At 48.0% G+C, this 71,147-nt stretch overlaps 1 protein-coding gene and 1 long non-coding RNA gene across 2 annotated transcripts; one reads left to right on the forward strand and one right to left on the reverse strand.

Moving 5' to 3' along the window:
- Nucleotides 1–31,442: 31,442 nt before the first annotated feature.
- On the reverse strand, nucleotides 31,443–33,911 carry HES1 (hes family bHLH transcription factor 1). Its single transcript, XM_030860506.2, has 4 exons — nucleotides 33,577–33,911; nucleotides 33,348–33,443; nucleotides 33,014–33,101; nucleotides 31,443–32,355 (listed from the first exon to the last, which is right to left on the reverse strand). The coding sequence occupies exons 1-4, from the start codon at nucleotides 33,682–33,684 to the stop codon at nucleotides 31,805–31,807; spliced, it is 843 nt and encodes a 280-aa protein (XP_030716366.1). The 5' UTR covers nucleotides 33,685–33,911; the 3' UTR covers nucleotides 31,443–31,804.
- A 23,059-nt stretch (nucleotides 33,912–56,970) lies between these two features.
- LOC132597196 (uncharacterized) lies at nucleotides 56,971–59,833 on the forward strand. The gene is made up of 3 exons (XR_009563609.1): nucleotides 56,971–57,348; nucleotides 57,939–58,147; nucleotides 59,180–59,833. It is a non-coding gene; the product is annotated as an uncharacterized lncRNA (long non-coding RNA).
- The last annotated feature ends 11,314 nt before the right edge of the window (nucleotides 59,834–71,147 follow it).

Here is a 71,147-nt window from a genome sequence, read left to right on the forward strand (position 1 = left end):
ACAAAGACCTCAACCAAATAACCTTAGGGAGTTTAACAATTCTTTTCATCATTCGCTGGATTTCTTTTCAAAACCTTCAAATGCTGAGGAGGAACAAAAATAGGGAGATTGTTTATGATCTTTGGTCTTTTGTTTTTTTTAACCTTGAAGCTGAATGAACAAAAACAATGGAGCTCACCCCAGAAGAATGTTGAAAGCCTTGGTGTTTCACCCAAGTTCATTCGGCTCTTTAGCGGGAAGGAGGAAATATATCATGGAGTGGTATTGACAGGTGTGGGTTTACTGAGAGTTCGGCCAAGTTCAGAGGATATTTGACATGCATGGCTTGCCACCCTCTTCTCAGGACCAGGAAAAAAAGAACCACAAATATCTCATCACTTCACTGAGCCTTGGTCTCCTCACCTGTAAAATGGGGTAACAAAGACCCACCTTGCAGTGTTTGAGGATCCAACAAGCTAGTGAGTATGAAGTGCCCTGTAAACCGTCAGATGTTGTACAAGTGCGTTATTGTTTTCATTGCGAAAGGATTGGAATTCTGCATGGTAAAGTTGGCATGCACAAATGGCAGGAAAATTTACTGAGATATCCACTTGGACTTTGTTCTTTACTGTATTTTTCCCCCTCTCATTCTAGGTAGATAATTAAGCCTTTGGGTTTCCTTGTTTCAGGACTCTTTGGGCTGTAGGATTGAAACGAGGAGTTCTTCAAGATCATTCTCTCCCCATTTCTGGCCTGACTTTAGAGAGGATTGTGCTAACGGGAGAAGGAGGCAGTAGGGGAGGCTGGGGAGAAGAAGGGGAGAGAAGGGGACGGGAGGGGAGAGTGGGCTGGATAGGTTCTCCCAGACCTAGAAGAGGAGTGGTTTGGGGTTCTGGGCCCTTATTCTCTTCTCGCCCAGGGCCCCAGGGTAGAGGCAGAGCCTCAGTGAGCCCAGGGTCCCCCATCTTCTGCAGAGGCCACAGCCCAGGAGTAGGTGAGCTGACAGCCTGTAGGGACCTTGGACTGTGAAGACGTCAATCACCAGAGGCCCTTACAGCTGCTCCACTTCCAAACCTTGGGCCCCTTCCATGGCCCCCAGGTGGATGGTCCCAATGCCACTTCCAGGATGAGCCCCATTCACTCATGACCGAATGGGTAAATTTCTCCACCAACCTAATGAACTGGATGCTCCTAATCAGAATTCATTTGTCTTTAGAAAAATCATAAGGCATTTCTTTCATGCCCATGTTTGTGGAATAAAACCTATTACCTGCTCCATATAAAGCACAATAGCTAATAAATGCCCTTGGACAAAAATGTTACATAAATAGCAACACCTGAAAGAGACATATCCTGAAAGAACCAGTAGAAATCAGGAAATCACTGTCTTATTTTTGCCTCTGGCACTAAAAATCTCTGTAAACTTAAGTCACTTTCTCCATCTGTGTCTCTATTTATTGGTTAAATGAAGGAACTGGACTGAATTCCTGGTCCATGTTACTACAAATTTAGAATGGATTTGGGAAACATGAAATAGTCATGAAACCATATTTTTTTTTTTTTTTGGCTGTCTTGGGTGTTCGTTGCTGCACGTGGGCTTTCTCTAGTTGTGGTGAGCGGGGGCTACTCTTCGTTGCGGTGCAAAGGCTCTAGGCGCGTGGGCTTCAGTAGTGGCAGCACGCGGGCTTCAGTAGTTGTGGCTCATGGGCTCAGTGGTTGTGGGTTGCGGCCTCTAGAGCTCAGGCTCAGTAGTTGTGGCTCACGGGCTCTAGAGCTCAGGCTCAGTAGTTGTGGCGCACGGGTTTAGTTGCTCCGCGGCATGTGGGATCTTCCTGGACCAGGGCTCGAACCCGTGTCCCCTGCATTGGCAGGCAGATTCTTAACCACTGCGCCACCAGGGAAGTCCCCCATGCAACCATATTCTTAACTAAAGATATAGTTTAGAAACTGCTCTAGTACTGTACTATAAATTTCCACTTCAAAAATAATTGATTTTTGGAAAAAGAGAGTTTCTGCAGTTGCAGAAGACATGCATAAATGTGACCTTACCTGCTTAAGCAACACTTGTTCACGCACTTATGGTGTCTCTGTTAGGACTTTGGTCTTCATGGTAATGTGTACTTGGGATTTTCATTTTAAAAAGAAAAGGGCCTTTGAAAAAAACCAATCCTTCCATAACGGGCTCATCTTTCACCAGGGCTGGAACAGTGTAAACATGACCACATGAGGCTCCGTGTTTATGTTTTCTCAATGATTTCCAGATCAAATTTGCTGTGTTTACAAAATGGAGACACTTTTTCTAACCGCTGGCATCGCAAATTCAAACAGGGGCTGGGGGGTGGGGGTGGGGGGTGATGGCCCAGCTGGGCCCTCTCTGCTTCCAGTTATCCTGCGTCTCTGACAATGTGTTCACGGATGCCCCGGCAGGATGCGCCTAGCTCAGCAGCTGCCTGTGGACACTGGCTTTCATACTTAAATTGAATCAGGATGCCAGGTTATTATTACTATTACTACTATGACTATTATTATTATTATTATAAACTTTATGGCTCAGGTCCAGAAGTAGGATCCTGACTACAGAATTATTCTTTTCTCTTTTTTTTTCCATGCTTGACAATTGCTTTACTTTTCCCTACACCTCCCTCAGTTCTTACCTCCTCAAGACCTGGTGAATCTCATTTTGAAGTTTCTCTTAATTCCCTTGAATCATGACCAGTGTTAACCTGATGCCCAGAAGCCCCTGGGTGATCATGAGGTTTGCCAGTCATCTGTTGAGGTACCCTTCGTGTTCTGTAAAACTTCAAGCACGAAGTCCTTGAATGCTCTACCTTGAAAAAATACCATATCCCTTTAAAACAACCGATTCACTTAAATCCCCTTGTACTAGATGTTTAATGCTTATAAGACATGGTACTTGGACCATGGAGCTGGTGCCCTAACTGGCTATCCCAGTGTCCTAGTTGGGGCTCTGTCGGTGGGCAGTGAGGTGCCCTGGTTCCTCTGTCACTGTCTGCTGTTTGTTTTTTCACCGAGGCCACAGGGCGGAGAGCAAAGAGTGGACTTGCCTTCAAGAGCCTGATTCACAGCCCGGAGCTGATCCACCAGCAGCTTGACTTGGGTGGAATCTGACTCTTCGAGGCCCAATTTCCTCTTCTGTCCTCTCGCCTCACAGAGATCAGCTCTGGTTCCATGGAACATGCCGGGCATGAAAGAATGTTGTAACTAAAACACCATGGGAGTAAAGCGTTCCGTGACCATCAGGCTCAAGGTTCTTGGGGAGGTGGCTAGGGATCAGGGGTGCTGTCTATTGCTCTGCACCTGGGAATATTTGTAAAAACAAGTCTAAAAATTTTTAAAAAATCATTAACATCCCTGAAACTCAGACATAAGTTTTCTTGGACTCCACCATCACTATAGCAAACTCCCTCCCTCCCTGGGCTTCCAGTTGTCCCTCTGTCAGCTGGAGGGATGGCCTTAGTGGTGTCTAAGGAGCCTTTAGCTCCAAAGTGCTGCAGCTCTGTTCCACGGCTCTCAGGCTGCTGTGTAGGGAGATGTGATGGGATTGGAGGGGAGAAAGGGAGAATCTAGTTATACCTCTATTGAAGATTTCTTGGGAAATAAATAAACAAATGAAAACTTTATTACCAGGGAACTCAGATCTAACTCAATTTTAGTGACCATCTTATTAGAGGTTTTGATTTCACTCAAAATATGTATTCCTTGACCGCCGCCCAAGACCAGACACACACCATACATAAGTGTGTGCGTGATATACACGTTCTTATTTCTGCTTTCTTTCTTTCCTTTCTTCCTTTTTCCTTCCTCCCTCCCTCCCTCTTTCCCCTGCCCCTTCCTTCCTTGTTTAATTGCACGTGCCTTATTGCATTTTTAAATTTTTTGAAAATTGAATAAGTAAAAATATTACATTTTTAAAAGTGAAAAAAATGACATAAAGAAAGTAGACTGTGCGCCTTTGTGTTTTCAGTTCTGGAATCTTGTTCCTGCAACTCACAGCACAGGAAGCTCTGCTGGCTATTAATCAAGTAATGCCTTGACCTGGATCTGGAGGTGTTTTTGTAGTGCTGGCTCTGATGTTGATTGCTGTGTGACCTTGGGACAGTCCCTTCCCCTCTCTGGACCACAGCTGCCTCATTCAGAAAATGAAGGAGTTGGACTAGATAGTCTGTAAGCTACCTTCCGTACTTAAAGCTCTCCATATAGGTGTCTCTCACTTTATAAAACCCAACATCTGAAACAATTAATAAATAAAATCTACCCTCCCCAAGCACCTTTTTACTTATTACACAGGCCAATAAAGGTAAAATGGCTTGCATTATAAAAAAGAATTGTAAAAAATAGCTGCTTCATTTTAGAAATAATTTGATTTACGTGTAGCATTTCAAATTCTCTTATACCCATAACTGATAAAAATTTATCTAGTTGGACATTTCAGAGATGGTCCTTTATCCCTAGCAGCTGACCCTGCCACATCTATCAGACAAATTCCCAAGAAACATGCCTATAATGTTCAGCGGAAATCTCTAATGGGTGTGATCAAATCAGGTTTAATGTTAGCTTTGGTGAACAGTTACTTTGAAAGCCTATGTTGCTTTCTCATTACCGTTTTATTTCTACCATTAGCCACATTTAAATGTATAAATCACTACTAACATCTTTCAGAATGAAGGTTAACCCTCTCACCTCAGAGCTGATCCCCATTGCAAGTGAGGACATGGGGCATCACGGAAAGAGGAGGGAGCATCGTGGTGTGACCTTGGGTAAGTTGCTTCCCTCTCTGGGCCTCAGTGCACTCATAGGTAAATGCCGGCTTGGTCTAGGTCACTCTGCAGGGCCCTTTGCCACTGATGTGCAAAGATGTTGTCATAATCTCGGCAGTTGCTGCGCTGTTGTAAGAAATGTATCCGTTAAAGCATTTCTGATGGCTGTCCCCCTCGGTTTATGCTGGGGTAGGGTGGACCAACCGACAGCATCCTTCAGCTTTAGAAGAGAAAAATGGTTCCTCAGACCCAAGAAAACCACCGTAAAGGAGAGAAGTAGGGAGTCAGCAAAGCCCCTCTCCCTCGGCTCCCTCCCCACTTCAAGTGTCTCCTGGTTGAATTGCCTGGAGACCGGGTTTTCCTGTTCAGTCCTCCAAAGCCCAGGGGCAAGTCTGTGAGTAGGTACTCTCAGGGCCCCTGGGAGCAGGCGAAAGGGCTCAGCCTCCTTTAGATGCTTTAGGGAGGGGCGCTCAAACTTTTTAAGACACAGCAGTCTTTTTAAAAAATAAAATGTGAGGTGGAACCCAATATATAAAACAAATAAAAGTGGTGTTTCGTTGGTATAAACCTATTTTCTATGTTCAAATGTATGACATTAATTATCAACTCAACAAGAGGCTGTTTGTCCTGACTCACATAAAATCTTGAAATTGGAGAATGGGGTGCCGTTTGCTGTCTTATGAGCCCCTGCATTGATCAATTTCCGTAATTTATTTTGTTACATCATGTCCGGGTTGCAAATGGGAAATTTTTGTGAGGGTGGCTTTGCCGTCAATTGATACTCCTCAAGTATGTAGAGGGAGCAACTTTTATTCTAAAGTCAGCCCTAAAATGAGTTATAGATTTCCGTTAGTGGTCTCCCATGTGTCAATATAGTATAATTCCATGTACTAATATAGTCTAATTCTTTCTTTCATTAAAAATAGTTCTAACTATATTATAAAAAGTATACATTTGACTGTAATCCTTGTAAAACTTCTGAATTACTTAAGTGGAATGTCTTCTGGCAGCAGACATGGAGAATTCTGGAGGCTTAAGGCACCCCTGCTGGGAGATGTGGGTGACATATGTTCTCTGCCACACAGAGGCAGGGAAAAGGGCCCACGGTGACCCGCAAGGTGTTGATGTGTAAAGCCATGTTTTAAAGCCAGATTCTCAAGACTCGCTGGATCTAGTTACCTCCCTCTTGTGGATTTTCTGTTCCCTTCGTGGAGTCTTTTATAATGCTCCTGCCTCCCTCAGCAGCCTCCAGACGTCGCCTAGAAAGATGGTTGAGGCTACAGGTTAGAGGAAGTCCAGCCCTCCCCTGAGACCATCATGGAGGCGAGAGTGGTAGCACTCCAAGGAGAAGGCGAGTCCTATGAGGAATGAGGCTCCCTGGAGCTGCCTTCCCCAGACCCCCATCTTGCTCCCTAGCTAGTCTCCTTCCAGTGCCAGCTCTGCAGGTTCTGGAGCCCACATTTCCTTGCCAAGTTGTATATGAGGCACTGGGGGACACGGAGATGAATAGGCTCAGGCCAGGTCCCCAGCAGCTAACAGTCAACAGAAACGTGAGCTCCTGGGCCGTTTCACCCGAAAGAGAAGCTGGGTTCGTGGTGTGCTTCAAATATTATTTTCAACATCGACTCAGCTTGTCTCAAAGATCTAATGGTACTAATTCATTTTTTAAGTCCCAGTAAGATCTATTTAAATGTTCCCATCCTTCTGCCCGACCCCACTCCCACCTCTGCCGTGTGAGAAAGCAGCTTCAGGACATCTGCTAATGATTGATGGCCCGGTTCTCTCTTTGTCTTTCTTGGCCTGTAGGTTTAGGTCCCAGATTGTTTCAAAATGGCCAGCACCAGTCAGCATGTGGTATCTCTGAAATCTTAGAGACGACAAGCAGATCACACGCTCATAACATCATACAACTGAAGGAATTATTTAAAAAAATAACAGTAGAATTCTCCGATATTTGTTAGTCAAGGCTGAAGACTTTACTTCTTGGGCAGTGAGGAATAGCATCTGGGAAAGCAACTTTGCAGAGGAAAAAAATAATAAGGAAAATAAGGAGTCATGTCATGCCTAAGCCTGTATACCATTTCTCCTCTTCCGGGGGTCTCCAACAGTGGAAGGGGCTGGGAGGCACACTTTCCGTGTCCTGGCAAAGATATCCACTGCACAGCCCCACTGAAAATCAAACTGTCTCTTAAGTGAGGGGATGGGACTTAGCAAGTGATTCTCTATCTCTGAGCCCACAGACGTCTGGGATGAAGGTGTTAATGGCGGGGAAGATGAGAAGAGGTCTGTGAACAATTTTCAGCATCTCGAGAGCTTGCCGGGAATGCCGCATTTGCCTGGATAGGGGTTGTACTGTCCACGGGATGCCCCCTTCCTTTGCTCTTGGCCGTGTGTGTGCACCGGGGACTGCTTCCTGCAACCGGAGGCTCTGCTGGGCCAAACAGAATTGTGATGAATCACCTGGGCTTTGACGGGAAGACAGGTCCGGGGTCACGCCGTGCTCATCCACTTCCTGAGCGGATGACTTTGATGGAGTGCCTTGATCTCTCTGAACCTCAGTGTCCTTGCCTGTGAAATAAGGCCGATAGTCGCATCCACCTCACAGCGTTGTTAGGGGTGGTCCATAGTGTGCCCTTGATTAAAGGCAGCTGTTATTGTTAGTAGCTTTAATTAACGAAAAATGAGAAATCCAATTACGATTTAATGAAAGTAGCACACTGACAGGCAAAAGTCTTTCCAAACTTGTAGCTCAGAGGGGTTTGACGCAAGTTTGAGATCCTTTATACCAGGAGACTGTACGGTTCTGGACTTTCAGTGGGGCAGTGGCATTGACAGGTGTGTGTTTAAAATTTGATTGAGAGACTTTGATTTCTTTCCTTTGGGCTGACTGTGCATATCTTCTGGTGTCATAAAACAAGCCCAGGACCATAGTGCAGGCCACATGCCCCGTGGTGACCTCTTTCTACCCCTCTGTCCTCTGGAAAACCATTGATTGAAAAGGGCAGAACAATACCCTCTGTCACGATGGCTGCAGATCACATTCAATCAGGACAGCATTCTGTTCATTCAAAAGAAACACACACACACAGACACACACAGACACACACACAAACACACGTCCCAGCTGGTGACATCAGTGACCTGAGGACAGTGGGGGAGATTTGAGGACAGTTTACCTGGGAATGAAGGTTTCAATCATACTACCACCCAGTGGTGGGTAGAAGTAACTTAGATCGATGAAGCCTGTTCTAGGATTTGGCTTAATTCTCAATAATCTTACCGCTACTCTTTGTTCTTAGAGGTCTTTCTTGGCAATATGTAGAGACCCATGGTTTTTCTTCTTTAAAAAAAAATATTCTGAACTTAAAGTGCTCTAAGAAATAAAGACTAATTAAAAAAAAGTGTGTGAATTCACTGGCAGTCCAGTGGTTAGGACTCTGCACTTTCACTACCAAGGGCCGGGATCAGTCCCTGGTCAGGTAACTAACACCTTGCAAGCCCATGGCGCGGCCAAAAAGAAAGTGTGTGTGTGTGTGTGTGTGTGCGCGCGCGCGCGCGCATGCACATGCTGTGTTGAAAACAGTATCATGAAACATAAAATTTGGTTCCCAACTTTTCATGTAATGTTACATGACTTGAAGGCTAGAGCTTTGTACCTAATATTATGATTTCCCTGTCTATTGGGCCCATGTGGAAATTTCCTGCTGAATGCCAACCCTCCTCCCCTCTCTGCCCACACACAGCCCTCCCACCCACTCACTTTGCAGTGGATTCTCTTTGGAAGATCTTTTAGGTTTTCTTTTTCATCACACAAGGACGTTGCCGTATGTAACAAGGTCTTTCTTCCTACAGATGAAGACCTCAGCTTTATGACGAATGGCAGAAGTTCATTTTCTTTGCCTAAGACATTTGAAATGTAATAGTTCATTGAAGAGGGAGGGGGGAAACCCATTTAGTTTTTGTCTTGACTAAAATGAAAGGAATGGAGATTAACAATTCAAAAAGAGAGCTTGCTAATTACAATTAACTACAATTACCCAACTTGCCGTGCAGCTCACTGGGAATCATTTCTCTTCTGCTTGATTATGATGATGAAAACTTATCTTTTACTGGATAAAATGAAGACATCTTGATCAGAGAGAAAAATTGTTTCTTAAGACTGGCTGTAGAAGTGTTTGTTTTTATAGAATTTTTAAAAAAACACCTAAGTAATACATTAAAAGAAGTTATTCTCCAGACCTAACTTTGTATTAACATGTGTTTAAATATGGGGAGAAATTTCTCACATAATGAATCCAAACTTAATAAACCAAATGCATTTAGATTTCTACAGTTGGGGACCTTCAGGGTTGCAAATACCTGAATAGGTACACAATTTCTAAATAATTCTGATATTACTGAAGCCATACTCCAAATGCACTGTGCCTGAATCACATGATTTATTGGATATGGTGATTACCGTGTTCTAGAATTCTCCTCTCCCCAGTGGAGAAGAATTTATTCTTACGCGATTACTGCTACACAGTCATGTCGGTCTGATTCTGTTACTAAGCATGACATCACCTTTTAAGAAGATCCCCCAGAGAAATAAAGTGATTCTAAAAGAAGCAGAGGAGTGAGGGGAAATAGAACTATGAGCTTTAATCTCTGGAATAATTCCAACTCTGCAACAGGAGAGAGCAAGTCTACCCCAAGAAAAAAATTCCACTGGCTCAAGTGATGATGAGGACCCTCTCCAATGGGGAAGACATCTGCCCCTGTCACACCCTGATTTGCCCACCACTGGCCTTAGGACAACCTGTTAGTAAGAGAATGAAAGGTCCTTTTATGTTTTAACCTCACCGCCTCTGAAACTGCCCTTCAGAAACCCTACCTTTCTCGTTCTCTCTTTTCTTGGCAACACTCAAAGTCCTTTGTAAACATCCTCCCGGGAAGTCTCTGTAGATCTGTCTGATAAACTTTGAAAGGGAGAGAGTTTAAACTCCTGTCTGAGAACAGATTGGATGGAGAGCTTAAAAGATTATTCCCTTCAGAGAAGTAGCCGAAATCACCAAGCTTGAAAAGGTGTCAAGGAGAAATAGAAATGACACAGCCCTGGTCTTTCTGTACCGAGCTTTTTTCTCTCCCCAGACCCAGCGTTCTTGTGAGCCTTGCTGAGCAGGAGAAAGGCAAGCCCAGGCTCTTGATTCTAAATGCACAAAATTGGGAAAGGCCAAGACAATGAAACATTAAGAGATGTGCTCAAAATTCTTTGGAGCTAACTAACGTATAAACCCTCCAACCAAACGGAAATAGCCCATTGGGTCAGAAATGCAAACTGTTTTCCTTTTTAAAAGAATTTGTTGGCAACTCAAGTCTCATTTTTCAGATTCATCTATCTCCCTTTCTCCCCATCCCTCTTCCATCACAGGGCAACGGAAATGTATTTGTCTATCGAAAAGATGTTGATTTCCTCCCAAAGTTAAGATTCCTAAGGAACCACATTGAAAGAAAGGATAGGGATCCTGATGCGTTTCAGGATCAAGAGGACAGCTCTCTCACTTCCTCTTGTCCTCCTCCGGTCTCTTCCTGTTGGAATGTAGCTACTTGCATCCTATTCACGAATAGTGGAGGTTTCCATCCTGGAAGATATTGTCAGAGGGGAGATGATGGTTATTCCAAAGTGGAGGGGATTCCCACATGGGATGGAGGTGGGACCAGAAGACCCCAAAATCCCCTTTCAGTTCTAAGGCCCTGGGGACCAGTCCTTCAATCTTATCCCAGGGGTCCACTTGTGGTTCAGAAGCATTTGGTGCAAGTCTCAAGAAATCAGACTTAGATATTTACCCCTCCTCCCACCCAGATGATCCAGTAGCCGGTATGGAAGCTTTGTGGGAACAGCAGTCCATTGTAAGTTTGTTGGACCAGATTGTGGAGGATGCTGGACTCGATGCGGTTAAAACAAAGTAGACAAACAAACGAAAACTCTTCTCTTCTTCTAGTGGTGTCTCTTCAGGGAGACCATGACTCTGAGCTCCTAGGTTTTAGAAGTATGTCTATTTTTGAAAATTAAGCTTTATTGAGGGATTCTTGACATAAAATAAACTCATATTAAAAGTGTACAATTTGGTTCATATCAGTACTATTTACAATAGCCAAGACATGGAAACAACTTAAATGTCCATCAACAGATGAATGGATAAAGAAGATGTGGTACATAAAAAAGAGTGAGATAATGCCATTTGCAACAACAGGGATGGACCTAGAGATTATCACATTAAGTGAAGTAAGTCAGACAGAGAAAGACAAATATCATATGATATCACTTATATGTGGCATCTAAAATGTGACACAAATGAACTTATCTATGAAACAGAAACAGACTCACAGACATAGAAAACAAACTTATGGTTACCAAAGGGGAAGGTGGGGGAGGGGTAAGTTAGGAGTTTGGGATTCACAGATACACACTACTATATATAAAATAGATAACCAACAAGGACCTACTGTATAGCACAGGGAATTATACTTAATATCTTCTAATAACCTCTAGTGGAAAAGAATATGAAAAAGAACATATATATATGTTTCCTATCATATAATCACTTTGCTATACACTTGAAACTAACATGACGTTGTAAATTAACTATACTTCAATTTTAAAAATGTATGTAAAAAAGTGTACAATTTGGTAAGCCCTGACACATGTGTACACTCAGGAAACCATCACCACAATCAAGATAGTGAATATATCCATCACCCTCAAAAGTTTCCCCTTCTCCCTTTGTGATCCCTCTCTGTCCTCTCCAGCACCCTCTCTGCCCCTCTCCCCCAGTCTCTAGGCAGTTATTGATTTGCCTATGTCCCTATAGATTAGTTTGCATTTTGTAGATTTTATATAAGTGGAATCATAGAGGATGTACTCTTCTTTTTCTGACTTCTCTCACTCAGCATAACTATTCTGGGTCAACACGTTTTCCCATTTTCTTGCTGAGCAGTAGTCTATTGTATGGATATACTACAATTTGTTTATCCATTCACCTATCGATAGACATTTGTATTGTTTTCAGTTTTTGGTTGTTACAAATAAAGCTGCCTTGAATATTTATGGATAAGTCTTTGTAAGGACATATGCTTTCCTATCTCTTAGTAAATACCTAGAAGTGGAACGGCTGGATCATATGTTAGGCATAGGTTTAAGTTTTTAAAAACCTGTTTTCCAAAGTGGTTGTACCATTTTACATTCTCTCCTGTGGTGTGTGCGTTCTGGTTACTCCACATCCTTTCCAACACCTAATACAGTCAGCCTTTTTAGTTTTTGACTGGTTTTAGTGGGTGTGTCATGGAGGCATATCTCACTGTGATTTTAATTAGCATTTCCCTGATGACTAAGAATGTACATCTTTTCATGTGCTTGTTTGCCATCCATATTCTTTTTGGATGAAGAATCTAACTCTTTTACCCATTTTGTAATTGGTTTGTTTGTTCTTATTATTGAGTTTTGAAAGTTCTTTATATAATCTGGATACAGTTCTCTTATCAAATCTGTGATTTGCAAATATTTTCTCCAAATTCTTTTTTCTCTTTTTCACCAGTGTTTTTCTTTTTTAATTTCTCAAAACAATGTCTTTTGAAGAGACATTCTTAATTTTGGTGAAGTCTAATTTATTAATTTTTTGCAATGTACTATGCTTTTTTGTGTTGTATCTAAGAGATCTTTGCCTAACCCTGGGCCACAAGGATTTTCTCCTATATTTCTTGTAGAAAGTTTATAGTTTCAGGTTTTATATTTAGACTAAGATCTGTTTTGGGTTCTTTCTTCAATGTGACGTGACGTATAGATCAAAGGTCTTTTTTTTGTTTGTTTTTTGCGTTGTTCATCCAAATGTTCCAGCACAATTTGTTGAATAGATCAACATTTCCTCATTAAATTGTTTTCGCCTGTCTTTCAAAAATCAGTTGACTATATATGTGGGGTCTACTTCTGGATTCTCTGTTCCATTGACCTATTTGCTCATTGTAACACAAATACCATATTGTCTTGATTACCGCAGCATTCAAATAAGTCTCGAAATCAGATACTATAATTCTCCAACTTTGTTCTTTTTCAAAAGTCTTTGGCTAATTCTAGTTCCTTTGCATCTTCAAACTGGACATAAATAGCCTACTGTGGGACACACAGAAGCGAATCTAAACTTCTTTAAACCGCACTTGTTGTCAGTTCCTTAGGAAAGAGGATTCAGAGATAGATACCAGCACTCATTAATTATACCTTTATTTAGAAGTATAGTATATACGTATCTTGAAAGATAAGTGTTTAAGTAACTTGAAAGAAAAGAAGAGAGGGAGGAGGAAAGACAAGCTTCATGGAAGAGATGAAATTTAATGATATAATTTTGATAAGTAGGGTGTAGATAACTTGAGTTAGCACCTGGAGAGAATAATATGAAGTGTGCCCATCACAAAGCCCAATTAGATTGTAAGAAAAGGTGCATGAAGAAAGTGGCTTGTCTTCGTATTGTAGAGGACCTTGAAATGGAAGTTGAAGAGTTTGTGCTTAATTCTCTAGGCAATGAAGAGCCATGAAGATTTTTTCTCTGAGACAGGGTTTTTTAGAGGGAGAGGGTTGTTACGGCAGTTGAGCCGACTGCACGAACTGAAGCATTTCATGCTCACATCCTTATACAGATTCCCTCACATCTCACCTGCTTGCTACCAGAGTCCCAAGGGAGGGAGGGCTAGGACTTGTGGGAGAGGTTGATTGGCAGCAGGGCTTTAATTTCAATGGAATGTTTTCATGGGCGTCGCCTTTCCCTTCCTGGATCGGGGGATGAGTGGAGTTTCCTTGGGAGTGTTTTTCTTGGATACATTCATTGGGTTTCAACTAGAAACACAGGATATTGGTATGGCTCTTCACAGTTTAGGTTGAATTGCAGTCCACCCCCAAAACTTCCTTGAGGTTATGTTTTATCCAACCCTTCTCACTGTTCAAATGCCTACCAAACAGATTTATAGAATGCCAAAGCTGGAAAGGGCCTCCGAGAACATCTGAACCGTCCTTATCCTCTTACTCCCTCTGTTCTGTGAAGAAATGAAAGTGAGACGGTAACTCAATTCCGATAACATGAATCTGATCACACTGTTTACCTCTATAAAACCCTTCAACACAGCCTAAGACCTTTAGCTAGGGTGACCTGACATCCTGATTTGCCCAGAATGGTCCTAGTTCTTGCTTGTTGCCGTGGTGCAGTTATTCATAGCGACCCTTTTCACTCCCCAAAGTGAACCAGTTTGAATGATAAATTAAACGGTCCTCCTAAGTAATGCTTTCCAACATACAGACGCTGATGGGAGACAGGCAGTCTCAGAGTTACTGTGGAGGTTTTGTACACCCGTCATGTTTATACAGTCTCTCAATCAGCAGAGAGATGAGTAAGATTATTACACTTTAAGGGTCCAAGAAGAATGTTGAAGTTCAGTATAGGAATCACTTGAAAGTATTGAGACACAATGACCAGCCCTCCTATCCAGCCTCCAGCCTCCCCTGCTCACCTCCTAGTGCCCTGCCTCCCTCCTGTGGTCCAGCTCCGGGGAGGGACGATTCGTGGGTGTCATGACTCTTCCACGCTGGTTCAGGGCTCTGTGCTTTTGAACATGTTTTCCCTCTGCTGGAAGATATCTGCCACCAGCCCCTGCCCCTCTTGTCCAACTGATGAAATCCCACCTTTCCTGCAATGCTCAGAACCTCCACACCCCTGTCTCCCCAGCACAACCACCCCTCCCCAGGGCAGAGCCAAACTCTCTGTTCTGAGCCTTCCCGTGCCCTGCATTCTCCTCTGTCCTGGTGGCCCTTATCACTCTGTGTTGGCTGTATTTGTTTACATGGTTGTCTCTCTCCTCGACTGGGAACAACTTGAGGGCATGGTGACTGGCACAGGGAGGGGACACAGGCAGTATGTGCCAAGCTCATTCATTCAATACATATTTATTGAGCATTAACTTTATTCCAAGCACTACTTTGCACAGGATCCAGTAGCGCACAAACGACGTCCCCGGCCCCCGCACTCCAACCCCGTCTGGGAATGGGTGTGGTGCGAAGGGAGCACGGGGGCTGACCTGTGCACCGTGCATGTGTCTGTGCGCACATGCGTCTACGTGGCTCAAGGAGGTTTCCTGGAACCTTGGGCTCTTCTCAGGAAGCCAAAACACTTCAGGACACGTCAGTCTTTTTCCATGCAGCTTCTTTATGAATTAAGCTGCGTTAAGTCTCTGATCTATTTTAAAACAGAGAAAGGGAAGTCTGTAGAGACAAAGCTAACTTTCTCAAGGTCACTGAGTTGTGTGGTTGGTCCCCAGGGAGAGAAGCCTTGTGCCTTGGACCTGGCTTAGCCCTGGGTGAGGGGTGGCGGTGGGCATGGCCTGCCAGTTCCCCTGGGAGGTAGAGGCTCCCCAGGTCAGCCGGGCCAGCGTCTGTGAGGCAGGCTGTGTGGGTGCCTGTCTCCAGACAGGAGCCTATCCCAAGAGCTGGTCCAAGGCCACAGAGGCTGAGCAGAAGCCCGTGTGCTGTTTCTGGTGAGGAGGGCTCCTTTCTCAGTGGTTTACGTGTACCATTCCTGGAGTCGGGGGAAGACTTGGAGCTGGGCTGAAGTACACACCAGGTCCCAAGGAGCTTGGCAAATGATGACACAAACCACTGAAGCAAAAGAAGACAGAGAGGGAGAGGGGTGTGGGGCAGGAGAAGTGAGGAAAGTGAGAGAGATTGAGATGCAGAGATTCTCAGGCTGTGGCAAGGGACCAGAGGCTAACGTTTTGCTCTCAGAACACCGTGAATCACTCTCATTCTCACTCCCTCTCCCTCTCTCGCTCCACACCCACCCTCCCACTCTCATCGCCATTCATTTCTTTCTGAAACAGCCCTCCTCACCCCAACTCAGAGATTTTATTTTCTTCTCTCATTCGGAAGTTGCAGCAACTCTGGGCAGCCTTGGGTCCCTGGTTCAACACTCCCCCTTCCGGCCTTCACCACCTCCTTACTTACATGCGGGAACACTCTTCAGGAGCAAGAAAAATGAGATGGGACTCCCACAGGACAGAAGGGAAGGTGATGGCGCCCCTCACGGACATGTCAGTCTCCGGGTGGGGTGGGACCTAGGCCCGCCCCTTGGTCCATGGAGCGGGGAGAGGGGCTCGCCCTGGTGCCCTTGAGGTAGGTGTCCTCCAGCTCTGAGTCTCAACTAGATTCCAGAACAGCCCCTCCCAGCTCAAAGAAATAGAAGCCACAGGGAGGGGAGAGCAGGTGACTTGGAGGTGGCAGAGAAATGCCAGCTGCTGTCAGGTAACCTGAACCCCGAAACCTAGTTACTCAGCTACCGTCAGGCCTCACCAGGGGCCTCACTCCATCGGATGTCCCTCCCCCAGCACAACTTCCTCACTCAGCTTTAACCTTCTGCTGGGGGGCCAGTGCCCTCTCCTTGAGGCTTGTCACGCCCACACTCGCCCCTCCACTTCTTGGGGTCACTTGCCTCCTCTCTGGGCCCATCAACAAACCCCAAGTATCCTCAAGCATAAGGAGGCCAAAGGGCCTGAAACGGTTGTAACGCGAGAAGGAGAAGAACTGGAGAGGGAGGAGTGGGGCAGGAGGAGGGAGTGGCCATTTCATTTCGAAAGGCTGAGCCTTTCAGAGTGTAGTAGGACCCGGTTAACAGGAACTCCCCTCACCCTCCAGGGAATCTGGCGAGAATCCAGGAAACGGGTGGCTGCTGCCGCGTGACCCACGCACAGGGTGGCAGGGCCCTCCCTGGAGCTCGGGAGCCCAACATCAGGTTCCTGGGACCAGCCTGACCGGGCAGGACAGCCCAGTCTCCCTGCCGTCTCTTCTTCCCTTTCCACTTGGAAGTTCACCCCAGAGTGGGGCTGGGAGAGAGAGGGGTACCTGATGTAGTGCCCACTACATCGTAAGGTGCTAAACGTAGCTGTTGAATGATTGAATGAAACATGAACCAAACAGAGCAGGGTAGAGGGAAACAAACGAGGCAGAAATAGGAGTGGGCAGAGATCCGGACGAGGGTGGAGAAAAGAGCAATTGAAAGGGGCTCTGTGTCTGGGGGCAGGTAATGTAGACTTGCAACTCATGGAACACAGCCATCTAACTGCAACATCTGGCATAAATACTCCCACAGTCCACACTGTCCACACGTATCGACCCTCATCCAGGGGGGCAGGCCTACTGGGAGGACTCCTGGGACCATATGATCCAATGTTCCCATTCTACAGATAAAGAAACTGGAGTTAAATGAGGGCAAGTGACATTGCCGAGGTCTCCAGGTCAGGCTCCCCCTCCAGGGGATTTAAAGAGGCACCTTTCCTGGACAAGAATTGATTGATGGCTCTGACTCATTAGCACATGAAACCGGTCAGACCTGGCCTTTCTCTGCCCTCCCTCTGGAAACCACACCCAGCCCTGGGACTTCTAACCTCTTCACTTCTCCCTCTGCTCTCAACTTCCAAACTGGCTGGCATGCCAGCCTTTCAAAAAAGAAGCTCTCATTTTGTTTGAATCACCTTAGGGGCCCCCCTTTGGAAAATATTTTATTTATACCTCAATTCTCCAGAGATGGAGAGACTAGTGTCTCATTCATCTGTCTCTCCACAGTGACACGGTGCGCGCACAGAGTAGGTGCTGAGTAAGAGTTTAATGTTGGGAGGAAATACGAAAAGTGGAGGCCAGAACTCGAGGCAGCCTGGGGAGCCACAAGGTGTACGAGCTTTGCTGGTGGATTTTCTTAGAAAAGCCCTGGACCCCAGGGTCTGGCAAGGAGAAGTGACATTATGTGCCTGTTAGACAAGCAAAAAGTACTATTAGACCTTCATTTATACTCAAATACATGCAAAGAACAGAAGTAGGCTCTCAAACCAAATTAGAATCAAGCCAAATCAAGTTGATAGACAAGATTTAGGGGACTCCAGCTGCAGCAGGCTTGTGAACCCCTGGCCTTTTAATATTACTTTTCAGGGATGTAAGCGCAAACTTCCTTCAATAGCAATTTATGACTCAGTTCACATCCAGCCTATTTCTGGAGTTAATATCTCACATCCATAGTCAAGAGCAGTTGTGTGGACATGTGGGCATCACGTGAATCTTGGTTTTGATGGTTCTTTTGGGTGGGGTCTGCAAAAATTACATATTCAGCTACTTAAATGTTTCAACCAAGGGGAAAAAGAAAAACACGAGGGATGGCCTTCAACCATACTTCAAAGATGGCAGCTCAGTTGCTCTTACAAGGTCAAAAACAAAGTCAAGGAAGATTTTAGAGATTCCCAGCCTGGACTTGTTATAGCTCATAGAGTTTCTTGCAATTTCAAGTGACGTCATAGGTGGTTCAAAGCACAATTAAATTTACTTTCGCTTAAATGTTTATATACACACACATCCCATGTGATTATGTACGTTATCCTGATGATGTATATTTGCCATGTATCACGTTTGCTAGCAGTTGGCTTGTGGGATGAGAACTACCAAGAAATCAAGCAACACGTAGGCAACTCGTATCCAAATGTTGCAGGTCACGGGAATTGCCTTTAAGAGAAAAAGAAAATCTTCACAAAATAAAAACTATCAAATAAGAAAAAAATAGAGAACACTTCTGTACAGAGAGAAAAATTACTATTAAAGGGGAATAATCAATGGAAACAAAAGCCTGAAAGCTTTCAATGTCTTACAACTGTTCATAGTGTTTAAGGATATTCTGGGAAATAAAATTACATGAGTTTCATTCCTTGCATAAGTCACTGGTGCAAGTGAGATGAAGTGGACCAAGTAGGACCTGGGTTTTAACTGTGTTATGTGAGGGCAGTGGGAGCTATGGAAGACTTGCGGGGGAAAAGGGAGAAGAGGGAGCTGTGTCAGCAGAAACATCGTAGTCCGGCGGCAAGAGATTGGTGGAGATAGAGCAAAGGCAAAAAGGCCAATTCTGAGGATGTAGCAATAACTGATGTGCAAAATATTGAAGACAGTTGAGCTGGGGTAGATGTTGGGATAGATGTGGTGGTTTGAGAGGGAACTATCTAAGCTCCTGGTGGATGATGATGGCAGGTAGGTGTGAGGGGAAGGGAGAAATGAAAGATAGCCCTGAGCCTGGCTATCTGGGAAGACGATTATCATTAGACCCTCCAATGCTGCTCTGGCCAGGATGGCAGCCACTGGCCACAGGTGTCTACTGAGCACTTGAAATGTGGCTGGTCTGAGTTGAGAATTGCTGTCAGTATCACACAGACACCTATGTCAAAGACTTAGTTCCCCGAAATAGAATGTAAAATATCCCATTCATAATTTTGCACATGGATTACATGTTGAAGTAATATTTTGGATATATTGGGTTAAATAAAATATTAAAATTAATAATGTTTCTTTGTACTTTTCAAAAATGTGGCTACTAGAACATTTTAAATCGCACACGTGGCTCACATTTGATCTCTATGGGGCATCGCGGCTCCAGTGGTTTCCCATTGCTCTTAGGGTCGGACCCAAATTCCTCACTGAGACCATCAAAGCCCCATGTGACCTGCCAGGCTTTCTGAGGCTGAGTGAGGGCCCCACTCCCCTTGGTCAGCATGTTTCAGGCACACTGGCCTTGCTGTTCCCCTGGCACGCCGTTGCTCTTTCCTGCTGCTGGACTTGCCCCCACCGTGGCCCCGCCTGTCATGTTTTCTCCTGAGATCTTAACTTGCTGGATCCTCCCACCCTTCAGTTTTCTCCAGAGGACTCCTCCCTCCCCCACCAACATGCTAGCTCATGCCCTATTTTATGTTCCTCAGAAGACTTCATCAGTTTAGAAATTACTTTGTTAATTTCTTTGTTTAATGTTTTATTGTCTCTCTCCTCCTGGCTACGACTTAAGTCCTGAGAAATCAGGGACCCCCATCTGCCTTATCCTCCTTTGTATCTCTAGGCTTGGCACATAATGGGTATACAATAACTGTTCGACAAATGAATGAATGGAGAAGTACAGAACCATGGAGAAGGGCTCCTGGCTAGACCGGGGTGGGGTGTTGGGATGACGGCTTTCAGCACTTTTCCTCCAATATGGTCCATACACCATGGCTCTCTTTAGACTGTGACCTCCTGAAGGCCTTCACGTCTGTTTATCACTGCATCCCCAGGGTTCCCAGTCCACCACCGTGTGCAAGGTGAAAGCCCAGAGGATTATCTATGGAATGAACACATGGATACAAAACCAAAGCTCGCGCCATACACCCCACTTCTTCCCACAGGAAACAAAGGAATTGCATCTGTTTTCTTTGAATTAGCTTCTATCTCGAATATCTCAAGTGCTTTGCAAACTGGGAGAAGTTTTTAGTAACTGTATTCATGAAACAGCAGCAAGTGACACTGGTCCTCTTTGTGGCCCTGGGCACCATGGTCAGCCATTTACAAACCTTGCCCTGGCTGGCCAGAGGTGACATTTTCGGACCTGTAAAATCAGGTTGGGCTTTTTGTTTTACTGGCCTTCCTGGCTTCAGGAGTCACCTCCTCAGTGAGGCCTTCCCTGATCATCCATCCCAAATTAGACCCCCAGCCAAACTTCTGTCCCTTTTATCACAGCACCGGATTTTAGTTTCTTCATAGTATTTATCATGAGCTGACGGTCTCTCTTTTATTTATTTCTTTTCTTTTTCTTAACTGTCTTCTCCGCAGTGGGATACATGCTCACTGAGAGCTGTGGCCTGCCTGTCCTGTTCACTGCAGAAACTCTGGTGCCTGGAAGAGCGCCTGGCACAAAGTAGGGGCTACACGAATCCCTGGTGAATGACTAGCCAGCTGCAATGAAGAGCTATTCTGTGGGCCGGTGACCTACTGGTGCCGTATGCCCCTGGCTTCCGGTATCGCATCCTGAGCTGCAGGTGACCTCAACAAACTGTCTCTTCTAAAGAAACTCCTCAGGTAATACATGCTCATTTTGATCTACCACAAAACCTGGATGCAAACACCAACAGTCACAGACAGGAAAGAAAAGCCCAAACAAACTCTATCTGGAAATTCAGAAACTGCCTCGTGGCTCTGGGACATTTTGCTTACAGAGACTGTATTGATCTTGTTGCAGATAGCCGCCCTGTATTAGCAGCTGTTCTGCTGTGGCCACCTCCAGGGCTGGTGCTTCGGAGCCCTTGTTACACCCTTAGGTGCTTTTACCCACTGGTTTCTCTGGGTCATGGTGCGATTCATTCACCGATTAAAGAATGACTCTCAAACCAGCCACACAGATATGATCTTCAAAATTGGATACTTTTTGGGCTTCCCTGGTGGCGCAGTGGTTGAGAGTCCGCCTGCCGATGCAGGGGACACGGGTTCGTGCCCCGGTCCGGGAGGATCCCACGTGCTGTGGAGCAGCTGGACCCGTGAGCCATGGCTGCTGAGCCTGCGCGTCCGGAGCCTGTGCTCCGCAACGGGAGAGGCCACAACAGTGAGGCCCGCGTACCGCAAAGAAAAAAAAAAAAAAAAAAAATTGGATACTTTTCTTACTTCTTAAAGTTTAGGATTTATTTTCCCATTCTCTCTCTATAATTTTTGGTTCTGAAAAGTTCCTGGCAATTCATTTGTGCTGAGAATCATTAAGCTTTTTTTTTCTTGTTGTTCCACCCAGTTTGTTTATTTTTTATATTTATTTGTTTTTGGCTGTGTTGGGTCTTCATTTCTGTGCGAGAGCTTTCTCTAGTTGTGGCAAGCGGGGGCCACTCTTCATTGCGGTACGCGGGCCTCTCACTGTTGTGGCCTCTCCCATTGCGGAGCACAGGCTCCAGACGCACAGGCTCAGTAGTTGTGGCTCACGGGCCCAGTTGCTCCGCGGCATGTGGGATCTTCCCGGACCAGGGTTCGAACCCGTGACTGCTGCATTGGCAGGCAGGCTCTCAACCACTGGGCCACCAGGGAAGCCCAGTTTGTTTATTTTTTTATTGCAGTATAGTTGATATACATTATTGTGTTAGTTTCAAGTGTACAGCAAAGTGATTCGGTTATACATATATATTTATGTATATATCTATATTCTTTTTTTTGATTCTTTTCCATTGAGAATCATTAAGCTTTCCGTGTAAAAAAGACCTTGGCTTCGATTGCATTAGTTCTTCTGCTGCTCGATAGACAGGAGGATGGAACGGACCTGCGCTTCTTGTGCCCTAAGAGATTCAGTTACACATCTGAGGCAGCAAAGCAGGAGGAGAACAGGTTTCTGTCACTCTCTAGCTGCCACCTTGGCCAAACCATTTCCTCTCTTTGAGACAAATTATCCACATTTGCTACGAGAATAACATTTTCAGTCCTACTTACCTACATGGATTGCTTTTGGTATCAAATGAGAGAGTGTCTGAGAAAGCATTTTGTGAGACTTAAAGTATTATTCAAATGTGAGTTGTTATTTTTATTAATATCCTCCTTCTTCTTCTACTAGTAATGTGTAGCTTCCTGAAGGATTTCTGTATGGCAGGCATTGTGCCACGTGCTGTGAGTAGAGAAAAAATATGTTGTTTTTGCCTCCAAAACTTGCACAGTCTGGGTTGGGCAGAGAGATAAAGAGACACTATAATCCAGTATCATCAGTGATGTGTTGAATGCTCCAGGAGGGGGTGAGAGGGACAGGGAGGGGTCAGGATGGGTTTCTGGAAGCAGGTGAATTGAGCAAAGTCTTGAAGGATGCCTATGTAGGAGGTCTCTGGATGGAGAGGTAGAAGAGTGATGCTTCCGGCGCAGGGACGGTGTGTGTAAAGGGAAGGAGGGCTCATGGCACTGGTGCAGCTTTGCGTGCAGGGGAATCATGGATGGGATGCTGACTTCTTGTAGGGTATAAGGCAGGAGGGTAGGTCAGGAGCAAATCACGCGACTTTCTCCAGAGGTGGAGGCAATAGGAAGCCTTTGGGAGTTTTCTCGGTGTCGTGGTTGTTTGGCTATGTGACTGGAGTGTGCTTGATGGGTTGGAGGAAGGCAAGACTGAAGGAGGTGAAAGCAAAAACCTCGAAGCTCCTGCACAAAGGCAATGACAAAGGGGGCTGAGATTCAAACAACAGGGAAGCTTGATGGTTCCTGGTGTCTTGTGGGATGCAGGGAGGAGATCGGTGATGGGGTTGAGGAAGACGTATTAAGCCTGGGAAGACAGGGGTAGGACACCTCGCAGAGTTGGGGACCTACTGACTTTCATGTGGAGATGGCCCATGGGTGGCTAGGTCCACGGTCTGGAGCTCAGGACAGAATTTGGGATTGAAGATACCAGATTTGGTGGCGGCCTTCATGCAGACGCCAGTCACTGTGGTGGGTGACGAGTGACAAAAGGAAAAGGACACAGATAGACTTTTCAGGGACAGCAACCTTAATGCGTAGGTCGTGGGGAAGAAATCCCATGATAGATGTTGAGAAGTCACCAGAGAGGTTGGAGGAAGTCAAGAAAAAGAGGCGTCAGGGGGGCTAAGGAAGGAGAGAATGTCCAGGATGGAGTCTGCACATGGTCAGAACCTCACAAATGTCGACAGAGGAAAGAACAAAAGAGGGACCATCTGATTTGTTCAGAGAGGGAGGGGCATTCAGAAGCCTGGCTGCAGGGGTAACAGTGAGAGAGAAGTGAGGCAGGGGAGGCTACGAGCTAGAACTAGAGTCTAGGGTCCTTGGTGAGAAGGGAGGAGGGCAGTCACGGGTGGAGAGAGGAGTGCAGGGTGGCAGAAGCTGGCTCTGAAAGACGGTAGAAAAATAAATGTATTTATATGCTGAGGAAAAAGTAAAAAATGTAAAGGAGGTTGCAAATTCAGGAATAAGGTGTTCAGGTGTTTTGTGGGCCACGTCCCTGATAAAGGGGAAAGGCATCCAGAGTGCAGTCCCTGAGAAAGAAGGGAAGGATGGAGCCAGGTGGAGATAAGCTTAAGGGGAGGAGGCGGGACCAGTCAGAAGGAGAGCTGACCAGGACCTGACAACCAAGGAGCGGGAGAGCTGGATGACACCACACTTTTCCCAGTGGAAGGAGAAGCCCTGTCTGGGCAAGGGTGTTGGGGTGGGGCGGGGATGGCACTGGGAATAGGTCCTCACTCTGCAGCCCTGGGACCCGCACCCCTCATTCCCCTACCCTGCTTCCTACCCTACTCACACGTGGAGTGGGCAAAATGATGTGTCACCCAGCCAGTAGGCTCAAAAGAAAAGCAGAACCAGGCAGTGCAGGGGGGCGGGGGTGTTCATACCGAGGCTGCAGGTAGAGGGGCATTTATTTAAGAGAACAAGTTTCCAGAGAGAACAGTGGAAAGGCTGAGGAGGGACTCCATCAGATGAGGGGCAGCACAGAGCAAGATCTGAACCCGTGGCTGGAGGCTGTACGCTGAACATGAAAACTTGGCTTTTAAAAAGTTAAGTTGAGGAGCTTCCCTGGTGGCGAAGTGGTTAAGAACCCCCCTGCCAATGCATGGGACACGGGTTCAAGCCCTGGTCAGGGAAGATCCCACATGCCCCGGAGCAACTAAGACGGTGAGCCATAGCTACTGAGCCTGCACTCTAGAGCCCGCGCGCCACAACTACTGAGCCCACGTGCCACAACTACTGAAGCCCGTGCACCTAGAGCCGTGCTCCACAACAAGAGAAGCCACCGCAAAGAGAAGCCCTCACACCGCTCGCAGCAACTAAAGCCCGCACGCAGCAATGAAGACCCAACACAGCCAAAAATAAATAAATTTATTTAAAAAATAATAATAAGTTGAATTCAACTCCACATAGGTTAGAAACCAGTTGCTATGTCTCAAGACGATCAATTGTTTGAAATCCAACTTCTATTTTTAAACTATCACATGCATGTAAATATGACTATAGCCTCAGGTCTTTGTATAGGAGCTGTGCGAATATTTGAGGCAAGAATGACATTTTAAGTTATCCTTTATGAACTGCTCCCAGCATTAAACTGTTTCAAAATGTCTCTTCTTTGGATGGATACTCCCTGGTTTGCACTTAAAATGAAATCTCAAGGAGATCACAGTGGTTTCCAAGTTCTCTAGATGATCATACATTATGCTCCTTTCCCATCGTGCCCTTCCCCCAAATCCAAAATAAGAAAACAAAAATAATCCAAACGAGTCTTTGGTTTCAGAGTTTTTTAGAGGCTTTCTCTCCTCTGTAAGGTGTTAATGGGCAATTCCACAATTACTTTGTTATACAGAGTTTTAAGGGAAATATCTGTTTGATCCTTCAAGATTCTATTCGTATAAAAATAATCTTATGGGTCCTAATTACGGAACAGACACAGGAAAGAATAACTTATGTTCAAGAGTATTTGTTCTTCACAACTCTGGGGTAAAGGAAGCCTTCCTTTATGGTTTGTATCTCATCCCTGACCCCAGATATCTATTGGGTATTCACTAAAATGAAGAAATGCCTCGAGTACTTTTACTTACTTTTACTCCTAAACGTCATATATGGTACTTGCTTCTGAAACTGATTTGACGTGGCCTTTACCCTCTCCTGGCCCCCTTAAGGAATAATATCCCTGTTTCACATTCTGATGCCTTAGGGACAAATTTATGGCTTAGGGGAAAAGCTGATAGAAGATAAACTACGTCACAGAAAACATCAAGGTTAGGGTGGTGGTGTTTGTCAACTGAAGTAATTTTTCTCTAGGCTGGAGGTTTTCTCAACTGGATTTATAAATTTCATGTCTCATATTGATGACTAAACTAGCAGAATTAGTTTAACATGAAAACAGATCACATTTGTGAATAACAAAAGAGTAAACTACAAAGAATGTTCCTTAAATAACATCGCTATCATTGATACTTGCAATTCTAAAAAAAAAGAGAAGATTCATTGATCCCTGCTTCACTAAAGGCAAATTACAATTGGAAACATATCCAGACATAGAAAGAATAGCTGCAGTAAAGTCTTATTTTTTTAAATTTTTTTTGCGGTTCACGGGCCTCTCACTGTTGTGGCCTCTCTCGTTGCGGAGCACAGGCTCTGGACGCGCAGGCTCAGCGGCCATGGCTCACGGGCCCAGCCACTCCGTGGCATGTGGGATCTTCCCGGACTGGGGCACGAACCTGTGTCCCCTTCATCGGCAGGCGGACTCTCAACCACTGCGCCACCAGGGAAGCCCAAGCCTTATTATTAATTTAGACTTCAATTATTTACTTGAGCTGCAAATCATGGCTGTTCTTATTCTTACTATAGAGATTTATAGTATAAATAATACTGAAGAGCTATGTTTAACCTGCTTAAGAGAATACAGTCTTTAAATGACTTTAGTGCATTAGTTTTATGAAAGCAAGTCTTTCTGTAAACTATGAATTCAGACTCACTACAAGTATTTGCCAAGTTTGCTGTTCTTCCTCCTATTGGATATTTAAAATTCAGATTTTTCACTAATTCAGACTGACTTCACTAATTTCTTCTTGTTTAACCAGACTAATTCAGTAAGTTTAGTTACTTCAGTAAGTGTACTAGTGGAAAAACTCTAACCAGCTGGGGAAATATGTTTCCTAAATGGAGAGAGTCTGGTAATCAACAGACCACATTCTCTTTTCAGAAAAGAAGTGTGCAAGTGAAGGGGGGTGGGGAGAAAGTGCTTAGGGTGAAGAGGGAAAGTGATGGCATTTTTAACTCTTGCTATTCTGTTTTCCAAGTAAGATAACAAGATATCACAGCGAAGGATAGGGTCTTAGTGGCAGATATTAGATACATCTATCCTGTTAGATGTAGTCTTCCTTTGATGGGTCACACAGGGAACACGATTCTCACTAACACAGCAGGTCTCCAAGAAAACATGTGGCCTATTTCCTTGCAACAGTGGAAGTACAGGGCCCATGCTTCAGGTCTGTTTCAAAATCTTGGGGTTCTTGTAGCCCCATCACAAGTGTCAAGATGCAGAGGCACACGGAAGCATGCTGAGGAGATAATCACAGACTGTGGACTTGAGAAGGACTTCAGAGACTTCTGGTCTAAGCTTCTCACCTTGTCAGTGAGGAAACTGAAGACCAGAGACTTAAGAGGATTTGCTTAGCATCTCACAGGCAGTGGCCAGTTTGGAACCAGGATTCCCTGACTCCCAGTGCATTCCTTGACCATATCAAGGTGACTCTGCTCATTCAAAAGATATTAGTATTGTAAAACGATTAATCTTAAAATTAACCATTTGACACTAATTTTTCTTAGGTAGAATTTGACTAGTTATTTACTATACCAGCACTTTCTATGGTCACAAAAATTTATACAAAAATTAATCATGATTTGGAGGCCGCAAAAGTTACCTGTTACAATGTGTCACCATCTTTTTGTACCACCAGTGTACACTACTCCTCTTTTATGACACTTAACATAGAGTAATTCATTTTTGTTTTTAAACTAGTCTGTTGGGCCTACTAGACTGTGAGCTTTATAGCTACAGAGATCATGCCTTTCTTTTCCCTTTATTTCCATGGTACCTGGTTCAATAATTATTGAATGCATACATGAAATTCAGAACCTAGGGAAGAGGCAGTGGTGCTCTCACATGGGGCCCGGTGCAATTACAAGCAGCTCCTGAAATCACTGGGCAAAGGCCAGGGCTGGCTTTCCCGTTTGGTGAACATCCCTCACTGTGGCTTAGGAATCATTAATAGCTGACATGCACTGGGGGCTTACATGCCAAGCTAAATGCTTTGCCTGCATTTATGCATTTCATCTTCACAACCCTATGCCGTACCACCCTGTGAGGTACAAATGACACGTACAGTACAAAGGAAGCACAGAGAAGATAAGTAATTTGCCTGCACTTACAACCTAAACAACCTGAAGCCAGATCATGTGCTTTTAACCTCTGGGCTATTCTGCAGTCCAAGGACTGAAGCAGACAACCTTGGTTGGCTCTATGTTTTTGACCTCTGAGCCAATTCACATATTTGAAAATTTCAGTACCACCATGGCAAACTTCCTGAAATTCCCCCAAACTGGACTTACATATTTACCTCTCTCTGCGTTTTCCCTCACAGTTCCATTCCCATCTCTTCCTGTGGAACGCATCTGTCACCTCTCCGCTTCAGGTGCCAACTCTCTGAAGACCTTACCTGGTTTCCTCTCAAATCAGAAATCAATCTCTCTGTTCTTAGGTGCCCTTTGTTGAAACTTCTTTTCTGGTACGTCCCACATCAGGTCGGGGGTGAGTCACTTGGCTGTTTGTCTGTCTCCCCAGCTAAACTGAGAGCTCTGGGAGGGCAGGGGCTGGGTGGCACTTAGTGTTATCTTTTTAGCGCTTGCAGGGGGCTTACTGGGCACTTAGTAGGTAATGGGTTTTCGAAGATGAGATTCCTTTTTTACGGAGTCGCGAGTTGCCGTCTGTTGGCTCTGTCTTTTTTGGGACGACGGTGTGCGCTGAGCCGCCCTTGCCCGACCGCTCCCCGCGCCGCCTCCATCCTCCGCCCCCCTTCCATCCTCCGCCCCCCCCGCCCCCGCCCAAGGCCTGGCCTGCCGCTTGGCAGGGCTCCGGCGGCCGCGAGGGCCTGTGCTGCCCTGACACTGGCCTCGGCCCAGTTTCCCGGCTTCTAAATGCGGCCCGGAGCTACCGGGGGAACTGGAAAAACACTGGCAGGCGGCCCCACCCCCGGGCCCGGCGGGCCGGGCGGCCGCGTTTCTGCGGCTAAGGGCCTGCTGCTTGGGAGGCGCTGGGGCCCCGGGCGGGGAAGCGGGGGAGGCGGCCGGGCGCGGGCGGCTGCCTGCCTGTCAGCGGGAGCGGGCGCGGGCTCGTGTGTCAGCGGCTCCCTCCTCCCTCTCCCCCCGCCGCCGCCCGCCCGCCTGCCGGGCCTCCCGGCCTCCCGCCGCCGCCGCCGCCGCCCGCTCCCCCCGCGGCCTGGCAGGCTGCCGGCTGCACAGGCGGGGGTTCGCGCCGTTCTCACGACCTCTCAGGTTGCCTGAGCTCATCTGGGAGCTATTCATTTCCTGCCAGAAAGCAGCCGGGCCTGCTAAGCAAACCACCTTGGCTGCAGGGCCGCCGGGGCTGGCCCGGCGTGGCCGCCCCGACCTGCTCCCCGCCCGGGCCGCGGGCCCTGGCGGCCTCCCTGGAACCCCTGGCGGCCCCGGCGGGCGCGCGGCGGGGGCAGCTCGGCCGCCCATCTGGTTGCACTTAGGAGCCGGGGAGGAAGCTAGCAGCGGGTTGTTACCGGCCAAGGGGTGTGGGAAAAGTTAATTGACTTTAATGACAGGTTTCCCGGGACGGCGGTGACGATGAGGGGGTCCAGCTTAACCCCTGGGTCCCCACTCCAGCAACACGTGGGGTGCAATGGGGCGCGCCTCCCAGCCGCGGCAATTCACCGCTTAGAGAAGGCGCCCGTCTAGACCCAGGAGAGCCCCCTTCTAGTTCAGCGCCTTTTCCGCTCCGGATGCTGCCGGGGACGGCGGGGGGCCGGAGCCCCGAGGGTCTCCATTGAGAGGCTAATGCACGCGGCAGCGAGGCCGGCGGCCAGCATCCGGACGTGGAGCTGGGAGCCGCGCCTGATCTCCAGGCGACATCGTCACCGCCCGGGGGCGGGGGAGAGGGGCTGCTGGGTGCGACCCGAGGCTGTGTAATTAGTTCAGGCCCGAAGGATCAGGTGGGGGCCAGATTGAAGCTTCTCCTCTCCCCCAACTAATTACTCCAGAAAGAGCCTGGGTGCAGGAGGGCACAGGGCCTTAGACAGAAACCCTCTCATTTTACGGACTTGGAAATGTTCCAGAGAAGGGAAATGACTCATCCAAAGTGACACAGTGAGTTTGGTGGCAGAGCTGACACAAGAGCCTGAAAATCCCCATTGGGGCCTAGGGTCTCCCCTTTCTTTCTGTATTGTACAGAAATGCCTCATCTACTAGTTTAAACCCAAATTCAGGGGAAAAAAGACCATTTTCAAACTACTAATTATTTTCAAACGAACAAATGTTTACTTCTTTTCCTTAATCACTCCCCCCATATCTGTGTGCTTTTGATGATATTAAAATCCATTTTTTTCAGTTGTTCCCCTTCAGCGCAGGAAAAGACAACGAGATTTAGTTTTGAGTTGATTTAGTGATCTCACTGTGTGTGTGTGTCAATTTTTAAGAACATAAATGTACTTCTATAAAAATGAGACCCTGTTGTCTCCATTATTTCTGCTGGGACATTTCCAGCGGAGCCAGAGGACAGATTTACCAAGTGAAGCATTTGAGCTTGGAATGGGTGTCTTAAAAGAGCAATTGTTATTATGTTTGTGTTTAAACAAGAGAGACACGGCAGAAAAATGATATGATAAAGAAGACTGTGTATGTATGTGTGTATTTCTCTGGGGGGAAGGTGTGTTGGACACCTTTCCCAGACACAAAATGATGCAAGTAGGAGCCAAAATTTTTAAAGTATCTTTTAAACGTCTCACTCTAGGTCTGAAACTGGGTGGAAGGTATTTGAGAAAACTGACTGCTGTCTGCTAGATCATTCCTGTGATAGAGCGGCTCTCCACACCAGCTAGGTGGGGGAGAGGTAAAGCTTTTGAAACAAGACAGAAAATCGTTGGCTTTATCTTTGTTAGGAAGGCTTCAAAGATTGATCTCTCCCGCCTCATCCTTCTCCTCCCAGAAGCCCTTCCAAAAGAAGGGGGGTGAGAGGAGGCTGGCGGGAGGGGCCGGGCAGGGAGGACGACTGGCCGTCGGTGGGGGAGGAAGGCGCGTCCGCCAGACCCACAGCGCCGCTGATGTGTCTGGTCTCGCAGGGCTCGTGGTTTTCATTTCCCCAACACCTGGATGCAGTCAAACACCTGGCCAAATCTGACAAAATCTGACAAGCCTTTGTGATGGGATTTGGAAGAAATTCCCTGCAGATCCTGGCACAGTTTAAAGCTGTCCGCTTTGAGTTAGGACTTGTTAAGGAGGGTTATGTGAGCTGAAACCGGAGACAACCCTTTTGCTTCTATCTGGAGCCCACATCTTGCCTGGAAATGGGGCATGACCAAGCAAAGGGGTCGCTTGCTGTTTGTATTAAAAGGGGAAGATGGCCTGTGTGCTTGCCAGCAAGGCCCCCACATGCTTTCTCTATTAGAGCCAAGCGCAGAAACTTATCAAAAACATATGTCTGGTGTTAATCATCTGGACTCGGGCTCCACTTGGGAGTCTAACTAGCTGTTCCTTGGCAGAAGGAATCTGTTGACCTTCTCAGCTTGCTTGAAGAGGGTGCAGAGAGGCATTTCAAACTTTTAGATGCTGGTACAGAAAATGTCTAGCTGCACCTAAAGACTGACTAATTAAAGGAAGACTCCGACACTTGAAGGCTGGAGGCTGCAACTATGAAGACTGTTTTTGGATGTTGGTGAGCTGCCCCAGGGCAGTAGTGGTGCAGGAGCCACCCGTAAATGTGCAGTGGGCAATAGTACCGGATTGATGAACTTCATGAATTCAGCCCTGTTCCACCCTCCTCAGAAGGAGCCAGCATGAGTGCCAGGACTGAATGAACTACCCAATTGCAACTAGAAAAGTTTTTGAAATCCTTTAAGAGATTGACCACAAATTGATCAGGGAAGCCATATCAGATGGGTTCTCACAAATTAAATGGAATTTAGTTCAAGGAGGGTTGGTAGAAGGTTGGACAGATTTTTTAAAATGTTCTTTTAATAACAAAAGAGCCAATTCCTGAATTCTCAGATTACACGTAATTCAAATTCTGCTGAGGCCTTTTTTACATATTCTGAAATAATCAGTTCTAAGACATAAGAGCATTCACTCTTTTTTTTCTTTTATTATATTTTCTCAAATAAACTTCCCAAAAGGAAGATATTTTAAGAGCATTTTCAAACATCTTTGGCATCACATAAAAAAGAAATCTCGTGTAAAAAACGAAATGTCATCTGAACTTTTATAATACAAAGGCGCAATCCAATATGAACATATAAAATATATACAAATATAGTGCATGGTCAGTCACTTAATACAGCTCTCTACAAAAAAGTAACTTTAGAAATTAAAAAAAAACCAAAGTAACCACTTAATCACAAAAGTCCTCCCTTCTTTCCCAGCCTCCAAGTTCCTGTTTAGTGTCCCGAGGGAAGGGAGGTGGGTTGGGGAATTTAGGGGGAGGGGTGGCCTGAGCCCCTCAGTTCCGCCACGGCCTCCACATGGAGTCCGCCGTGAGCGAGGGGCCGCTGGAAGGCGACACCGCGTTGGGGCCCACGGAGGTCCCGCTGTTGCTGGTGTAGACTGGGATGACCGGGCCGCTGTGAGCGAAGGCCCCGTTGGGGATGAGGAAGGCAAACTGGCCGTCGGGAGCCGGCACCACCTGGAAGCCGCCGAACACCTTAGCCGCCTCTCCAGCCGGGCTGCCCAGCTTGCAGGGCGCGCCGCCGGGAGGGGGCGCCGCACCCCCGGGGATGGGCACGAGCGGCGGAGGCGGCGCGAACGGCGCGTGCTGCGGCCCTCCGGGTCCCGGAGGGGGTGGCGGCGGCGCCTGTAAGGCGGGGTGCGGCTGCCCAGGGTAGGTCATGGCGTTGATCTGGGTCATGCAGTTGGCCAGGTGGCCGAGGAGCCGGGTGCGCACCTCGGTGTTAACGCCCTCACACGTGGACAGGAAGCGGGTCACCTCGTTCATGCACTCGCTGAAGCCGGCGCGGTACTTCCCCAGCACGCTCGGGTCTGTGCTTAGCGCGGCTGCGGGCCAGAAGGAGACAGACGGGTCACCGAACAGCCCTGGCCCCGAAGCCGCCGCCTCCGCCCTGGGAGGTCCCCGCCGCGCGCCTCCCTGACCACCCGCCCGCGGCACTGCCTCTTGGCTACCGGGCTGGGTTTAGAAAAACCATCCGCCTCTCCACACTAGCTTGGCGACCGAACCCGAGACGCTCCCTCTCCGTTCCCTGTCGCTCCATTTAAACTGATCTCAAGCCTCAGATTTGCCTCCTCCCCACCCTCTCGCGATGTGACCTTGGATAATGCCCTTCCCCCCTTCTCCACCATCCGAGACGTATTTCCCGTTCTGTAGTGGGGGAGGAGGGAGTGTTAAACCAGATGACCCCAGGCTCCACGCAGCTTAAAAACCGCCACGGTTCTAAGTCCTTTCGCTCCCACCCGCTTCCCCTACTGCCAAGCCGCCCGCAGCCCTTGCTGCTACAACCTCTCTCCCTCCCTTTCCGGAACAGTAACAACTTGGAGTTGTGGCTATAAATAAGCCCCAGACCGTGGGAACGCAAGAGTGAGCCAAGGCAGTAAAATGTAGCTGAATGCCTCTCACAACCACGGGCGGAAGTCTGGAAGAAATCACCGCGGGGAGAGAGGGACGCCCGCAGAGGGGGACGCGGCGAGCCGCCCTCACCCGTCATCTGCGCCCGCTGCAGGTTCCGGAGGTGCTTCACTGTCATTTCCAGAATGTCTGCCTTCTCCAGCTTAGAATGCCGTGAGCTCTGCACCGAAGAGGCAAGGGAGGAAAGTGAGAGCCCCGCCAGCGGCCTCGGAGTGCTGGGGGTCCCTCCCACCCCCGGCCGTGGTGGCGACATCCCTAAACCCCGGCTAAAGGGGCTCAGCCCTCCCGCCTCAGAGAATGCAGTGCAGGCGGAGAAGATCCCGCTGGCAAGGGGGTTTCACTCTTAGTACCTGAGAAATAGTATTTTGTTTTTTTATTTTAAAAAAAAGCAGAATTACCCACTTACATCTTTCTTAAGAGCATCCAAAATCAGTGTTTTCAGCTGGCTCAGACTTTCATTTATTCTTGCTCTTCGTCTTTTCTCCATGATAGGCTTTGATGACTGTAAAGAAAAAAAAAAGAGCGCTGAGTTCCCATGGGACCTGCCATTTCACCCCTCGATTTTAAGGGAGAAAGGAGCCCCCAACCCCGTCTTAATCTCTTGGGGCTGCAAGAGATGCAGGTACTGCCCTTACCTTTCTGTGCTCAGATGCTGTCTTTGGTTTATCCGGTGTCGTGTTGACACTGGCTGGGGTAGCAGCCACCGGGGACGAGGAATTTTTCTCCATTATATCAGCTGGCATTTTCTTTTCTTTTTTTTTTTAAATCCCTAGAGAATTTTATTTTTGGAGTTCTTCACACACACAAAAAAAATTGTTTTGTTTATGTCCCTTCTACTTGAGACTTTCGCAAAACTACTGAGCAAATGCTGAGCGTTTATTACAGTATCTTATGGCTACTTGGTGATCGGTAGCGCAATTCCAGGACCAAGGAGAGAGGTAGACGGGGGATTCCGCTGTTATCAGCACCAGCTCCGGATCCTGTGTGATCCCCAGGCCCTGGCGGCCTCTATATATATCTGGGACTGCACGCGAACGGCTCGTGTGAAACTTCCCAAACTTTCTTTCCCACAGTAACTTTTAGCCAATGGGAGGAGGAGACACGCGGCACCGCTCGTGGACCGCGCCCCCCCATTGGCCGCCAGGCACAAGGCCTGGCGGCCAATGGCGCGCGCCTGAGCCCGGGGCACCAGAGGCTACAACGTCAATCAAAAGGATTTTAACCCTTTGCTACTCTCCCTGCTGGGCTTTGCTTTAGAGAGGATTTTTCCACATTGGGTTTGCTCTAGTCTAGTTTATTTCTTTTGGGGCTAGGGTCTTTGCTCCTTACTTCCGTTCATGTGTAACAGAGCTACTTTGACGCTAATAAGAAGTTCATTTGAAATATATTTTTAAAAAGGTTTAGAAGGGCAAGGATAAAAGGTTATAATTGCAGTGGTTAAAAGGGGGGAATTGTGTAAGGGTGTAAGTTACGGAAACATCCAAGTGATTTCCCGCTCAGACTCCGCACATTCGGGGGAGGAGAGGGGTGAAAGTCGACCATGCAGAAAACGGACCAAAAAAATTCCTTCTTGCATGCAGAAAAAGTGCCTCCATCTTACATTTGCAGGTTTTTCAGAGCAAGGTGGTTTTTGATCCCCGCCCTCCCCCCGACACACGCCCACCCCGGCCCGGCCCTCATTTCTCTTCTAGAGTTGGGGCTTTGGACCCCGCGTTTCCCCAGGAAACAATCAGAATAATTTCCAACTGAGCAGAAAGGAAATGGAATTTCAAATGAAAGATGAACAAGGGGGGCTTTGATGGCAATGCCTCAGGGACGCGCGCGCGTCCTCGCCACCCTTTCCCTTTCCACCCGCCGGCTCTCGATTCTGCCGCATGTTGAGGTGGCGAGCGGAGCGGCAGCCTCTCCCTCCTTCTCGCCCCGCGGGCGGCCGGGGCAGCCTCGGCACCCGGCGCGCGCGGGCCCTTTAAGAGCTACACCAGCCGAGCTGCAGTTTGACATCAGCCGGCCGGCAAGGGCGCGCCAGGAGCCGAAGCACGTGCCAGGATGTTTTATTGCCGCCGCGGCTGCGGCCGGGCCGGGAGGATGTGTGTGTGCGTGCGTGTGTGAGTGTGTGTGCGCGCGCCCCGGGGGCAGGGAGGCGGGGGGCGGCGGCGGGCGGCGGAGCGCGGGGGCTGGTTCCTGGTCCCCGGGAGAAGCCAAGAAGGTAAATAGCAGCTGCTGTGCTAGAGCCTGGGAAAACCCCGCCCCCTGCGCCTTGGCCGGGGCTCATTGGCGCGCGCTGCGTGTGTGGGGGGTGTGTGTGTGTGTGTGTGTGTCTCCCCGCGTGTGGTGTGTGTGTGTGTCCGGGCCCCCCTCCTCTGGCCCCCGCCGGGCCAGGAATCCGAGGGGGCGGCGGGAGCCGAGCCCCGGAGCTTACCACCCCCCCCCCAACTCCGCCGGGCCAAGGTCAGCCCTTCCGGGCGGGGAGCGCACGCCCTGGGGTGGAGAGTGGGGAATTATTCCAACCCCCCACTCCACCCCTGATTTCGGGCTTGAGGTTTTAACTCTGCCGAAAGCCTCACTAGCAACAGCCCGGGGGAGGGGTGGGGGCCTTCTTGTTTGCTCGCAGCCTCGGCCCTCCCTCCCACCGCGGGGCCTCCGGCGCCCGCCGCGGTCACGAGATGCCTGACCGCACTTAGGAAGCGGCCGGGTCAGCCTCCTGCCTCCGCTCGGCGGCTACGGTTAAAGCGGCTTCGCGCCGCCCGCCCTTTCCCCGGGTCCAGGGCGGCCGGGCAGCTCCCCCTCGCTGCGCCCGGGAGGCCGCCGGCGGGCGGCCGGGAGGAGGCGGGCGGCGCGGGCGGCTGCGTGCTGCCGGTTGGCCGGGCCGCGCGCCGGGAGGAGCCGCCGCTGCCGCCGCCGGGTGCCACGTGGCGGGCGCCGGGCCGGGAGCGCCAGGGCTCTGGCGGCGGCCTCCCTGGGGGATTTGCCGCGCAGGGCGGGCGACGCGCACTGCCCCGGCCGGCCGCCACCGCCGCCGCCGCGTCCCTCCCTCCCGCCCGCTTGCCCGGGTCGCCGGGCCCCACGCCCCCACCCCTTCCGCCCTTCCCGCCGCCCGGGAGCTCGGGGCGCTGCTCGGGCGGTTCGGGGCGGCCCGGGAGCCGAGCGCGTCTTGTTTGATGTCGCCCCCCGCCCTCCCAGCGCTTCCCTAGGCTTAGAGGCCGCCGGAGGCCTGGCACACATTTCTCAGTCACTTCATTCCTTCCTTCCTCTGAGCTCCCCACTGAGATAATGTTGTAAATGATTTCACCAGATCTCGTCCCGAATGAGATTCAGCGGTTCCCGACTCTGGGTGACCTTGGGCAAGCCCCTGTCTTCTCATTACGGAACGCATGCTCTGTGCCAGACACTGTGTTAAAAACCCTGGCATCACCACGACGAGAGATAGAATGGCAGCCTGTAAGGAGTTGCAACTCTGGAGGCAGACAGACTCTGATTTTCTGATTGATGACCGAGCATTCCTCTATTATTCCTTTCTTTTAGGGCTTGGATGATGGCCCAAGCCATCAGATCAGGAGAACCTAAAAGAAACACTGAACCACACCTGTATGGGCAACACTGTTTCTGGTCTATATGGGGGGGGTACAGGGATAAATACAATAGTTATTGCCCTCAGGGAGCCTAGGGCAGAGAGACACTGAACTCTTAAGTGCAGCTGATATCTGCCTATTTCCACGTATATTCCTTTGGTAGGTCCTAGGTTCAAGAGAGACAGTTATATGTCTAGATAGAAGTAAAATGAAGTTTTAGGATAATTGAATTACTCATAAATTGCGGTATCCTGGAAAAATTCCTGGAGGAGGTGTCCTGTGCTTTGTATCTTGAAAAATAGGTAGGATTGGAGCTTTGGAAATGTGGTGAGTCATGGGGCTGGGGAGGATGGCCGTACCCATGGCCCTGAAAGCCTAGACTTTGGAACTTGAGGTCTTTATTCAGGGAACATGATCTGGAGCCTAGGGTATGTGACAGCCAGGAGTGTAAGAAGGCACTGGAGGAGGAGGAGACTTAAGGCCCTTGAACATCTTGCTAAATGACTTCGGATTTATCTTTAGACAGTGGAGAGCCATGAAATGCTCTCGAGCAGAGAAGGGACATCAAAATTCTCCTTTAGAAAGACGGCTCTGGGGAAACGTGGAGAGTGGTTTGCAAGGTTCAGAGGCAGAGGGCCAAGTTAGGAGGTTCAAACCAGTCAAGGAGGTTCCTACCAGTAAAGGAGGTTCCTAGGTGACAGGTGTAGACTGACACTCACCCGGAAGCACCTGCCTAGAACTAGCTCACCTGGGCGTTAACTGCACGTTGTCCAATGATCCAAGTTCTGCAGAAACCTGCCTACCCTTTACTGCAATGTTCCTCCACAACCTGGAGTCCAACCAAGGAATCCTTGTGACTGGGACCAAATTTACCTTCCAAGCCTCATTTCCGTCTTCCAGGACAGCCCTCAAGTCTGCAGCCAAACCTGTACCTCATTGCAGGCTGAGTTTACTCGCTCTTGCCCCTCAGGCTACTCTCTGGGATTTTTTTGCTGTTTTCTTTACACACTGCAGAGTGGGCTGTGTCCTATCATGTTCTGAAGAAATGATGAACAATGCCTCCTTTGTTGACCCGCAACCTGGGCCAGTGGGGAAGGACTTTTCCTTCTTATTTTAAACAGATGGAAAAGTGGTGATGACAGAAAATTGTCTGTTGCTTTTGAAAAAAGTGGAGTTTCCCTGTGTGTTTGACATCCTCTTGGTGAAAGGTGATGAGACTATGAAGTTACCCTGCTTTCTGCTGTGCAGACTTTGCAAGCTTCTTAAAAGGCTTCTGCTCAGCATCTGACTTTTTAAAAACTGCATAAATACTCTGACCCAGATTCTTCCAAGGAATGAAAATCTTCCCAGGGAAGATTGTTAGTTAACCCTTTCCAGGTTACCCCCAAATCTATGAGAACCAGTGACTTCCTCTATTAAACTCTGCTATGACATTGACTGCTGCCTGCTCTTGGGCCCTAATTAACTAGCAGGGCATGCCACCCCCTGTCCCTTCTAGCCTAAGAGCCTGTTTTTTTTTTTGTTTTTTTTTTTTCTCCCCTGATTCTGTCATCTCCTGAGGCTTTGGCACCCTGAAGGTGCGTGGAGAATGTTGAACATAGTCAAGTTATGGTCTCACTGCAGTGCCTAAAACAGCCTCGTTGGCCAAATAGTTAATCAACAACTCGTTTACTGCCACTTTAGGAGTGCTTAGACTGGTAGAATGAGCAAATAATTTAAACACACACACACACACATTTTCAGATAGAGCCGGTCAAAATTTTGCCATGAATTTGTTTCTGGACCAAGTAAACAAACAAAAAACGAAGCCATGAAATTGTCAGCCCTCCATCCCAACCATTCAAGTAGAAACTTTCTTTGCAAGTGTGCTCAGATGCTGTTTTTCAGCATCCTTATCCTGGGCAGTGAAAATAGTACCAACCAACGGGACACTCTCCGCACCTTCTCAAATGGGTAACTAAGCTCCTAAACTCAAGAAAAGCCTTTTGGATTTGGAAAGCCCTCCTTAGAGAGAAACAGCCTTTATTTTTCCGTCTTCCTCATCCCCTCCACCCCTCCCCCCAAAGCACAGAGAAAACTGAACCCTGTTCATCAGTGGAGGTCATTTCTTTGATCCCCATGTGAGACCAGCAAAACACCAGGAATCTTTCCCACTGTATCATGCCCAATAAATACAATCAGGGGCTGCTGTGTTTGTCTCCTTCCCCCTTTCTGCCCCATGAAGGGTGATTTTTCTCCATCTTATTGCATCACCTGTTTGCTTTAAACCATAAAACAAATAACCGCATCTCTAGTGAGACTCTCCTTTGTCCCTGGGTATCGGAATGGTTTGTGGGTTTGGTTTAAAGCTAAAGAAAGAAGAAAGAGTGAGAGAAGAAGAAAAAAGGTATTTTGCCTGAGGACTTGAAGCTTTTTTTTTTTTCCCCTCTTTTCCTCCGCTTGACTGACTTTCTCACACTCAGATTCCCTGCAGCCTGCCAGGGACGTGGTAGCTGCCCTGCCAAAGAGCTATCCTGGGAGGGCTATTGAAAGAGCTTTGAGTAAGTACACACTGGGCGGATTTTCCCCTCCCCTCCATACCTGCTCTGCACCTGTACAGGGAGCAGTCCCACACCTATCACCTGATCGCAGCCCTTTCAGAGACCGTGAGAAAAATAAAGCCCAGGATAGAAGAGATGTTTGTCTCTGTAGGGCTGCAGCCAGCTCCCCACAGTACAAGTGCCCAGAAACAGCACATTCCTGCCCCGGTGTGCACGCGTGTTTGCCCTCGTGCGTGCTGGCTGGGGGCACCGAGAAGGCGAGGGAAGCCGGGCATCACCTGCATGATGTAATGACTGCCTTGCTGCCTTCGTCTTCTGGTATCTGCCTGACCGGTAGTTTTGTGATCCTTTACTAAAATCATTGTTGTGGTCCTTCTAGATGAGTCCGTATATGCTCATCACAGCAGAATTCACGACAGGGATTTCTGACCTTAAGGTTCACGGATGAACCCCCAGGGAACCCCCTGAAATGGAATTCAAAATTATGTCTCTCCATGCATATTGAGCAGGAGCTTAATAAATACTTTTTGAATGAATGAACAAATGCATCATTTCCCGCCCCCCCGCCCCAGCAAGGAGAGGGTCCACAGCTTTTAGTAGAATCTCAAAGCTTTTTTGACCCAGAAAGGTTGAGGAAGCTGGTCCAGGCAATCTCCAATTACAAGTGGGTACTCTAAGGCCCAGAGAGGGCCAGGGACTGGCTCAAGCAACATAGGGCCAGAGTGGGGGCCAGAGGCCAGCTCGAAGCCCTTTCCATCACGCCAGAGTGCTGTGGGCTTTGGGAAACTGAGGATGGGTTTATAGAGTTGTGATCACTGCCAGAACTTGGATTTAAAATAGACACTTTAAATAAATTAATTAAATAAAATAGATACTTTAATAAAGATACTTTGAATTTCCAGAGCTTTTTTTCCCTTAATTTTGAGGCACTTGAGCGGCTCTGCACCCAGCATTTGGATGGAGAAAGGGATAGGCAAGAAAGCCAAGTGTCTACCCACAGAAGAGGATTCAGGAATGCTTGCAGCAAGAGTCCTGGTTGCCATGCAGTGGCATTCGAAACGACCGCAACTCTGCATTCCATCTTTGATAAAAATAAGTTGCTACCTCTAAACAAAACTGCCTAGTTGGTTTCTGGCCAAGCTGGGACCTCGAACTGCAAATCGCGGGTGACGGTGGAAAAACAGAAACTTTTCAGCATTGGCTCCTAGCAGGCTGTAATGCTTTCTGCTTCCCCCCAGCCCTTTGGAAAACTTGACCACAGCCAGTGGGACCAAGGGAATGTGCACTTTTCTAATGGGCCCAAAAAGAGGATGGTTGCCAGGAAAGCCTTTCCCATGGGGCGGGGGCAGGGCACCGGGGACAGCTTAACTCCCACATTTGGCCACAGCAGCCATGGCGGGCAGGCTTTAAATGTGCTCTCAACTAACCTTTTACTCTCTGAGCAGGGCTGCAGTGAGGCAAGCCTGCAAGCCCAGGGATGAAGGCGGGCATTTCTGAGGGATTGCACGGTTGCTGACTTGCACCCTTGTGTGTAAAAGGCTCAGAACTGCACGGGGGCTGGTGCCTGTAGGGGCCTCTGGAAGACTCAGGAAGGTGGGGGGAAGTCTTAGCCCCTTTAAACCCAGGACATGGGTTTGCTGGGCTTGCTGATAGCTGCTCAAATTGTGACATCAGATCAAGCTTCTCAAAAAATCAAAAACAAAAACAATGCAGCTAACCAAGAGAATCATTTGGATAAAACCTAGGGCCAGAAAGTGATATGGGATGAGTGTATAAGGCATATTTAAAATCAAAGTCGCTGTCATTGTTACCCTTGCTTATTTTCCTCGGCTTATAGGAAAGGGGTAGGGGAGGCAAAGTAAGAGACCTAACAGGTGGCTTAACGGGTCCGTTCATTGAATGCATAGGAAAATTGAACCTAGGAAGAAATGACTGGACTAAGGTTTAACAGCCTCCCCAGAGAGGGAGGAGAAGGCCAGAATTAGGCTCGAGTTTCCTACCCACCAGTCCAGAAACCCGCCCCTCTGTATCTGTATGAGAAGAATGTTTTGAAATATCATCTACAGCAAGTGACTAACATTACCACCAAAGATGGATTTTCCGGTTAAGAATCAGAGCTACCTGCTGGTGGGCGAGTGTGGTGGTGTGACAGCACACAGCGTGGTTAAATGCCAGGCTTGCTGCACCGTGATTCCCTCTAGAATTTGCTCACCACCCGGTGACCTCTGGAAAAGAAGAGATCTTGATTTCTGAGTTCCAGGAGACAGGAAGCTGCTCGCCGGGGCCACACAGAAAAGCAGAGGGAGAGGTGAGAAAAAGAATGAATTTTTCCAAGTGGTAGAGAGATGGTATTTGCATGTGAGATATACATTTTCCTTTTATGTATCAGGTTTAGGGAACAAGAAAAGACAGTCCGGGCAGCTGCCACAACTGCCACTTAAGACTCTGGTGGGTTCTAGCATTTCGGGAGCTTCTGGTCTCTTCCACAGAGTTGGAGGGCACCTGTCTTCTTGCCTTGTAGTATTTGACAGTGGACAAAGCACTTTATAGTTCATTACAGCATTCTGTCCTCATATATAGCCTTATAACCTAGCCTAGAAAGACGTGGTGGAAGGCCCAGGGATGGGGAGAGAGAGGATTCAGGTGATTAGTTCAGGAGACCATGGGCTGTTGAGGGCACAGGATATAGGATAGACAAGCTTCCTGGAAAGTTTTACCTCTAGAGAAACAGGGCAGGGAGCTTAGAGGCTGGGAGAGAACAAACTTTCCTTTCTCAGCCACCGGCAAGAATAAGATGTCAAGAAACTGGAACAGAGGGAAGAAGGGAGATGGCTGTCAATTTGTTAGAGAGTATCAGTAATCCGCAGGACGCATCTTGGGCGGGGAGCAAGGAGGAAGGGTACTTTCTTGTGGCAGGAAGCCAGGGTGGAGAAGGTGAAGGGAAGGAATCCCACTTAGCAGGAAGATGACTGAGCAGGTTCCGGAAAGGACATGGAAAGGTGATGAGCATAGTTTTCACTGGGCTGAGCTGCTTAGTTCAGCATCTGGTATCTTCTGAGGGGCTTCCTGGAAAATCTCAGGAAGGGAGACCGGGTCTGTGCCTGAGGGCGCTTGTAGAATTCTGGAACTGGTATCACTCTTCCTCACTGGTTATTTGTTCTATGCTTTTGTATTGCTATAGGCATAACACAAGAGCCCACAGACTGGAAAAAGCGGTGGGATTGTTTGGGGGTGATGGCAGGGAATGGGGGCAGTATGGAGACTGCATCCTGCTCTGTAGCCAGTCTGAGGGTGGTCGTCCTGGAGAGGAGGCGGCAGGGTGACTCAGCGGAGGGGGAGGCAAGCACATCAAATTCTTCTAGTGCCAGGGGAAGGACCGAGGACCCAGGGTTCATCTCCAGCTTCCTGACCGTGTGGGCAACTGCCCACATATTGCAGTGCATTCTGGGTCCCCTCAGCCCAACTCTGCCTCTACTCTGGAAAGTAGGGGAGAGGAAGCTCCTTTTGCAGGGCTGGGCTTCTACAGGCCCCTTGACTGAAATCGGAGAGGAGCCTGGAGGCTGTGAGTGGTGACACCTCCTGCCTGACCGATGGAGCTCTCTTGATAAAGTCCCTGAGCGTGGGCTGTCTCCTGGAGCAGGTTGCCAAGCTATGCGGGTCTCATCCCCACGGATCCAGCTGTGGCCTTTATCTCACCAGGCTCCCACAGTCACAGAGGGACCTGGTACTCACGTTCAAGTATTTGAGCTCCCTGTCCTGGGGGGCTATTCAACCCTCTACACCCTCCTCACTTACCCTCAAAGTCCCGGCCCCTGGGACAGCCCTGGACTTGGTCTAGAACTCCAAGTCATCTGGACAGAGGGTGGAGTCGCAGCTTGTCTTCTGTGTATGGAGTGAACCTGTGTGGATGGCAGCCAGACAGTCTTGTAGGGGTGAAAGCCGCCCAATCTCCAATCGCCTGTTCAACTTAATTCAGGTCAATGACTATTTGCAAGCACCTACTATGTGGAGGGCAAAACTACATGTCTATTTTGGCAGTTACTTCCATCCTTTCCTGCTATTCAAATGCTATCCATCTGTGCAGAGGGGCAACATCCCAGGTTTATATTATAAAAATTGCCCCTTTACTCTCCACATTCTTCATCTCTATTGCTTCTCTGATAAAGAAGCAAAGAAACTCCTTACGGTGTCAGTTATAATATCTTTCACAGAGTCAGCACCCCCAAATATTGGACAATAAATGCACGAGTGAACTTCAACTTAAAAGAATGTTTTACTGGCGATTCAATGGACCCCTGAGAGGGTCAGGGTACATTTCTAAATTTTCCTCGGTTGCTGAGTCCAAGGAGTGGGTTTACTTTGACGCCTCTGGGTAAGCACCTCTGGGCAGCAGGGACACCCCTGCGGACAGCTCTCCTATGTTGCAATCAGGAGAATTGAGAGGAATCTACGGCTGGCTGTGTTTTCCCAGGCCTATCTTTATTGATGGTTATTAAAGACACACCAGCACACGGCAATACGAAAGTACAAAGCTATTCCCAGGGTAAGGTACGTGGGAAGGAGCGAGATACTGAGCTCCCAAACAATTCTACTGTAATCGCAGTCTGCCATATCTACGTATAGTTAATAAGTAAGATGTAAGCAGGCAGGTTCCACCACTGGGCAGCAGATGGAAAGGAAAAAGGCCACGGGAGAGATCACTGGTCCTGCTGGAAAATTGGGAAAGAAAACAAGGAGGATACCTGGGAAAGGTGAGTCTGGTGGGCAGTCACCGGGAGGTGCGGAAGCCTACACCTGGTCCCCAGGAAGGACCACTGCTCACCTCTTCTCCTGCCCTCACTCTCCCTCTGCATGCCAGCCCCTCGTGGAAGATTGCGTGTAACCAAGAATAGGTAGGAATCACGCCCAGACACACTGGGTTAAAAAAGTGTCAATACAGCACACAAAAACACCTGTTTTTATAGAGTACCCCCAACACACCTGTTGTTTTACGATGCCGAGTATTATTGATAAAGGGGGCTGTAAAGTCGAGGTGAAATGGCCTCTTATATTTAAATAGCACCTTCCTCAATGTTTTACAGCTGAGATTTGACTGACCCGTTGATTATTTGTTAGGAATGTTGAGCGCATATCTCTATATATGTTCAGGGTGGCTAAAAAGCAAAGGCTCTGGAGCCTGACTGCCTGGGTTCACGTTCCAGCTTATTCACTTTCTAGCTATGTGACATGACTATTCTGTACCTCACTTTACTTGCCTGTTAAATGGGCAGAAATTCATAGTACTTACCTTATAGGATTGTTAGGAGGACTAATATATGGAATATGTTTAGAACAGTGCCAGGCATATTGTACATAAAATATAAGTTCTCAGATGCTTTTATCATATTGCTATATATATGCCATATATATGTTTATATTTATATCTGGCATACAAGATAGACACTCATTCATTTAAAAAATATTCATATGTTAATATTCTCAAAGAAATGGATGGACAACCACTGTGATAATTGGTCCACAGGTATTTGACAAATCAAAAGCTTCAGCAGTCTTTTATGAATAAAAGGCTGTGGGACCAGGAGGAACCTAAAAAATTAGCTGGCTTCTTCTTTTCCAGGGAGGAGGGTCTCTACCATCTAAGCACTCTGGTGGCTTTGTTTGTGGGCAGGTGCAGACCTTGGTGTAGCCCTGCCTGGAATAATTAAAATGAGCCTCAGGCCCACGGAAAGTAGAGCTCTAGATGGAGGCAAGGGCATCGGCGGGGGCCAGGCACACAGGATGTGGACTGGAGGTGGATTTATTCCCGCTCGCCGACAACACGAGGGACCGGAAGGGCTGTAGAGGGACACTTCATCCAAAAGAGTAAACATGGGCAGGCCCTCCCTGGATGCCAGTCACACTTCCATGAGGTAAGATGAATGGGAAAGATGAACGTCTGAGACCTTTCCTGCTTGTAGGTGCCCGTATAATTTATGGTCTAAACTGGAACACTTTTGAGAGTGAAAACTAATGCTATTAACAATTATGTCAGGACAATTGGCATAAAAACTGGGACACATGACCATCGTAGTTCTGTGGGCCTACAATGGCAGGTCCTAGATTGTTCATCTGTCTATTTAGGTATCTTTTATCAGAGATGCTTCCTAAGAAGAAAAAAAAAAATTTTTGGCCGTGGCACGTGGCTTGCAGGATCTTAGTTCCCCAACCAGGGATTGAATCCAGGCCCCCTGCAGTGGAAGCCTGGAGTCCTAACCAATAAACCACCAGGGAATTCCTAACAAATATTATTATTATTATATATTTTTTTGGTACGCGGGCCTCTCACTGCTGCGGCCTCTCCCGTTGTAGAGCACAGGCTCCGGATGCGCAGGCTCAGTGGCCATGGCTCACGGGCCCAGCCGCTCTGCGGCATGTGGGATCTTCCCGGACCGGGGCACGAACCCGTGTCCCCTGCGTCGGCAGGCAGACCCTCAACCACTGCGCCACCAGGGAAGCCCGAAATATTATTTTTAAGTCGCTAATGTTTTAGCATTTTTCATCTTTGGAAGGTGATGCCATTGATTTACCTTCCATACAGGGAGGAGCCCCAGTTTTGAACCTAGGGGACCTTAGTGTGTATAGGAGAAGGGACGGTCAGAGGGAGGCCCTGTGACGGTTGGATGGTTGTGCTTAAGGCATGTTTGACATGACTCGGTTTCTTCTTCGATAGAGCAGGTGTGGTCCAAGCTTCCCCACCTGCGAGTTTGCACCCGGGTTATGGCTACAGCATAGCAATGCTGCCAGGGACTCTTGCACTGACCAACCATGGCTGAGTACATCCATTTTTCTTGGGCATGTGAATGTGGAAAAAGCGATTGCTGCAATCTGACACTCAGGCCATTGTTTAATGGCTGAAGGAAGACTCCAAAGGAAAGAACATTTTCCCACCTGAAATATTTGCTCTTTTTGCTTTGAATTTGACTAAGTCTTTAGTGGTAAAGAAAAACCAAAACGCACCCCAAAACCAAAAGCGGAACAAACAAACAAAAATCACATTTTTTTTTTCTAAACAGTTCAAACTCAAGGTTTGGGCTTTGTTAATTTCCTTAAAAAAAAAAAAAAAGACAAGAAAGAAAAGAAAAATGGCTCCTTCACCTGAGTGTTCTTATATGTGCCTATTTAATGATTAATAATACCTTGTGGGCTACTGTTGGATATGGCCTCTGCTGGTTTGAACAGGAGAATTCTGATTCACACTTCAGGCATTTATGAATCACAAGTGTTTACCCTGAGACAATAAGTGAAAGGGGGGAGATTAAAAAAAGAAAAACACCCGAATATCCTGGGTTCTTTGAGGAAAAACTGGAGATAATGTGGGCTCTCAGTCTTTGATACCCTGTGCGGGGCCCACCGCTTTCTCTCACTGAATAAAGATTGTGTGGCGTGACCACGACTGGGCCTTTTGAGTTTTATAGATTTTCCCTTTCATTTGCTGAGCGGTCAGGCAACTCTTCCCCCTTGGTTTCCATGTCACGTGCCTTCGTTTTCTTCCCACCTCTCTGGTCAGTCTGTGTCAGTGGTTTGCAAGGGAGTCTCTTCATGGGCTTTTAGGGGCACCCTTTCTCCAGAGTCCCACTCGTTACCCTCTTCATTAAAGGGGGACTGGAGGGCTGGGGGGAATGAATTAAAGAGGTTCAGGTCTTGGCGACCGACTGGGTCACGGTGGGGAAAGAGGGCTCTAAAGATGCCACGCAGGGCTGTTGCTCGAACAACTAACTGTGGAGACCCTTCTTCCACAATTCTGCTTTTCTAAAAATTATTATTCTTTAAATTAATTCATTAATTAGGCCGCGTTGGGTCTTCATGGCTGAGCGCGGGCTTTCTCTAGTTGCGGCGAGCGGGGCTTCCCTTGTTGCGGAGCACGGGCTCTAGGCCCACGGGCTTCAGTAGTTGTGGCGTGTGGACTCAGTAGTTGTGGCTCACGGGCTCTAGAGCGCAGGCTCAGTAGTTGTGGTGCACGGTGGGCTTAGTTGCTCCGCGGCATGTGGGATCTTCCCGGACCAGGGCTCGAACCCGTCTCCCCTGCATTGGCAGGGGGGTTCTTAACCACTGTGCCATCAGGGAAGCCCCACAATTCCACTTTTAATAGTAACTCCTAGACTTATTTTCCCTACTTTCAGCCCCAAAGCCTAGAGTTCAGTGAAAAATAACTGCCAGATTTGACTCCAACGACCCTTAAAATTTTTTTGAGACAATTTTAGACTTACAGAAAAGTTGCAAAAATAGTACAGCTCTCTTATACCCTTTAACCAGCTTCACCTCTGTTACACACCCCACCCTGGTGACATGGTTATCTGATCACTGACGGACTGATCACTGACGGACTGATCATGGTTATCTGATCACTGACGGACTGATCACTGACGGACTGATCATAGTTATCTGATCACTGACGGACTGATCACTGACGGACTGATCATGGTTATCTGATCACTGACGGACTGATCACTGACGGACTGATCATAGTTATCTGATCACTGACGGACTGATCACTGAAAAATAATCTTGGTACAAACTATAGATTTGTTTTGGATTTCATCATTTTTTCTACTGTATTTCATCCTGTCCCAGGATCCCATCCAGGGTCCACAGTCCATTTAGTTATCTTGTCGCTTGAGTCCCCCTTCAACCTGTGACAATTCCACAGTCTTTTCTTGTCTGTCATTATACGACAAGAGTACTAGTCAGTTGCTTCGGGGAGTGTCCTTCACTGGGGTCTGTCTGATGTTTTCTCACAACTATACAGAGGAGCTTTGCCGCTAAGGAGAACAGCACAGGGCTGGTGAGCCCTTTCCAGGGCAGCATGTCGGGGGCTGTACAATGCTGCTATATTTCACTGCTGTTGTTGACCGTGATCACGAGGTGAAGGTGGTTTCCACCAGAACTGGCCACTGTACAGTTAGGATTTTCCCCTTTGTATTTCCTAAATGTTTGGGGGGTGTTACTTCAAGACTACTCAAATATTCTGTTTCTGCTTACACTTCCGCTCGCTAATTTTAGAGTCCATCAGGGGATCTTGCCTATGGCAATCATTCCTGGGGTAGTCTAATCATTTCCCTCATTCCTTCTATACTTATTAATGGAACTTTTCTTAAGGAGGAGTTGCATGACTTTACATGGTAGAAAAGCAGAAATTTTAAAAAATAAATAAATAAAAAATATAAATAAATAAAACTCTAAAAAATCCTTACTCTTTTGGAGCTTACATTCTAGATGGAGAGGTAGACAAGCAAAATAAATAAATGGGTAAGATAGTATATTAAAAGATGACAGGTACTAGAGAGAGAAATCAAGCAGGGATGGGGAGAAGGAAGTACCAGGAGGTGCAGGTTTAAATGGCACAGTCAGCAAAGGCCTCAGAGAAAAGACTTGAAACAGAGGAGGGAGCCAGCACGTGAACGTCTGAGGGGGTAGCTTCCTAAAGAGAGGAGACAGCAAGTGCAAAGGCTCTGAGGCAGGACCACGTCTGGCCGATGTGCTCTCGGAAAACAAGGAGGCCAGAGTGATTGGCTCCAAGTAACCAAGGGGGAATGGGAGGGAGAGGGAGGGGACGCAGAGGGTGGCAGGGCTGGATGGGGCAGGCTCTGGGCCATTCTAACGGCCTGGCTGTGCTCTGAGGGAGGCAGGAGCCACTGCAAGGGTTTGTGCAAAGAGGTCACATGATCTCCTTCATATTATTAAAGGATGGCTTTGGTTGCTCTGGGGTAGGCAAGCATGGAGGCAAGGAGATCATGCTTAGGAAGCTATGACATTCATTCAGGTAAGAGATGAAGGTGTCTTGGCCCAGAATGGTAGCAAAGAGTTGATTGGAGTTTGGGTGTATTTTTGAAGGTCAAACTAACACTGCTAGGAAAGATCTCCCGTGTGATGGGCAGCTTCTGGCCACCTCCTGAACCCCCCAGGGAGTGTATGCTCCTCCCTCCACCTTGAAGTGGGGCTTCAGGAACAAGTTTGAGAAGAACTGGCGGGCTGCGTTGAGTCTAAGCTCCACAGCCCCTCAGCAGAGTCTTCTACCATCCGGGTCCACCTTCCTTCTCCCTGCAGCGCATCACACATTTTCCTCTGCCACGTTCTGCTCAGGCCACCAACACATGCCCATAAACTCCCCTGCTCAGTGCTCTCTGCCAGTCAAGATCCTTCCTATCCTCCAAAGCTCAGCCCCACCGCTGCCCCCAGCCCCGACTTTCTGACCTCCTCCCCTCTTGGTCCCTGGATACTAACTAGACTCAGCTTCACAGAGCAGCCCCTGGATACAGACACACCTCAAGAACCCCTGCAGCCTCAGGGCCCCTGAAGCACAAGAACTGGCACCGAAGACTTCATTAGCCTGTTGGCTGGCTCGTTGGTGTATGGCATATCGTACAAATGAAAATATTATGTTTCCTCTTAATCATCCAAATACATTTTGCATTATACTCTGCATATATTCCTATTTCTTTTAATATAAAAATAATATATCTGCTCCCTCTTCCCAACTTTTCAAGGAAAATTGAAGTTCCAGATTTCCTCTTGTTGGGCCACTCTGTACCTCTGTGGGTCCTGTGTACCCCAGTTTGAGAAGTCAGGAGAGGCAGGCATCACTGAGGGTTCATTTGCTGCTAATGGATTTCTCTTTATCTGTTCATTGATTTAACTAAAAAGTGCATATGGTTAAGATTTTCAAGCAGTACAAAGGGTAGATACTGAAAAGTAACCCTTCCATCTGTGGCCCTCATCCCCCAAACCTTGCCCCAGAGGCAGTCACTCTTACCGGTCCCATGCATACACATCCGGGGATTGCTAATGAACAGCCAATGGCTGGTAGCAGCCAGCAACTACCAATTGAAGGTAAACTGAGCTGCTGTGAGAACCAGCTCCCAGCACTGCCCTCCCCAGGGCTGACGCGGCTCCTGTGCAGAAGGGCCAGTGGTAGCTATCGCCACTGCAGCTAACCTGCCATTTTTATTGTTGTATTAGGCTCAGATCACATAAGGCTGAGTTTGCAAAGGCTCCACACTGGGGTGGAATTGGGGCATTTGGTACCACCCTCTTTGGCTCTAGGTCTGGGCCATTGAGATGTCCCAGGCTGGCTGTTGTCTCTCCCTCCAAGTCAGCCAGCCAGAGGGAGGTGCACAGCCGAGAGCTACATAGAGAGGGAAGGCAGGTGGGAAAAGGGACAGGGACGGAGGAAGCCAGGCCCTGAGCCGTGATAACAGCAATGCCGAGAGTGAAGGGAGATTTCAGGGGGGGCTATGTCATCCTCCTACTCTTCCTGGGGCCTCCAAGGCTCACCTGAAAGGCAGTACTCTCCCTCTACCTTTCCCGTGGGAATTCAGCGCAGCCAACAGAACCCCTGAACTCTGCTGGGCCGCTGCCAGCAACTTTCAAGCCTTTTCCCCCCCTGCCGGTTACAGTGACATGATGTCGTTTTTATTGAGGCAAGATTAGATTTTTTTTTAAGTTTTTAGAAGTGTGGTTCACATGATCTCTAGTACTTTGCCTGTCGCTGGAAGACCACAGAGCTGCCAATTTCAATTTGCTTCAGCTTTTATCACTAGAAGAAGCTTAAGAGGAAAAAGAAAGGGGGGAAAGGCCGGATGAAAATATTCCACTTGGCCCTGGCGGTTAGCTTGAGGGTGGCAGGGGACACACGCATCGTCCCCTCCCGCGTGTGTAACCGGTGTGATCAGGGGACTGAAGTCGGGCCTGGCAGCTGGACAGCACACTGTGTCCCAAGGGTTTTCATGCCATAGCCAGAGAGAAAGCACATAACTGGAGTCATTCATGGAGTCAGGAATACATTAGAAAAGATGCTAAGCTATTGGGAGATGGGTAAAATAAACCCATAGAAAAGTGGTCCTTCCTCTTAACTCTAATTTGACTAATTCCCTTCTTTGGAGGCAACATTTCCCATTCACTCATTCATTTAACACATTTATTGAGCATCTTCTGTATGTCTGGCTCTGCTGAGGATACAGGGTGATAAGGCTAAGTTCGTGTCATTCACCATTTTTATAGGAAAATGGAAGAATGCCAATTTGCATGGTTGATGGTTTTTCAGGTGCCAGCTCAGCCCTCAAAATGGGTGATGTGATGGAAAATCATGAAAAACATGAGATCCAATCACATTGTTTTGGCATCAGGTCAGAGAATGAGGTCTGGAGGGATAAGACATGCTGAGGAAATACATGTCTCCCACTCCATGGGAATGTTAGATAGAAGCAGCATCCCTGTATCCCCACCACTGACAGCCATTCAGATCCCTGCTGGTCTCGTCCTCACAATAGCCTGGGAAGTAGGGAGGGGAAAAATTTACCACAGCTCTACCTGGCACTGGTAGGTGCTCAGTGTGTGTTGAATGAATGTTGAATAAACCCCCAATGTACATGGGCGGTAGGGTGGGTTCAAGAGAAATCAAGAGATTGGTCCCAAATCACCAGTAGTAAGTGGCAAACCCTGGACTTGAACCCAGAGGTCTTGAACATACACGTCAAGGCCCATCATTACTCCTAGAGGCAACAGTCCCTGGAGATTTCTCCAAATGACTGCCCTTCCTTTGACTGGCAGGAAAGTGACTCTGGACTCACCTTCCTCAGAGGTTGCAGTGAGTCTTTGGGGAGTCATTTCAATGGATGGAGGCCAAACTGACCTCAGAGGTAGACAGGACACCTCATGAGGAGAGCCTGCATCCCAGGAAGCTTCTCTCAGTGTTGAATTGGTTGGGCTAAGAAAACTGAGTATTGGGTGTTGTTCCTTGAGTATGGACTTCTAAACTGTCCCAAATGAAGTTGGACATACTTGGGGGGCACGTTTCCTTTTAGAAATCTAGGTATCTCCCCAACTTACACTCTCTCTGTCAATTATGTGGATGAGAAAAAGCTGGATTCAGAGCAAACCTGTGAAGAAGCCACTCCCCATTTGTGTCTCATGAGCCTTGATTTTCCTCTTCCCTAAAGGAATGGAGTGGAGTAAGTCCCGGGTAGCTTAGAAGGTGACATCGGGGTTACAGGGAAAGGCAGCCTAATTGGAGCCGCAGTATCACTGGACTGGAAGAGACCCAGAACGTCACTGAGTCCCTTCCCCTGCCTCCGGGAGAAGAAGATTAGAGCACACGCCCAGGGGCTGGTGCTGGATATGTCCCTGCCAGGAGATGCAATGTGGGGACCAGGCAGAGGCCATAGGAAAGTAGAGTCAAGATCAGAGGGTGTGAAGATGCCTCTTCTTGTCCCCTCACCCTGAGAGCATGAGGTAGTGCAGCAGCTTCACCTTGGAAGTCAGAGAAAGATCTGAGTTCTGATCCTGCTTCTGCCATGGATGCATGTCGCTGAACATGGTATTCGTTACCACCTCTCTGGGCCTCAGTTTGCCCATTGGTAGTCTAATGGTTTTCAGAAAATGCCTAGGGAGGAGTTTCCTCCCAGGAAGCTCAGGGACAGAACTTGGAGCTGCGCTGAGTGGGAGGGGCTCTCCCTAGCCCTGTTTTCCTTCCACCAGAAGGATCTGTCTTTTGCCTGTTCACACATTGTACGTCCTAACACGATTTTTTGCAAAGAAAATGTTCTATTGGTTTTTTGTGTTCAAGTTTGAAGCCATCCACTAAGATGGTCTCAAAAATCCTCTGCAGCTGGAAAAATCTTATGAGTCTTCCCTTGTGCCTCCCGGGATTTTGGACTTTGCCTCCTCTGACCTGTAGCACGCTGTCCTTTAACCACTTGTATGCTGGTTTTTCTCTACCCAAAAGCTCCTTGCTACCTGATTCCACAAAGGATTTTGGGTATGGGGGAGCTGCTGCACAGGCAGGGAAAGTACCTGCCCCTTAAACTGCTCACAGTTCAGTGGGGTAGGCTGGAGGCAGTGGAATGAAGAATTAAAATACTACCCAGTATCTTCTACTACTCACCACCAATAACTGGGACCTTGTCTTATCTCTCTCACCCACAGACAGCATATGTAGGACACGTAGTAGTTGCTTAGTGAATATTTGCTAAAAGGATTGATCAGAGAATGGCTTGTTCCCCTCTTTGGGAGGAATCACAGATGTATCTGTAGCTAAGGGCCTTCCCAAGACTGACTGGAGCTGTATCAATTCTGTGGCCTTTGTGTTTTCCTTTTATGAGCTGGGCTTATAGCTGTTGGTAGTCATCACCTGTTATGGGTTGAATTGTGTCCCCTAAAAAAAATGTGTTTCAGTCCTAACCCCCAGTACCTCAGAATGTGACCTTATTTGAAAATTAGCATTGTTAGAGCTTTGTTGCTGATGTCATTAAGCTAAAGTGAAGTCATACTGGAGTAGGGTAGGCCTTTAATCCAAAATGACTGGCAGAGCTTCCCTGGTGGTGCAGTGGTTAAGACTCCATGCTCCCAATGCAGGGGACCCAGCTTTGATCCCTGGTCAGGGAACTAGATCCCACATGCGTGCTGCATCTAAGAGTTCACGTGCCACAACTAAGGAGCTGCCAAGCCGCAACTGTGGAGCCCATGAGCTGCAACTAAGGAGCCCACCTGTCACAACTAAGACCGGTGCAACCAAATAAATAAATAAATATTTTTTTAAAAAACAACAAAAAACCAAAATGACTGGCGTCCTCGTAAAAAGAGAAGAAGAGACACAGAGAGAGAAGATGGCCATGTGATGATGGAGGTAGAGACTGCTGAGATGCCTCTACAGGCCTAGAATACTAAGGAATACTGGCAAACACCAGAATCTTGGACAGGGAAGCGAAGATTCTCCTCTGTAGGTTTCAGAAGGAGCATGGCCCTGCTGACACCTTGATGGCAGACTTCCAGCCTCCAAAACTCTCACAAGACAATGCATTTCTGTTGTTTCAAGTCAACCAAAGTTTGTGGTACTTTGTTTTGGCAGCCCTGGGATACTAATACATCACCCCACCTGTAATATTATGCCTGGAAAAAAACCTACAACCTCTTTTTCCTTTAACCTCTAGGAAATGGTCACAGGAAAATATGTTTGGTTGAACTTATTTTTTGAAGCATTAATTACAGTATCTCATAAAAATATTTCATGTATTTAAAGCTCTCAAACCTTTGTATGTTGGGTCATATGTATGGAATATGTTGCGTAGTAACATACAAATACAGAAGCAAAAAACCTCTCCACAAACAAATAATATAGTAACTTCCCCCCTCATTTTTTCAAAAACAAATTTGCTGAGGAGTGGCTACTTCTTCTTCTTTTTTTTTTTTTTTTTTTTGCAGTACACGGGCTTCCCACTGCTGTGGCCTCTCCCGTTGCGGAGCACAGGCTCCGGACGCGCAGGCTCAGAGGCCATGGCTCACGAGCCCAGCCGGTCCGCGGCATGTCGGATTCTCCCGGACTGGGGCACGCACCCGTGTCCCCTGCATCGGCAGGCGGACTCTCAACCACTGCACCACCAGGGAAGCCCTAGCTACTTCTTTTGACCTGAGAGTTTGCACATTTGCTCAGTCTGGGGGGTGAGTTTCACTTTCCCGTCTAGGAGCAGGGCATGACTGTCTGGGTTAAATGTGATGTAGCCACAGAAATGATGCCACTTGCTTCTGAGTATCCTTCTTGCATTTTGTTTCATCCACCCATCCTCCTGGGGGCAGGTTTCCAGCTCTGGCTTCTCCTAGGGTGCCCTTGATCAAGAAAGCACAGCTCCTCCCCCTCCATCCCCAAGGAGATGCAGGAATTTGTGGGACCCACCTCATTTCTGGTTATTGAATAACTGGTGGGGCATCGAATGTCAGGGCTGAGAAAACAGAACAGCCTACCTGTTGGACTAAATGACCTCATAGCTCCGGCTGTTCTCATGGTGTCACCTTGCACTCTCTGTCAGCGACTTTTTCATCGCAAGCGGCGCTTACATCAGACTATTCTAATCACGGTCACTGTGCTTCCAACATGGGTGAAGGAAAGAGGTTTAAGGTTCTGATTAAGCCTGGGCAGTCTTGCCAAGGAGGAAGGGGTCTTCTTTTTTATCGAAGTATAGTTGATTTACAGTGTTGTGTTAGTTTCAGGTGTACAGCAAAGTGATTCAGTTATACACACACACACACACACACACACATATATATATATATACACACACACATATGTTTTTTGTCAGATTCTTTTCCATTATAGGTTATTACAAGATATTGAATATATTTCCCTGTGCTATACAGTAGGACCTTGTTGTTTATTTTATATACAGTGGTATGTATCTGTTAACTCCAAACTCCTAATTTATCTCCCCTCCCTCCTCTTTTCTTCAGCCTCAAGAAAGGAAGGTGTGAATGGGGAATGAATGAGGAGCTTATTGTGTTTTAATTCAAAATTCACCATTAACCTGCCACTGGGATTTCCAGTCCAAGGTTTCTCTCAGCAGTAGATCGGAGAAGAGCAAACCATCGGCCTCCCATCCTCTCCCAAATCTGACCTGGCTGACTAGGGCTTCCCTGCAAGGAAGAGAAGCTTCTGGCACCATTTCTCCAGCATGGGTACCACAGCAGCAATACCGTGGATGTCTTTGATCCACAAATCTTTGATGTGGAAAACGATATTTTCTGGGCTTTAGCAGATGACCAGAGGGTCTCTTTTAGGTTGTATTTGTGGACCTGCTTTTCTCCACTGGTGCTGGCTTCCCAGTCAGTGCCTCTGAGAGACACTGCCGAGACAAGGAGAATGGAAAACGATCTTTTTATTTTTTTTTTAAATTTAAAATTAACTTGTAAATAAGTGTGGCCTTAATTTTTTTTTAAATTTTCTTCTATTGTTCTTTATTTTTTTAAATTGACATATAGTTGATGTATAATATTATTGATATAAGTTACAGGTGTACAATACGGTGATTCACAATTTTTAAAGATTATACTCCATTTATAGTTATTATAAAATATTGGCTGCATTCCCTGTGTTGTGCAATCTATCCTTATAGCTTGTTTTATACCTAATAGTTTGTACCTCTTACAGCTCTACTCCTATTGCCCCTCCCCCACCCCTTTCCCTGCTGGTAACCACTGGTTTGTTCTCTATGTCTGTGAGCAAAAAATGATCTTGAATAGCAAGTCATGTTTTCCTCAAGTTAGAGCTGGAAAAACTGGGGAGAAACTGAAAGGGGGGTAATTATTCTGTGTGGTGATGTTAAATTTATTCATTTGCTCACTCATTCATTCACTTATTCATTCCTTAATTCAACAGACATTTTCTGAATATCTGCTCTAGACCACGTACTGTGTGATGTGCTGGGGAAATAAAGACGGTGTCACAGTTCAGTGGTACTAGTGTGACTCGTGCCTAAGGAGAAGTCTGCTGCCGGAGTTTGAGAGAGTCACGGGGAAGAAGAGAGCTCAACCAGTGGCCTGGAGAAGCAAGGAGGAGAGTTTTATCCTGGGACTAGAAGAGCCACTTTCAAAGCAGAGACCTTAGGCACTCGACCTCAGAATTACCTGGGGGAATTAAAATGCAGATTCCGGGCTCTCATCCCCAGCCTGCTGATCCAGAGTCTCAGGACTGGGTCCCGGGGATCTGCCTGTGGATTCTTAGGTACTAAGTTGGAGAATGCCTGCTTTAGGCTGCTGCATCACTGAGAGCTGGAGCCAGTGAATGCACAAGCGAGTTAAGAGGTCTGGCCTGGCCCAGAGTTCCGTGTATTTATAACTGAGACCAGGGCTGACGTGGAGCGGAGCAAGGGACAGCCTAGGACATCTTTTGGCGAGATGCAAGGAGAGAGCCCTTTGTCCCCTAACCGATTTTGTCTCAAAGCTTCAGGGAATCTCCTTTCTTTTGCTATTTCCCCGTCTTTTCTAAGGAAGTCGTTTGTATTAGGAAGTTTGAAGACGTAGGTACAATTCCAAGGACATCGGGGTGGGGGGGAGGGGCGAATTGTTTCTGTTGCTCATACCTGCTTGGGGAAGACCCACATTCTCCTCCGAGGCTCCTTTGGTGGAGGGCCTGCTATGGCTCTTGCTCAAGTGGCCGGGTAATCGTCAGCTGAGGAGAGAAAGCCCCGCCAGCTCCGCACAGTTCTCCTTAGGTCTTAGTAACAACCAAGAGAAAGGGTGGGGAAGGGCAGGCTGCGCAGCACTATTTGTGATCTGCCCTTGTGTTCAGTGAGTAATCACAGTTGGAGGAAATCAAAACCGAAAATTGGAGTCCCTTGTCATCCATTCATTCCTTCAACAGAAATCTATCGAGTTGGAGGCGTTGTGTGATTGCTGGAGTTTGAGGTGAATAAGGCAGACACAGCTCCTGCCCTCATGGCATTTGCGACCTAGAAGGGAAGAGAAACAAGTAAAGGATGCATCGCAGTGAAGTGTGGTGAGAGTTGAGCCAATTCTTCCGTGGTTCCTTTGAGCCCTCAGAGAGCACACCTGGCCTGGGGCTGGATGACTCGTTGGTATTTGAGATATCCTGTCCTGTGTTCATTTGTTCCTTCGATCGCAAGCATTTGCTGAACCCCTATTATGTGCCATATGGAATGAATTATGTCCCATCCTCTGCTAATAACCTTAGAGGCAGATTTAATAAAAAATGAGCAAAATGTAAAACCTTGTCTCAAGAAGCTCAGAGTCAAGTGAAGGGGGTCAGAAAAGTAAACCAATTGCATTGAGGCTGGGGTCATGGGTCAGGTGTACAGTCATGGTCTGTGCAAGGTCACAGGGGGATGTGGGGCTGGGGTGGGGGGCAGCGAGGGCAGAGTGGTCTGCGGGGACCACTGAGCTGGACCTGGAAACATATGTAAGAGTTTCGTCTTCTTTTAGTACTTCCCAGAAAGGTTCACTGATGTCTATTTCATCATTCAGTCCCTCAGTAACGATGGACTGAGTACCTAAGATGATCTTAGAGAACCAGCAAGACAAATCATTAGATTAACCGATCAAACCAACAACTTGTTGGTCCCCTGGCAGGTGACAAGCTACAATCAAGCCCTGGGGACTAAATCAAAGAAGTGGAAGACTCTGTCTCTTGCTCAGGGAGTCCACAGCTGAAGTGAGATGGCCAAATGTGCCCAGTCACCTCCAAAACTCCTAGTTTAGGAAAAGCTATGTCCTGCCCACCAGCAACGGCAAGTTTCCTTCTGGGTGGAAGTGAGATGCCCCATCACCTGGGTGAGGCAGTAAGTATAGCTCTTAATTTCTGTAGCAGAATGCCAGCTCTGTTGTCTACCAGGCTGGTATCAAAAAGTAGTAGGATCTGTAGACAGCTAATTATATACATTAATAATAAAGTTTATTTCCAGTTATAATATAAGTGCTTTAAAAAATAGAAAAATACAGAAAAGGTGAGAGAAAATCACTCTTCTTATTTCATATTTTTCTTCCTTTTCTTTCATGATTTTACATGATTATAATCATTGTAATAATCCACTTTGTTTTTTAACGTGATGGCAACATAAATTTCATTTCAAACGACTGCACAATCTTTCACCATTGATGTACCATGATCTACTTAATACATTTAAGCATATAACTTTTAAAACATTTGTTTTTCTTAAGACAAATTCCCAGAAGTGGAATTGCTAAGAGAGAAGCATTATTAAGCATTATGGATATCTCAATACATATTGCCAAATTGTTTTCCAAAGGGTCATATTGATTTTTTTGTTTGTTTTTTACTTAATAAATTTATTTTAAATTTAATTTTTATTTTATATTGGAGTATAGCTGATTTACAATGTTGTGTTAGTTTCAGGTCTCCAGGGTCATATCAATTTTTATTTCTGCATTATGTGGGAATGCATGAGTTTAATTCTAAATCGTGTGCTATTCATCTCTCGTCAAAAACATGATTGAAATAATGAATTAAGCCCTGTCCTTCTGATTGGGTCAACACAAAGAAATAGGTTTGAATTGCCTTAGTGTAGTTCCTTTACACTGAATTATAAGTTAATACATTCCCTTAACGTTGATTATGGGCTATTACCAAACAACAGAAAAGATACTTTTGGCATCTTCTGCTAAACCATCAGTGACAACCCATCCATTGTGTTACTCAATGTCCCTTATATCAGGACGCATCCCTCTTTAACTTCAGCTATATTTCCATTTTTTATCAAATAATGATACCCAGGCTATCAAGAAGCTCACAGCCCACATTTGTGTTCGCTGGCAGAAAGGGCTGTAAAACCGTCTCTCCTCCTCTTTTGCAGTGATTGGGAACTCGTTCCAGGACCAGCAGCTGAACGCACATCAGTGTATCAGTTTCACTGATTGCAAAGAAGTTTCCAAAACTGCAGGTTCTCTTTTAACCTCCGTATTGGGGAATGGGATGGGACTCCCTGCTCCCTCCCTGAGCCTGACTTTGGGACCTCCGTGTTCCGCCAGATAGATGCTGAGTCTACTTCCTCAAGCTACTGCAAGAGAAGATTATGGCCTGCTTCTAGGAGGCCGGTGGAGCAGAAGCAACAGAAAGTGGTAGAGGGGGAGAGGGGGTGGGCAGTGAGGAGTGATTCCCTGTGCAGATGGCTTTTTACAGAAATCCAGCGGGGGCAGAGAGCAGGAACCTGTTCTGCTCTGAAGAGACCAAGGAGCACAAGGCAGTGACTGCATCACAGTGCCCCGACCCCGTGACCCTCTCCTGGTAGCCCTCACGCATCTCACTAGCTACTCCTCCTCCCAAGAAGGAGAGAGATGGGAAAGTTCCAGCCTTCCCCTTTTGTGGGCTGAGGAATACAAGTCTCTCCTCTACAAAAATGTGAAGAAGGGAAAATGATGATTATCCCCAAGGGGACGTAACTGCGGTCGCCAGCTTAACCTAGGTATCTAACATAATTGTCCTTTGCTTCCCTCAGTGGTGTTTCTGATTTTCCCCTCCATTTGTATCTCGAGCTTTGCTGTTATAAATGTCTTTATTTTGAAATTGTAAGTAACTTGATTTTTTGTATTATATTGTATACAAGTAAATAGCTATAGGCTTGGAGTTCTAAGGCTAACATGTGCAAGACACAGTGAACAAAACAACACATTTTATGGGTGACGCCTTAAGAGCTAGTCAGTGAGAACTCGAGTTATCAGGCATGAGTTTTCTATGGGCGGCAGGACTTGAGTTGAGTTTGACCACGTGTAGGAATCATGAGGTCAAAGGCAGTGCTGGAGGTGAGAGGAATCATGACTAGATACGAATAATTGTCATTCCTTTAGCTCTTTACAATTTATAAAGTACTTTAACCCTTATTATACACTTAATCCTCATGCCAACCCTATGGAGTGGATTTTATTTATCATTCCCATTTTACCCACGCGGAACTGGGTTCAGAGAGGTCAAATGGTGGAGCTGGGACTCATACTGGGTCTTCCGGCTCCAAATTTCATCTTCACCTCCATGCCCTGTCCTACACTGTCTGAGCTGGGTGAGGAGAACAACTTGATTAAAGGGGTAGAAGTGGTCTAAAGCACAGTAGGAAACTATGGTGTTGAGGCCGAGCCAGACCAAGGAGGTCCCTGAGAGCCAGGCAGAAGAGATTTCATGCAGAGGAAATAGGGAGCCATTGAAGGCTGTTGAGCGGGAGTGTCACACAATACAAGCAGTGGGATCCATCAGTCTGATAGCTAGTGTGCACAGAGGACTGGGGGGTGGAAAGAGGGAGTATGGGAGTAGAGACGCTAGTGAGGGGGCCTCTGGAAGAACCCCGGGTCTCCAGATTATATTGTTAGTACCCAGGATCTTACTGGCTTCTTTCTGGGAATTTATCACTGTGCCATGGAACAACTGAAATGTTCTGTCATTCACTATCTTTATAAATGAGCCCGTATCTCTGAGTTTTGGTCCATGTTATTGGACCAAGCCTTTCGGCTTCACCTCACCTCAGGGTCCTCTCTGTACGCAAGGTTGTGATCAGAACAACGCACTGAGAGTGAGCTGGAGCAAACGTGGACTTGACTTTTACCATATTTCATGAATATTTACTGAGAACCAGCTATGAGCTTGGCACCCTGCAACATTCCTCTGTTGGAGAGACAGAAAGAAGGGGTGGCAGGGCAGCTGGTTCGGGTGCTCTGGGCTGAGGCTGAGAGGAAGCTGGGCGGGAGGGGGTGGGGAGGGGAGGGGGGAGGCCGTTAGACAGGGACACAAAGAATGCAGGAGAGGGTGACGACGGCTGGTTCCTGTTCGTGCCAGGAGGCCAAGGATTAGGTGTGAATCCATCTGCAGCAGTGAATGTCCCACTCAGAGGATGGCTCTGTCCTGTGATCAAAGGGTGTCTCGGAGATGCCAGCAGCCCCGGCCCTGGGGGACCCGCTCCCTTCTGCTCTGTGGTGACCATGATGGCCCTCTGAAACTGGCTGCTCCAGAAGGAGCAGTTGGGAGCTGGTCCCCTCCCCTCCTCCACCCCACATCTTCTCCCTCGGGACGTCAGCGGGGAGCCCCACCCTCCAGGGGAAGTCTGTGCTGTGAGGTGCGACAGGACACCTGAGGCCAGCCCCACTGACTCACTGTGTGCCCCTGGGCAAGCTATTTCTTCTCTCTGGTTCCTTCCTCTTTCAGAATTGGAGCAGCTTCTTGTAGCTCTGAAGACGTGAGGGTGGTTATAGCCGAACTGCACCGTGGGCATGTGTGTGTGTGACTTGCTGTTTAATAGGGTGCTAAGACAGCGGGTGGGCCGTCCTTCCCACCCCCCAGCCCCACAAGTGTGGTTCTCATTACTGTCAGGAGGCCTTAAGTCGGCCCCATGGAGATGAGAACAGACCCCTTAATTAGGCACCGTTCCCAGAGCCAGAGAGGGACCATCCTGGGCCTGGCTGCCCTGGCATCGCGGGGAGCCAGCCTGCAGGGCTGGAGGGGGGGAGGGGAGGCTGTGGCCGGGGCATCTGAAGGACTCAGCAGGTTTACACTTCACTGACCTGATGGCTGAATGGGGCCCTGTCTACCCCCACGGGGGCCTGGAATCTTCAATTATGGCAATTACATCAATGGGTCGGAAGGGCAGCACTTTCCACTGAAGAGCTTCAGGGCTTAAAAGAGAAATCCTAAAGCCACCGTTTTTTTGTTTGTTTTTTTTTCTTCTTTCTTTTAAAGGGATTGGGTTGATGGAAGAAGACCCCCATCTGCAGTCTAATTGGGCTGTGGCTAGGAAACAAGGAAGTCGCACTTTTGGGGGGTAAAATCTGGCCCACACGTGCTCCCCCACCTCTGGACCTCTGGCTCTTCTCTCAGACCACTTTGTGATACAGGTCCTGGTGCGGTGCATCTCCCTTCTCATCTTCCTGAGCTTGAATGTTGTGACTTCATCTCCGAATCCTCCCGGCACAGAGTGTAGTGGGTGGCAGTCGAGGCAGCTCTGAACTGGTGGCAGAAGGACTGGATTCGTCCTTGGAGGAGGCACTTAGTCTCTCTGATCATCAGTTTCCATATCTGTAGAATGGGCACAATGCTGTCTCTCCTTCACCAGGTTTCACTTAGTCTCTCTGATCATCAGTTTCCGTATCTGTAGAATGGGCACAATGCTGTCTCTCCTTCACCAGGTTACACTTAGTCTCTCTGATCATCAGTTTCCATATCTGTAGAATGGGCACAATGCTGTCTCTCCTTCACGAGGTTTCAAGGAAGACTCTACTTCCTGCTACATACTCAAGCTAATCAGGCATATTCTCTCTCTCAGTGACCCTGTTAGGTCGGTAGCACTCCAGTGTGGCCCTTGTACCAGCAGTGTGGGTGTCACCTAGGAGCTTGTTAGACATGTAGAATCTCAGGCCCCACCCCAGCCTTGCTAAATCAGAACATGCATCTTACCAATCTCTCCGGGAAATCCTTGTGCACATTCAAGTCTGAGAAGTGCTCCTCTAAACTGAAACTTGTACACAATAGACATGTGTTAAGTGAGTGAGTGAGAGTGAGCCTGTGGCCTTGTTCTCATCTGTAAAATGGGGATAATCAAATCTTTGTTCTTCTCATATGAGGGGCGCTGTGAGGACCAGATAAAGAAGTCATTTATAATTGTAGAGGTGTGTTATCCAGTCACTCATGAATCCATTCAATAAACATTCGTTGAGCATCTTCAAGGCAGGTTTGGGGTTTAGAAAATACGTTCTCTGCTTAAGAATAATTTGAAGTTCTCTAAAAGCCTGATTTTTAAAAGAGATAAGTACAATAAAATGTGCTAAGTGTTGTCAAATAGCTGTGCTCAAAATAGGGGATGACAAGGGGGGAGCGATCAATTCTGATTGAAGTTCAGGGCTGGGCAGGTCAGGAGAGTCCTCACCAAGGCGGTGGCATTGAGCTTATGTCACATGGTGTGAGCCAAGCGGAGGAGGGAGAGAAGATCTTTCTAGACAGAAGCTTGGAGGTATGAAAGAGGGTAGGGATCAGGGTGGCTGTTAGTTCCCAGGTCTAATAAGAGCAGCTAGAGTGACAGTGTATTTGCAGATGGCCCCATGACTTGATGGGTAAGGGTGGACAGGAGAGGTCTTGCTGCCTGTTTCGTTTCTTTGGGGGCCCATCGTCTGGTTTATTTCAGTTTCCAGTTCCAGGTGGGCCATCAGCCTGATTTATTGTCCTGTCTACACTGTCAGTTGCCTAAGAGGAAGACACTGGTTTGGGGGCTTTTTTTGTTTGTTTTGTTTTTATTTTTATTCCTCGTCTGCTCTAATGAGTGAGATTTACTGCCAACACCAAGGTCCTACTTCCTAAGATTTTAACATAACACTGAGTGGCAGGGTTTAGTTAAGGAAGGAAAGTAGGTCTCTAGATTTGTCATTTATTTTTATGACAGTTGGAAAGAAAGTTGGCACCTATGATAACCGAGAATGGAGATGTCAGCATGTTTAGGAAACGGTCAAAGCCCTCCTCCAGCACCACTGACATCCGTCACTGCCCTGCTCTCCCACTGCCACCCCGCTGTGTCCACAGCAACAGAGGACACAGGCTCAGGGCGACATGGCTCTTGGCCAGCGGGCACACAGAGGTACAGATATCGCCGAGGCCCTGACACATCTGGAAGAGGCAGTTCCCACGTGATGCAGCCGAGGGCATGGGGGCCGAGTCTCTGGGCTCTGCCTGGTCACAGCCCGTGAGACCAGGGGTAATCGTGGAGGACACCGGGTGGCGTGTACAGAAGCAGGCATGGGGTGGAGTCTGAGTTCTCTCACAGGCCAGGAGACTTCCAGTTTGACATGAGGGTGGGGTTCTCACTACTTGTCCAGGCTGTCAGTGTACGTACACCGGGCCTGACTGCCACCAGGCGATGGGGAGGAGGGCCCCTGGGCTGGGCCCCTCAGTGTGGGAGGAACGCGGCCTGCGGGATGCTCAGGCTCCTTTGCTGATCTCTGAAGCTAAAGGGAAGGACTTTGTCTCGCTTGTATGGGGCAGCGCCCTTGGGTCCTGAGTTACTATTTAACGAAACTTGCAAATAAGGGTTATCTGTCTCTGGCAAGGACATTGGGGCAAATGGCTTTCTGTACCACTGCCCTCGGTGTTACTGTTTATTCTCTTCGGCAAAGGAAAGAGGTAGAATCTTCCCTTTTCACTGGTCCCTTTTAGTTCTCTGCTGATGTAGGTGGCCAACGTTTTAAAAATACGACCCCGGCGGGTGCGTTGCTCTGGGGGGATCTTGGGAAAGCACAGTGCAGCAGTAGCCTGAGATCAGCAGCCAGGTATAGGGCTGGATTCAGATCCGGGCCCCTCCGCTGAGGAACTTCATGCCTCAGTTTCTCCACCAGTACTGCACGAGCGACCTGCCCTCCTTGCTGGGTCGTGAGGACACAGCACAGTGACAGCTGCTGTGCCGGCTGGTTTGCTTGGAATCTAGGCCCTGTCCCCAGTAGTCTAGAGATGGAAACTCAGGAGGCTTTCAGTTCAAAACCATTTCAATGTCAGAGCCGGGGCAAGCAAAGGAACTCGTGTCAACCCTTCATCAGCCAGAAAAGGAAAGTGCAGCCAGGGACACTGCACCCTGTAGGGCCCCTGTGGAAGAGCGCCTGTCCTCAGACCCACACAAACCCCACAGAAGAGGGAGCCCCAGTGCCCTCAGGTTTCCTGGACCTATTCTCCACACCCACCCTCCCTTCACCTGACCTGGCGTTTGCCCTCCCAGCTCTAGTCGCCTTGCCTTTTGGACTTGATCTTGCCAGTTCCTTGCTATGGCCTTGAATCCACTCAAAAGTGACTCTGATCTCACACCCAGTATGTTAGTTCTGCTGCCTCTGGGGCACACGCCTCCCTTTTCTGTGGGTCCAGGAGTGTAGCGCTTCAGAAGAACGGTCTCCTCTTCTCCCGGGTGCTGTGTTGGTTTCTGGGTTTGCATTCTTTCCCTCTCTCTCCCTCCCTCTCTCTCCCTCCCTCTCTCTCTCTCTCTCTCTCTCTCCCTTTTATTTTTTATAGCTATGGGGAGCAGTCCTTAAGGATTTTTTTGGTGAACAGGCCATATGCCTGCTTCATCAAGCAGTAAGAATCAGCAGGAGGAAAACGGATGCTCTTAACACGACATGAAAAAATCAAAAGCGCTCTCAGCCTCCCCTTCAGAGGGCAGAGGGAAGATCCTGAGTGAGCCCCTGACGTCGATGACCGAATCCACCTCTTCTAGATGCTATGGGGTGTCTTGAAACGTTCATCTCCTTGCTCTGAGCCTTCGTTTCCTTTTCTGTGAAATGAGGACAATAGTGACTCCATTCTCAGCAACTTCATCAGGTTGCTCTCTGGACCGGATGTGAAAATATTTGGTAAGCTTGGTAAGCCCTGTGCGCTTGACAGGGGGCGGCCACGTTAGTTCTCAGCCCCATTCTAGGTTGAGGTCTGTATGTCCTCCCCTGGGTCAGTCAGTCCTGGTTGTGCTTAGCAGCCTCCTGCAGAGGCGCCTCCATTTCCAGGCTGGCAGAGCGGCCGCCATGATGCCTCCTGCTCTCTCTCCTCGGGCTCTTCTCCCAGATGAGTGTGCCTTGTGGGTGGTGAGGAAGCTCAAGGGATCCTTAAGGGTCCCTTTGCTGGGAGTCTCCAGATGGGATCTCCCATGGCAACGATGCCTCAACCGAGGACCCCGCAGAGGTAGCAGAGTAGTGTCCAGGGACACGTGTGGGGCTGCATGGGTGATATTACATCCCCAGGGAGGCAGGAAAAATCATCGTAAAGGGCAGCCTTTTTCCTATGGCCTAGGCAGTAACCCAGCCACCAGTGGCATCTGCATAAGGTGTTTACGTTCACCATAAAGGAGCCAGAAGAATTGTCACAAACTTCCCTTAGAGATAGCAGCATCAGTCTGGAAATATTTACTAGTTCATCCATTTGGTCATTTGTTCAGACATTTGTCTGTGTATGTATTCAACCATACATTATTTATCAAGCACTTACTGTGTGCAGAGTCCTACGTATGTTCCGTCTTGTATTAGTCCGGATAAGTTAGGTCATGCTGTGGTAGCAAACAATCCCGAAATCTCAACGGTTGGAAGCAACACCAGTTTATTTCTTACTCATGTTACATTCTCAGTACAACTCTTTGGGAAAGGGGCTGCTCGTGGTTGCCAACCTGATGGGTGCCGCACCATCGTCTGTTGCCATGATGTCAGCCTGAGCCCTCAGGGTTCACTGTGGCAGGGGAAGGGAGCGTGGAGAACTGTGCATCAGCTTCTAAAGCGATTCTGTCTGGAAGCGACAGGCACCACTTCTGCGCCTGTTTCATGAGCCAGAAGACGTCACGTTGCCACACCTAATTTCAAGCACTGGGGAGAGAAGTGTAATCCGCCTTAAAGAAAGGAAATATGGAAATAATATGACCGCTGTTTATTTCTACCGCATTGCTAACCCCACCACAACCCTGGATGTAGTTATTATTCTGATTTTACATATGATAAAACTGAGGATAAGAAGGGCTAAGGACCTCCTCCACATTTGCATATCAAGTAAAAAGGAGATGTGGGATTTTTGAACTTGGGACTGTCTGGCTTGCAAAGCCTTGGCTGGTTCCCTTCTATCACCCAGACACGTACACGAATTAGCTGTATCACCAGGTGGGAAACCAGATGGTCGGCCAAAGAAGGATGGATCACGTGCTGTGTAGTTTTAGAGGAGGGAGAGGTCACTGTCAGTTGGGGAAATCCAGGAAACCTTCATTGAGGAGGTGGCTCTTGCCTCCAGGTCTGAAGGAATAGGCCACATTTGGACCTTCAGAGATGTTTGTTCTTTCAATTGGTTATTCATTCTGTGTGTTATGCTCACATCTGGAAAATCTTTATAAAATCCATTTAGTTCACACTCTTAGTTTAGTTCACACTCTTCTCTCACAAGAGAAGTCCTAGAGTGATGGGGATGGGAGGGGAAGTCATTCTGAACTGGGTTTGACTGAGGAATTTTCCTGGAACAGGCCTTGGGGAGAGATCTGATGCAGTGGGTCAGTTAAGACTGAATTTTATTGCAGATTTATGGCAGCTTTCCTTGCTCCTTCCCTCCCTCCTTCCCGCCCTTCCTCCCTCTCTTCCTCTCTCTTAGTCCTTACTGCCTGCTCTCTGCCTCGGGCAGGGCTCAGGGCTGGGTCAGGGGAGGAGGGAGCCGACTCTGACACAGTTTTTGGCCCCCTGGGAGTCTCCGTGTTTAATGATGGGAGGGATAAGATTGCAGGGCCCCAGGGTCCCAGTGTTTGCCTAGAAACTCAAGAAGAAGCCCCCAGTGTGGAGCAGAGTGACTGCCTTGAGGGGTGTGGGTAACTGGAGTAAAAGAAAATAAGACAGACTTACAGAGCAGGGGGAGAAGCTGCAGGGCAGCCGGAGGGGGAGGCCCCGGCCTGCTGCTCAGAGGCGCTGAATGAGTCAGGACCCAGCGCTGCTCCCTGACTGGGGCGGGCAGCTGGGCCCTCGGGCTCACCCGGAGGCTGCCGCCGCACCTGGCCTTGCCCACAGCTGTGCTCCAGCCAGTGGCCCAGGGCGGCAGCCAGCTTTTGTCAGCGCAGCCAGAGAAGAACTCAACCGCTTCGCTGAGTTCTTTCTGCCTGTCACACACCCACTCAGGGAGAGCTGGTTTCGAGGACAAAACTCTGCCTACAGCAGGGCTGTCCTGGGTCAACCACGGAGGAGAGATACTGGAGGACATCTCTGCACACACACTGAGGCTTGGCTGTACTGGGTTCCCTTCCAAGATTCACGGACCGTCAGCAAAGCCCCTGAGTTTTCTACTTGAGAAACTTAAGTTCACTCCTGGGTGCCCTTTACCTGCGACTGCATTGCTTCTACCTCTAGGTCTCTTCTCCCACCATCGAAAGACCTCAGGCCTGGAAGAATGTCAGAGGGTAGCCAGGCCAGTGGTTACTCAACTGCTCATCTTCACCTGGGAAGCTTTGAAAAATACACTTTGCCAGGCTCTGAGCCCTGATGTTCTGACTCAGGAGTCTGGGTCTGGTCCCTGCCCAGCTGTTGATTCTGTGTGTCCCACACTCAGGGTCCCGGAGAGCACGTCCCCTGCCTGTGCTTGGCAACCAGCCTCTCCTCGTGAATTTATCGTTCTCATTAAGGGAATGGCTCGCTAAACCCGCTGAGAGCACCAACACTGTTGTGCTTCTGAACGCTGGGCTGCCCGGCCAGGAGAGGGCTGGCTTCTGCCCTGGCCCAGCTCCCTGTCGTCAAGAAGGAGCCCTTCAAAAAAAAAAAAAAAATCAACAGAGAAAAAAAAAAAAGAAGGAGCCCTTCCCTGAGGAAGGGGAGCGGCGTCTGTGTCAGCCCCAGCTGCCTTGAGAAGCTTCCCCTGAGCGGTGCAGGGGAAGGTCTGCCAGGCTGAGGCAAGGGGCTGTGGAGAAGCACAGCTGACCGCCCCCCTCCCCTCCCACACACCCCAGGCCGCTGAAGAGCAGGCTGTCTTCTGGGGGGACTGAGACCGTGGCCATGTCTCTGGGAAGACACTTGAATCCTCATTTCTAACTCCCAAGAAGTACTTTGCAAAAGGATAACAGCGATTTTGCTCCATGCGCCCCAGATGTGCTCGTGGAGGCTTTCGTGTGCTGCCCGGCACTGTCCTGGGAAGAGAGGGGACAGGATTACCTTCCCACAGCCTGGAGCCGAGCAAGCTGGGCTCAGAAAGGACGTGGGGTTCCTGCAGGGGCCATGATGTATGTAAGGGGCCCTCAGATTGTTAAAAAGGAAATTGTGTGTGTGTGTATCTATATCTAAGCACATATAGATACATACACACACACACAAAGAGAGAACAACTGATAAAGTAAATGGGGTAAAATGTAACAATGGTGAAACATCTGGGTAAAAACCATACAGGTGTTACCGTATTCATTTCATTTTTATACTGTTTAAATTTTTTTTTTTTTTTTTTGTGGTACGTGGGCCTCTCACTGTTGTGGCCTCTCCCGTTGCGGAGCACAGGCTCCGGACGCGCAGGCTCAGCGGCCATGGCTCATGGGCCCAGCCGCTCCGTGGCATGTGGGATCCTCCCGGACCTGGGCACAAACCCGTGTCCCCTGCACCGGCAGGCGGACTCTCAACCACTGCGCCACCAGGGAAGCCCATGTTTGAAATTTTAAATGTATTTTCAAATTAAAAAATTGCTTCAAAAAGGAGGTGTGGTTTATTCAAGGACGCAGAGCAAGTTAACAGTGGGACCCCTGTCCACGGAAGGCCCACAGGTCACATCTTATCATCTCTATATTTATATTTTTTTCTTAGACTCAACTTAAATGCCAGTTCTTGAGTGGACCTTCCCGACCTCCTAGACAAGATCATGTGTCCCGATTTCATGTACTTTTCCTTCCACTATGACAGCACATAGGAGTGAATTATTTTTAGCTTAATTCCTGTTTCTCCTGCTTGACTGGAAGCTCCATGAGGGGAGGGTCCCATTTGTCTTGTTCGTGCCTTATCCCAAGGGTCTAGCACAGTCACTGGAACAGAGCAGATGCCCAGCTAATGTTCGTCGATGGGATGAGTGAATGGACGCTGGAGCGTGGGCCGCAGATGTGCACAGGTGGACACACACGTGCACACACGGGCTCGTGCTCTCTGTTCTTGGTTTCATCGCTCTGTGTCATATGCAGGCTGGAGATGCCAGGATTTAGAGGACAGCTGGCAGTGTGGCATCTTGCCTCTGGAAACGACATCTGGGAATGAATGACATCCTTTGGGAAGAGAGGATGCTGCCCCTTCCCAGCCTCTGCCTCCTTCCCCTCCCCACCTCGAGGCCAGAGGCTCTTCCGGGGGGGAGGAACGATGCTCTTGCAGCAGGTGGTGAAGGGATCCCAGAGACCACAGGCTGGGAGAGGGGGCAGGGATGCGGCCTGGAAACCGCTGCCTTTCCGGAAACAAAAGAGCTCTTTAAAGTCCCTTGATAACATGTTCTCCTGCGCTGGGCGACTGCCAAAGCCCCCTCTTCCCATTGTGGAGCAGCAGGAACACCAGAGACCTGTACTTGCGTGTCCTGATGCACAGCACAGGGAAAGGGGACCCAGCCTGTGCTGGGCAGGCCTCGTGGGCCCCAGGCGTGCCCATTAACTGGAGAGTTTTGATTTTCATTTTTGAGTAAGTGATACGTCCACATATTTCAAAATTCATAAACTGTAAACACACGTGAGGTGAAAGTCCCCTCCCACCCTTGCCTTCCATCCATCCAGTTCTCCCTACTGATATTTTTAGTTCTTACGAATCCTTCTACAGGTAGTCTATGCATATCCAACCTACGTCATCTATTCCCTGTGGTGGCTGGCAGAATTCCATACACACTGTTTGCATCTTGCCTTTTTCACTTAATGAAATATCTTGGCACTCTTTCCATAGGAATCCATAGAAGAGTACCTTTGGGCTTTTTCTTGGCTACATAGTATTCCATAGCATCAGTGTCCTGGGTGACGATGCCCCCTTCCCCCAACCCCGTAACTAAGGAGCCATGCTCCAGCCTTCCCCTGCCATGCCACATGCATGAATCACTCACTTCTGTTCCTGAGTTGTACTGAGCAATGGTATTTAGACATGGGAGGGACCTTATACCTGTGCTGTCCGGTACGGTGACCACTGGCCTCACATGGCTGTTGAGCCCTTGACATATGGAGACCTGAATTGCGATGTGCTGTAAATGTCAAATACTCACTGGATCTTGAATATTTAATTTTAAAAATATAAAATATCTTATGAATTATTTTTTATATTTATTACAAATTGAAATTATAATTTTTGAATATATTGGTTAAATAAAATCTATCTTTAAAA

The sequence above is a fragment of the Globicephala melas genome, chromosome 4, assembly GCF_963455315.2.
Source record: "Globicephala melas chromosome 4, mGloMel1.2, whole genome shotgun sequence".
In the NCBI taxonomy this organism is placed as follows: Eukaryota; Metazoa; Chordata; class Mammalia; order Artiodactyla; family Delphinidae; genus Globicephala; species Globicephala melas.

Bases quoted from the DNA above. Each gene is read 5' to 3' on its own strand.
- HES1 (XM_030860506.2), bottom strand. From the start codon at position 33,684: ATGCCAGCTGATATAATGGAGAAAAATTCCTCGTCCCCGGTGGCTGCT. The intron at 33,102-33,347 runs GTAAGTGGGTAA...TCTTCGGTGCAG, and splicing joins TGGATGCTCTTAAGAAAGAT to AGCTCACGGCATTCTAAGCT. The intron at 32,356-33,013 runs GTGAGGGCGGCT...TCTGGCCCGCAG, and splicing joins GCAGCGGGCGCAGATGACGG to CCGCGCTAAGCACAGACCCG.